The sequence below is a fragment of the Procambarus clarkii genome, chromosome 12 (genome assembly GCF_040958095.1).
Source record: "Procambarus clarkii isolate CNS0578487 chromosome 12, FALCON_Pclarkii_2.0, whole genome shotgun sequence".
NCBI lineage: Eukaryota > Metazoa > Arthropoda > Malacostraca > Decapoda > Cambaridae > Procambarus > Procambarus clarkii.
In genome coordinates this window covers 45321601-45393689 of record NC_091161.1, presented here as the reverse complement: position 1 = coordinate 45393689, position 72089 = coordinate 45321601, and the positions used below count along the sequence as shown (strand labels likewise).

Below are 72089 nucleotides of genomic sequence, written 5' to 3'. Positions count from 1 at the left end.
AGGAGAGAGCAAGGGAGAGGCTGAAGGGAGAGGTCACTGTCTTCGACGCTGCCCTCCACTCTATTCCTCGCTCTTCCTCTCGGGGTCCACGGAAGTGCGTTCCCTCGTGGAATGCAGACTGTGCTTGGGCTGTCCGCTGTAAGCGTGCAGCCTGGAAGAGACACCGCCGTCAGCAGACGGCCGATTCTTTTCTTTTCTTTCAGAAGGCGAGTGCGGTGGCCCATTGGGCCATCCGTACGGCTAAACGTGAATGTTGGGCATCTTATGTCTCCTCCATTACGTCCGGAACTCCTCTGCCACAGATCTGGAAGCGTATCCACAAGATAGCGGGCAAGTTTGTTCCCGATGTTTCACCGGTCCTTCACCTCCATGGTACTCATGTGGCGGATCCGTTGCAGGTCGCTACCAAACTGGGTTCCCACTTTTCTTCTGTTAGCTCTGGTCTTCATCTTCCCCAATCTTTCCTTCTTCATAAACTTGTCCTTGAGTCTCGTCCTTTGGATTTCTGCACTCATCTTCGGCTTCCCTATAACAATCCCTTCTCTCTCTCTCTCTGAACTTCGTTTTGCTTCGTTCTGCCCTCTGCGGTTCTATGGTGGCGGGCTCCGATGGTATTCATTATGAGATGCTTCGCCATCTCCCTCCGTGCACGTCTCGGTATTTACTGAGTGTATAATCGGATCTGGGAGTCTTCGTTAGTCCCTGAGGACTGGCTCGATGCCGTTGTCCTCCCTGTTCGCAAACTAGGGTCTCTGGGAACATCCCTTAAGGACTTTCGCCCTATTGCCCTCACAAGTTGTCTGCAAACTCTTTTGAACGTATGGTTAACGTTCGTCTGATGTGGTTCCTAGAACACCATCACCTCCTCTTCCCTTCTCAATTTGGTTTCCGGAAGTGCCGCAGCACGACAGATGTCCTGGTGAACTTGGAGGTCTATATTCGTACTGCTTTTGCTGCGAAGACCTCCGTTGTTGCTGTTATTTTTGACATGGAAAAGGCTTACGACACCACTTGGCGATATCATATTCTATCCCAGTTTCATTCTTTTGGCCTTCGTGGTCATCTCCCTCTCTTTCTCTGTAGCTTCCTCTCTCGTCGTTCCCTTCGGGTGCGGCTTGGTACTGCTCTCTCTGCCTCTTTTCAGCAATACGGAGGTGTGCCCCAGGGTAGTGTTCTGAGCACTACTCTTTTTCTGGTTGCCCTCAGTGGTCTTCTTTCCTCTCTTCCTTCGGTCATCTTCTCCGCTCTCTATGTCGATGATCTTACCTTTTGCTGTCAGGGTGATGACTCGTCTCTCCTTCAACGCCGGCTTCAACTTGCGATTGATGCCGTGTCGTCTTGGGCCACTGATCATGGCTTCAAGTTCTCTGCATCTAAGACTTGTGCTATGACTTACTCGGAAGCATGTCGTTCTTCGTCCCTCTTTGTCGCTTTATGGTCATCCCATTGTGTACAGGGATTCCGCAAAGCTCTTGGAGTTAGTCTTTGACACTCGTTTGTCTTGGTCAGCCCATATCTCTTACGTCCGGGTTGAGTGCTCTAAGGCCCTTAACCTACTTAAGGTTTTGTCCCATACTTCTTAGGGAGCGGGTAGACGCACGCTCCTATGTTTGCACTCCTTTCTCGTCCTGTCTAAACTCGATTATGGTTGCCCAGCTTACTCGTCTGCTTCTCCTTCTACTCTTCGCCGTCTTGATGCTTTGCACCATACTGGGTTGCGTCTCAGCTCTGGTGCCTTTCGTTCGACTACTGCCCTCAGTTTGTATGTTGACACTGGCTCTCTCTCTCTTCAGGACCGCCGTGATCACTACTGTCTTCGCTATCTTGCGTGGTCCTTACAGCATCCTTCCTCTCGCCTCTGTCGTGCTTTGACTTTTCCTCCTCCTGTAGCTCCTGTTCCTCTCCATCGTCTCCCACTTTCTGTCCGGTTATCTCGCTTGCAGGATTCTCTTTCTGTTCATATTTCTAATGTTTCTCCTCATATTGTTCCTTCCTTGCCTCCGTGGAGAGTCCCCCTTCCCAAGTTTTGTACGTCCTTGACTTGTATTACTAAAGCCTTTACCCCTCCTACAATTCTGAAAAGCCTCTTCCTTGAACACTTTTCTTCGCACTCTCACCATTTCCACCTTTACCGATGGGTCTAAGCCTGCAGACGGTGTGGGCTACTCTGTTGTTTTTCCTGACCATACTTATATGTGTCGCTTCCCCTTCGGAGGCTAGCGTCTTTACGGCGGAACTTTATGCTATTCTCTATGTTCTCTGTCTCTTGCCTTCTCATTCTCATTCCTCCTTTGTGGTCGTCATTGACTCTCGTAGTGCCCTCATGGCTCTTGGATCCTTTAATCCTGTCCACCCAGTGGTCATCGAGATTCAGCAATAGCTGTTTATTTCTAGTAAATTTAAATCGGTAGAGTTTTGCTGGGTTCCCAGCCATATTGGTGTTTTTTTCAATGAGCGTGCGGATGCTGCCGCTAAGGACGCTATCCGTTCTTGTCCCATCTCCTGTAAAGGTCTTCCTTATTCCGACTTTTATCCTGTTATTCATTCCTCCATCCTTGCCCGTTGGCAGGGTTGTTGGTCCTCTGTGGTTAGTAACAAGCTGCGTACACTCAAACATAGTGTGTCCCCGTGGCCTTCCTCCTACCACCGTAACCGGCGGTGGGAAACTGCTTTGGCACAGCTGCGGGTTGGCCATTGGCCATACTCGCTTAACCCACGGTCACTTAATGGAGCGCCGCCCTGCTCTTTATTGTCCGAACTGCATTGTCCCTCTTACAGTTGTGCATTTCCTTGTTGAATGTCCTGACTTCCAGGACGAGCGTGTGTCTTGCTTTCCGACCGTCCCTCACGGTCACTTGTCCCTCGATAGAATTATAGGTGAATCGGATACTTTTGATATCGTTCGCCTTATGCGTTTTTGTTCTCATATTAGCTTTCTTGGTGATATTTAGCGCCATCTGATTATTTCGCACTTGGATGGTGCTACATAGCCTTCCCGGTTTGGTGCCTTCTTTTGATAATTACCTTACCTTAATGCTTTGCACCATACTGGGCTGCTGCTCAGCTCTGGTGCCTTTCGTTCGACTCCCGTCCTCAGCTTGTATGTTGACACTGGCTTCCTGTCTCTCCGGGACCGCCGTGATCTCTACTGTCTTCGCTATCTTGCACGGTCCTTGCAACATCCCTCCTCTTGCCTCTGTCGTACTTTAACTTTTACCCCTCCTGCGGTTCCTGTTCCTCATCACCACCTCCCTCTTTCTGTCTGGTTATCTCGCTTACAGGCTTCTCTTTCCGTTCGTATTTCTAATGTTTCTCCTCATGTTGTTCTTCTTTGCCCCCATAGAGAGTCCCCCTTCCGCAGTTTTGTACATCCTTGACCCGCATCACTAAAGCTTTTATCCCTCCTACGGTTCTAAAACGCCTTTTCCTTGAGCACTTTTCTTCTCACTCCCACTACGTTTCTGTCTTCACCGATGGGTCTAAGTCTGCGGACGGTGATGGCTACTCTGTTGTTTTTCCTGATCTCACTTATATGTGTCGTTTACCTCTGGAGACTAGCATAGAGCTCCGCTGTGAAGATGCTATTCTCTATGCTCTTCGTCTTCTGCTTTCTCGTTGTCAGTCTTCCTTTGTAATTGTTGTTGTCTCTCGTAGTGCCCTCATGGCTCTCAGGTCCTTTAATCTGGTTCATCCAGTAGTTGTCGAGATCCAGCATTGGTTGTTTCTTGTTCACAGTGAATTTAAGTCAGTTGAGTTTTGTTGGGTTCCCAGCCATATTGGTGTCTCTTTAAATGAGCGTGTGGATGCTGCTGCCAAGGAAGCTGTCCGCTCTTGTCCCATCTCTCGTAAAGGTATTCCATATTCCGACTTTTACCCGGTTATCCATTCTTCCATCCTTACCCGTTGGCAGGCTTCTTGGTCGTCTGGTACTGGTAACAAACTACGTACTCTTAAATGTTGTTTCCTCGTGGCCATCCTCCTACCACTGTAACCGGCGATGGGAAACGGCTCTGGCGAGGTTGCATATTGGCCATACTCGCTTAACCCATGGTCACTTGATGGAGCGTCGCCCTGCTCCTTATTGTCCTAATTGCATTGTCCCTCTTACAGTCGTGCATATCCTTCTTGAATGTCCTGACTTCTAGGACGAGCGTGTGTCGTGCTTTCCAACCGCCCCTCACGGTCACCTGTCCCTCAATAGAATACTTGGTGACTCGGATATTTTTTATATCGTTCGCCTTATGCGTTTTTGCTCTCGTATTGGCATCCTTGGTGATATTTAGCACCCTCTGACTATTCCGCACATTTGTTGGTACTACATAGCCTTCCCGGTTTGGTGCCTTCTTTTGATAATTACTTACTTTACAAGCTTGGCTACATACAACCTACAAGTACTAAAGCCAAGGGTGTACGTGAGTACATTTCATAAGAAATGTACATAAGAAACAGGAAGCGAAAATTTATTTGTACCTGGTGCACTGAGAGCGAAGTCGCGCTGAGTACCATGGACTACTTCGTTGATTATTACTCACTTCCGATGTACTGAGTGTGTAATACAGTATGTTACTGTGTAAATAGTGTGTGAAACTGTACATATTGTAATTTTAGTGAATTTTTAACAGGTATTATTGCGACAATAAACATTTACTGTGGACACATTACTGACACATGTATCACAGTTCCATGGAACATTATGAACGTTTTACTGTATATATATTGTAAAGGACACAAATATGCATCATATACAATAAAAAAATCTATTAAAACCGCATTGGTTTACATAAAACAAATAATTGAAAATATATTTGTGGCAATACCCGGTGCTTGAATGGCCCGCACGACTGTGTCTGGGCGATTCACGCACGGGCAACCAGGTCCTGATGATGTCACAGCTCACCTTGTCCACGTCCCCACAGCCAAAGTAAGTGGAATTTTCTATTTATTTTTACATAGACATGTTGAGGGAAGGGAATTTATCATTTTACGAAGAAATAATAATTTTTTGGGAACACTTTATTTCATGCGCACCGGGGGAATTTCACAATACTGTAAACTCAGCGCAGCACCGTTAACGTGCAGGCACTTAATAGAGCACCACCCTGTTCCTTATTGTCCAAAATGCATTGTGGCTTTTACGGTCGTGCATATCATTGTAGAATGTCCTGACTTCGAGCATGTGTGTGTGCGTCTTGCTTCCTGACAGTCTCTTGCCGTCACCTATCCCTTGATACAATCTTTGATGAATCTGATGCCTTTGACGTTGTTCACCTTATGTGCTTTTGTTTTTGTATTGGCATCCTTAGTGATATTTAGCGCTTTTTGAATATCCCGCACTTTTGACGGTGCTACATTATCTCACCGGCTATATTCCATCTTTTGATATTTACTTAAGTACTAAACTCGGTGAGTGAGGTAGCATGAGACATTCAACTCCAACAATACTTTTACCAGAGTTTACTTGGTAAATATATTGTTTATAATCAATTATATCAGTTTGTAATAAAGTTATAATGATTAATTCTGTTACCTTTAAAGTTACCTCGAGCACCTGCCCAAAATGCTATGCATGATAGTGGCTTTGCAAGAATTTTATACTTAAACTCCAATGTATGCACTTTATCGACGCAATATACCTTCTTGTATATAAATAAACTAATGACAGAGCTTAAATAAATATATTTATTTGAATTGTTAATTAAGGTGTAATACTTGGCTCATACTTATGACTTGGTAATTATTATATACAACTTGCTTGACAATTGTCTGAACTTTCAAGGTCACTGTCCACTACTAACTGTAACTAAGAGTATTAAAGCATTTTAGTACTTAAGACATGCAACTTCACCGGTGTTATCAATACCTTCAATTTATATTGTAGTTATTATGATGAACTCAAATTTTGCTACAATGTAGCTATTGATAGTCTTGGCCTTATCTGTTAGATTAAGTAACTGCTTAAGATGGAATGCATGTTTGTGGCTTTCCAAAAATATAAGAATAACAACATTATTATTATTATGTGCTCTCAGACCACACTGTACCTTCTTGTTTTTAAATAAATAAATATAAAAATAAATTGTTATATTTCAATTTAATATTTTTATTCTGCTTAATGCAATTAAACTACCATATTATTGCTAGAACTACTGACTCCATAATGTAATAGTCTATGCTTGTCATCTTTAGGTATCATCCTTTTCTGGGGGGAGCTCCGTCGGCTCCCCGGAGCTATACCAGGCTGATATGCTAATGTCAGACTTTGGCATCAGTCATGTGTATGGATTTCTAGGGCCTACCGGGGACCACGGCCTGAACCTGGCCCCCTCAGAGAGGCAAGGGGAGCAATAGCCTATAGAAACCCCCGTGTGGTTGGAAGCATTCTATGTTTGCCATCGACCGGGTCAAGCATCCAGAAAGGTAAACATTCCAAAACAAACCCCTTTTCTGGTTAAAATTGCTACCAAAAGCTGAACTAGTGGATAGAACTCCCCAACAGAAAACAAGCAAACTAATATGACGTCACGTCACCGCGCCGCTGTCTGGGGAGGGGGAGCCCCAGACCTCTCACGCCAGCTATCCACCCATCAGTTCTTCGACTGATGCTATAGGCAGCGGTTATGTGCTCCGGCTCCAGTGGTTGTTTCAGCACTGTACCTAGAGTGTGGTGTCTGTTTTCTAGGTGGTGCGTGAGCCAGGAGTGATTCTCCAGTACTCGGGCTGCATGCGCCTAGGGTTCCCTTCCCTAGGTGCCCTGTATGTACTGCCCTTGGGGCCACCTTCCACAAGTTCCTTGGTTTCTGCCCCTGCTTGGCCGTTTACTGCTTGGTTTTCGGCCGCCCTTTGTGTGCTCGGGTGTTCTGTCTCCCTTGTTCGCCTTCGGGAAAGGGGCAGTTTTGCACTGGTGGGGCGCAAGGAGCTGCACAGCTTGCAGCTTGTTTTCACCTATATGGCGGCCGGGTCTGTTCCACCTGGGTATGCTGTCCTCTTGCAGGGTTTTCTTTTTATTTTTGTTTATCTACCTGGTGGGGGGTCTGCCTTCGTTCTTGCCTCCTGTGCTCCTTGTGTTCCGAGTATTATTCTGGTGGTTCCCCCTGCTAGGTCCCCGTGAGTGTACACGTCCCGGGGGTTCAGTGCTTAGAAAGTTGTTTGGTAGCTTTGGACGCCGGTTAGCAGTACCCTGCCTGGGATTACCTGAGCACGAGTCCTATTAAAGTAAACGCTCGGGACCCTGGGAATTCACTGGGGGCGTGCAGGTCCGATGAATGTGACCTCGGAGTCCCCCCCCCCCCTTCGCTTCCAGCGAGTTTGAGGGTTGCTCTCACCCCTTGTCTCAGGGTGACTCTCTGTTTGCCTCCGTCTGCTGCCTGTGGGGTCGGTGACCCCTTCGACCCGGAGTCGTGCGAGTTTTGTTGCTCGTTGTGGCTCGGTTACCCAGTTGTGCTGACTAAGCGGGTGCAGGCAGCAGGGGCGTTGCACTTTGAGCCTTGGTTGTGGCAACGTTCTCGTTTGTTTACTCCCCGGGAGCCTCGGGGCTGCCCCGTTTTGGTTCGTGTTGGGACTTGGGGGTGTTGGTTGCTTCGGTTCCTTCTATGCCCCCTTGTCTTTCCCCTGGATGCCCTCGTCCTGCCTACATCCGGTTCCTTACCGTCTGTGGGTTCGGGGCGGGGTTCGATGGTTTTGAGACTCAGGCAGTCTCGGGGATTCCCCTTCTGGGGTAGTGACGGGGGCATTTGAGCCTGTTCCTCCAGCTGTGTTGTAAGAGTCTGCCAGTGGGCTGCCTTCCTTAGTATTTTTTGTAAAAATGCAGCTGCCCCGGTTTTCTGGTACGGCCGGGGCTTTGGGGAGACGGCTTGACCCCTGGGGCCTGTCGTGTGGGTTCCTGGGGCTGACTTGGGGGGGGGGGGGGCTTTGGCCCTGTAAGACCCCGTGGGGGGTTTTTCTTGACCTCTAGGCGGGGCTTGTGGTTACACGGAGTGGGGTTTTTCCTCCCCACTCGCCGTACGTGTTGTTGTTGGGCATCAACCCCTCCCCGGGTTCGATTCCTTGGTTCCTTTGAGTCGGTTAGTTCCGTCCTGTGGGTGGATGCCTCCCCCTTTTCGGGACGGTGTCTTCGTCATGTTTTCCCGTTCTTGGAGTTCTACATGACTTCTGGTCTCGGGTGCGACTGTGCCTTTGTGTGCCTTCGAGACTGGTGTTTGCTTCCGTGTTCTCGAGGGTTCGGGAAGGTTTTTGCTACTTCCCGTATTATTGGAACGTCTGTTGGCTCCTAGTCCGGGTCGCCGTATTGGGCTACTTGTAGCCCAGTTGGGCTACTCGTGGCCCAGTTGGGTTCCCTTTTGGGCTCTTTGTCTTTGCTTAGTTTGCTGGTTTTGTTGTTACTGCTTCCTCTTATGGCTACTTTTCTAGTGCAGTTGTCCTGGTTGGCGCCTTCCCGCAGAGCAGGTTGTGCGGTTCGGCCAGCGTGTCATGCGCATGCGCCGTGGAGTTTGTTTTGGTCTGGGCGATGTGTTTCAGTGTTGGTGTTTTGCGCCCTTTTTACTCGGGTGTTTTTGCCTCTCGCTCTTCTCCCTTTCTCCGGTATGTGCCCCTTCGCTCCGGGAGTGTCATAGATTCCAGCTGTGGGGAGGACGCCGCGGTTTTCCTTGTGTCATGGGTGTGGGCCTCCTCCTTCGCCTCTACCCTGCTCTCCTGCGTGTCCGACTCTGGCTTTTTCACCTAGCGGTGCTCAAAGGATCTTTTGGGCACTGTTGGGTCGTGACATGTTCGTTCCTCCGTTTGACAGGTGAGTTTCTGTGGTCTGGCGTCTTTTGGCTGGGCGCTGCATGGATGCGATGTTTATATACCTGTCTTTATTTGGGTATATTTATGTACGAATGAGACGTTAGCACACCAGTGACTGTCCCTTTTCAACCCTTCCAGTCCCACTCATGTGCATGTCCAACGTACCCATGCTAGTGTCATTCAGGGGACCCACATCTTTCGTGTTATGGGGTGTGTGGGTTGTGGTGCTGGTTATGTACTCACCTGGTAGGGCTCTCCTGGTTGTGCTTGTGCGGTTTGAGCTCTGGCTCTTGGGTCCCGCCTATATGGAAAAACTTGTGGGATAGTTCCAGTGGAGTGCAGTGGTGACATAGGCACCATAGGCAGCATATTAGGAGGGGCCTCGTAGCCTGGTGGATAGCGCGCAGGACTCGTAATTCTGTGGCGCGGGTTCGATTCCCGCACGAGGCAGAAACAAATGGGCAAAAGTTTCTTTCACCCTGAATGCCCCTGTTACCTAGCAGTAAATAGGTACCTGGGAGTTAGTCAGCTGTCACGGGCTGCTTCCTGGGGGTGGAGGCCTGGTCGAGGACCAGGCCGCGGGGACACTAAAGCCCCGAAATCATCTCAAGATAACCTCAGGATAGGCACAATCGGGGAACACTGTATAACCATCAGAGGTCTGCGGTTGTTACACGTCCTACCTGCGAGCATCCGCCGTTTTGCCGGTACATCCATGGACTTCCAAGGAACACTAGCCTGTTTTCGGATAGAGGTTCTGGCCCATCCTGGCTGTGCTGGGTATGTGGGCCTGCGGGCTGCTCCAAGCAACAGCCTGGTGGGCCAACCTCTCCCTAGTCAAGCCTAGCCCCGGGCCGGGCTTGGGAGTAAGTGAACTCCCTGAACCCCATCCATCAGGTATCGGGCTGGTATCTCCGCCGTCGGTCACCGGGTGTGCTGGTTCTTGGGCCTGCTGGGTTCTGTCGTGTCTCCATTGGCCCTGTCTGGGGTCGGCCTTTGCAGAAGCAGGTTGCTACTTACATGTTGCGGTGGTGCACGTTGCTGCTGCACGTGTGCATTGGTAACGTGTTTTGTGGTGGGGTGTCCTTTTTCCTGTGTCCGGTTGTGGTGTGGCCCTTTGCTGCTGTTTTGTACCTTGGGTTTGCGTCTGGGGATTTGGTTGTTAATTTTCATGGCCTTCGGGTCCCTGGCTTGGACCTTTCATGTGCGTGGGATCCTGTCCTTGCCTGATTATCCACTCCTGGTTGTTTCCTGGGGTTTGAGCTTTGGCTCTTTTCATCCTGCTTTTCCCCAGTCGCTTCCCTGGCATCTCCTTTGGTCGGTTTTGCCTGCTCTTGCTGCTATGGGGGGGGGGGGGAGGGGCGGTTTTTACCGCTTCCCTTCCTTGTGCATTTCCTTTGTTTCCTCCTCTGCCGCAAGGGTGTTCTTCGTGCGTTCCTTGGCTTCTTGGGCGTTATTTCAGCCTGTGTACTATAGTGCACTTATGTGTCTTGGTTTGTTTTCATTGCTCGTACCCTTTGGTTCGGGTACTGTTCTGGTGGCAATCCTTACTGCTTTCTTCGGCTTTCCTGGCTTGCCCTGCCGGTTGGTTTTTCAGAGTCTTGCCATGTCTTGCATTGGACCCGTTATTTCTGATCTCCTGGCGGGCTTGCTTGCATTGGAAGCTTTCTGTTCGGCAGACGTTTCATCTCCTTTGTGCCACCTGGACTTTGGTGGTCGTGCCCGAGATCTTCCTGCAATTCCGCCTTTTCTTGCGCTCGGAGGTGCCTTGTCGGGGCTGCTTCGCGTGTCTCACCTCGGTTGGTGGTCGGGTGGCTTAGTGGTAGGTGTCCCACCTCCTTACTTCTTCTTGGCGGTAGTATGGGGTATTTTGGCGGTCCTTCCTTTTCCTCCTGTCCCTTCTTAGGTGGCTGCAGTTGTTAGCGTCGGCTTGTTTTTTTCTGGTGGGGGTTGGGGGCCGTCGTTTTGCCACATACTGTCGCCTCGTTCGTGCAGCGCTTGCGGAGCCACTTCGGCTTTCTTTCGTTCTTGGTGTTGCTTCTGCACCGTTAGTACGCTGTCTCGTGCGTTATTTCACTTCCGGCCTGTTTGTGCGCCGCTTGAACCGTCCTGGTCTCTGGTAAGCGTGCTCTGTCTTCTCCTCGGTTGGTGGTGCCCCTTCGGTTCCGGTTTGTTTTTTCGTCAGCTCTTTTTCCTGTTGGCGTTTGCCTCTGGGGAGTCGGGTGGCTGGACTTCTTGCTCCTCCGCAGGGGTTTTTTCTGTTCTTTCGGTTTTGGCGTTTTGGTTGTTCGGTGGCAGCATTCTCCATCTTTTCTGGCACGGGAGGGGGGCTGCTGCGTTCCGGAGGGGTCCTTGTGTTATTGGTGCTTTGGTTGGTAGGGTCGTGGGTGTGTCGTGTTTTGTTCAGTGGCGGCACTCCGCTGTTATTTGCGTGCCACGACCTTTATGTCCGGGGCGTGCTTTGAGTTGATCCAGTACCATTCTTCCCTGTTCGCGGGTGACGGTGTCCCGGGTTGTCAGCCGTGTTCTTGCGACTAGCCTGCCTGTGTTCTTTCCCTATGCCTGTGGCGTTCGTGGCTTCGCTGCTCCAGCTGCCGTCTATGCAGCTTATCCTTGAGATAAGCTTATCCTATCCTTATCCTTATCCACAGAGAATGACAAAGAGGTGTGTGAAGAACTCAACAAAAGGTTCCAGGAGGTCTTTACAATAGAACAGGGAGAAGTCACGGCGCTAGGAGAGGTGGCAGCAAACCAGGTGACCTTGGAAAGGTTCGAAATTACAAGAGATGAGGTCAAGAAGCACCTATTGGAGCTGGGTGTGAGAAAAGCTGTTGGGCCGGATGGAATCTCACCATGGGTATTGAAAGAGTGTGCAGGAGCACTTTGCTTGCCACTCTCCATAGTGTATAGTAGGTCACTGGAAACGGGAGACCTACCAGAAGTATGGAAGACTGCTAATGTAGTACCAATATTTAAAAAGGGTGACAGACAAGAGGCACTGAGCTACAGGCCAGTGTCCTTAACTTGTATACCATGCAAGGTGATGGAGAAGATTGTGAGAAAAAACCTAGTAACACATCTGGAGAGAAGAGACTTCGTGACAACCCATCAACATGGGTTCAGGGAGGGTAAATCTTACCTTACAGGCTTGATAGAATTCTATGATCAGGTGACAAAGATTAAGCAAGAAAGAGAAGGATGGGCGGACTGCATTTTTTTGGACTGTCGGAAAGTCTTTGACACAGTACCCCATAAAAGGTTGATGCATAAGCTGGAGAAACAGGCAGGAGTAACTGGTAGGGCGCTCCAGTGGATAAGGGAGTACCTAAGCAATAGGAAGCAGAGAGTTATAGTGAGGGGTGAGACCTCAGATTGGCGTGAAGTCACCAGTGGAGTCCCACAGGGCTCTGTGCTTGGACCTATCCTGTTTCTGATATACGTTAATAATCTCCCAGAGGGTATAGACTCATTCCTCTCAATGTTTGCTGACGACGCCAAAATTATGAGAAGGATTAAGACAGAGGAGGACAGCTTGAGGCTTCAAGAAGACCTGGACAAGCTGCAGGAATGGTCGAACAAATGGATGTTAGAGTTTAACCCAAGCAAATGTAATGTAATGAAGATAGGGGTAGGAAGCAGGAGACCAGATACAAGGTATTACTTGGGAGATGAAATACTTCAAGAGTCAGAGAGAGAGAAAGACCTGGGGGTTGATATCACGCCAGACCTGTCCCCTGAAGCTCATATCAAGAGGATAACATCAGCAGCATATGCCAGGTTGGCTAACATAAGAACGGCCTTTAGAAACTTGTGTAAGGAATCTTTCAGAACATTATATACCACATATGTCAGACCAATCCTGGAGTATGCGGCTCCAGCATGGAGTCCATATCTAGTCAAGCATAAGACTAAACTGGAAAAGGTTCAAAGATTTGCCACCAGACTAGTACCCGAGCTGAGAGGTATGAGCTACGAAGAGAGACTACGGGAATTGAACCTCACTTCGTTGGAAGACAGAAGAGTTAGGGGGGGACATGATCACCACATTCAAGATTCTCAAGGGAATCGACAGGGTTGATAAAGACAGGCTATTTAACACAAGGGGCACACGCACTAGGGGACACAGGTGGAAACTGAGTGCCCAAATGAGCCACAGAGATATTAGAAAGAACTTTTTTAGTGTCAGAGTGGTTGACAAATGGAATGCATTAGGAAGCAATGTGGTGGAGGCTGACTCCATACACAGTTTCAAGTGTAGATATGATAGAGCCCAATAGGCTCAGGAACCTGTACACCTGTTGATTGACGGTTGAGAGGCGGGACCAAAGAGCCAGAGCTCAACCCCCGCAAGCACAACTAGGTGAGTACAACTAGGTGAGTACAACTAGGTGAGTACCTGCAACAGATCTTGAAACAACTGAATTTAATAGCTTCTTTTCATCGATTTGTGCTAACCTTGCCCGAAAAATCCCAGAGACTCAGACATATGTTACCACATATCTTTCAGGCAGCTATCCAAACTCTCTTCTCTCTCCGGTCAGCCCTACAGATGTTGTGTCCATCATTCACTCGCTAAAAACCAAAGCGGGGAACATTAGTGAAATACCATCGATGGTATACAGGAGTGCCCCCCCATGCCCTTGCACCACCCATAGCATTGCTGTTCAATAAATCCCTAGAGTGTCATACCTTCCCTGATATCCTTAAAAAAACAAGAGTAACGCCAGTTCATAATGGAGGTAACACGGCAGACATAAATAATTACAGACCCATATCAAATCTAACTATATTATCAGAAATATTTTTTTTTTTTACAAACAGCTCTACTCCCTTATAAAATTCAATATACTAAGTCCTTGTCAGTTTGGCTTCCGCTCCCAAAAGAGTACCAATGATGGTATTGTTAGTCTGCTTGACTTAATCTTCTCAGCCCTCGACAAAAGTGAGTTTCCAATTGGAATCTTCATTGACCTGAGAAAGGCTTTTGATACTGTTAACCATAACTACCTCTTACTTAAACTCCACCAATATGGAATCCGTGGCCTTGCCCTGAACTATATCCGATCCTATCTTAGTAACAGACACTAATATGTAGCCATCAATGATATAACCTCTCCCACTCTACCAATAACTGTATGGGTGCCACAGGGCAGCATCCTAGGACCCTCCTGTTTCTTATATACATCAATGATCTCCCTAATGTCTCTAACATACTTAAACCTATATTGTTTGCTGATGATACTACTCATCTACTCTGACCCCAACCCACTCATGTTAAATAAGGTTGTAAACAATTATTTAAAAAAAGTCTACTTGTGGATGTCAACCAACAAACTCACACTAAACATAGAAAAGACCTACTACATCTTATTTGGAAGCAAATCAACAAATGCAATTCAGCTTCAGATAGATAATGTAAACATTAGCAATAAAAATGATGGAAAGTTCCTTGGCCTGTACTCAGACAAGAGACTCAACTTCAGCACCCATATACAACACATAACTAAAAAGGTTTCTAAAACAATTGGTATACTCTCTAAGATACTCTCTAAGATCAGATATTATGTACCCTACTCTGCTTTCCTCTCACTCTATTATGCACTTATCTATCTTACTTATGGTAGCTGTGCTTGGGGTTCAACCTCTGCAAACTACCTCAGCCCCATCATCATCCAGCAAAAATCTGCTATCAGGACAATAACTAACTCTACTTTCAGACAACACACAGCTCTTCTGTTTAAATCCCTAAACATGCTAAACATAAATTCAGTTCACACATTCTCCTGTGTAAATTACGTTTATAAAACCCTTTTTCTAAGTGCAAACCCTGTTCTGAAACTCTTCCTGGACAGATGTAATAGAACACATGCCCACCACACCAGACATAAATATCTCTTTGATATCCTCAGAGTCAAACTTGATCTATGTAAACACTCTATGTAAATAAAGGTACCTAGTCTATGGAACTTACTCCCTAATGATTTGAAAAGCTGTCCAACTTTTGCCATATTCAAAAATAAAACCAAAAAGTACCTAATTTCATCTTCATAGTTTTCTACCATGGGCTTTATCTTCACACTGTATCTAGTGCTACTCAATCCCCCAATATTTGTACCTAAGCCATACTTTAACATTGTAATCTTAGATATCATTTGATATCATGGTTGTTGTATTGAGTGCATTTTCTACTGCATTATTCCTTGAAACTTTTCCTCGAAATGATCCTCATATTGTGCTTCAGTGAACCAATGTATAACCCTGAAATGCTATTCTCATGTATCTAGTAATCCTTGTTTCTTTATTGTGTATTATTCTGATCTGCTTTTGTGTCAATATTTCTTCAAATTAAAATGACAGTAAAATCAACAAAAATGTTGATTTCAAAAATCAACATTTTTGTTGATTTTACTGTAATTATTTTACTTAAAATTATCTGTACCTGTAAAGAAACGCTATAAAATACCTGGAAACATTTTTTATCAATTTTACTGTTAATTTATAAAAAAAAACTGTTAGTTTAAAGACTTACCCGAAACGCTATGCGTGCTAGTGGCTTTACAAGAATGTTAATTCAACTTATTTTCTATATTCTCTGTTAACCTCCATTGTAACTTCTTGTAAAAAAATAAATAAAAATAAAATAATAAAAATAACAAAACTATTTATGATGGGTTGTGTTGATTTAGGGGCGACGACGATCGTGGGATCTTATGATGGGTTCAAGCGACGATTGAGTAGTGCGCAAAGCGTCCCTCACCTGTGACGTCACAGCGTCATCCGCCACCAGGAACATCAACAAAGCGGTCAGTTAGATGGAGTTTTCCTAGACAGCAAACATCACAGCAAGGCAAACAGATTGGAGGCGAAACGCCGCCAACTTACAGAGGTAAACAGAGACCATGCCGGCACCACGCGGCCTCAGTATCAACCTCCACAGCTCAACCAAGGTAGGCTAAGTTCTTCTGATTTGCAAACTTTCATCATTGCCTTTGATGGCGAAGAGGAAAATGTGTTCAGAAATAGCCGAGCACAAAGTATCTTATATAATGCCATTCCCAAGATATTCGGGAACGATGTGCACAATATGAGACCAAATAAACAGAAAAACCTGATCGCAGTGGACCACAAACATGGCGAAGAACTAAAGCTTTCAGACATTACTGACATCTGTGGCCACAAAGTCAAGTGCTATAAACCACTTGGGGACCGATTAACAAAATATGTAATCCGACATGTGGTAGACATCAGTGTAGACGACATCAAAGCACAACTTGAGACACATGACATCCCGATCCATGGAATCAAAAAATTTATGCGAAGAACAGACGGAGAACTGAGTGATACAGGCACTGCTCTGCTTACCTTTCTAGACTACATCCCCCCTGAGAGGATTTGGTTAAATGGCTTCCTCCATAAACTAGAGGTGTATATACCACGTCCCACTCAGTGTTTTAAATGTAAAGGTTTTAACCATACCTGGAAAGGCTGCACCAAAGACATTAAATGTGGGAAATGCTCTGGTTCCCATTACACGCAAGATTGTACATCAGATACACTCACCTGCTCAAACTGTGGTGGCGACCACGACATTACATTCAAACAATGTCCCTCATACATAGCAGCAGCAGCAAAAACTAAGGTTCTCCCTACCAACAACCTGCTATACAGTAGTGCACTGAAACAACCAAACACAGCCCATCATCAAACACTACCTCACACTCAAACACAGCCTTTGCTTGTACCTGATATATCTGTCACCGACACTCCCACAACCCCAGGGTCCAACCATCCCTCACAAAATGCACAACTGAATCCTGATCTTGTTGAAACTCTTGTCACTCGCATTGAAAATGATCTTGTTGAAACTGTTGTCACGCGCATTGAAAATGCACTAGAAAAGACGCTGGACCGACTGCTAACTAAATTCTTTACACAAGTAACACAACCCACTCCTGAGGCTGACCCAAAAGACATCCCATCAACAGCTACAGACACTGACATCCGCCCAAACAAAGCCACCATTGCTGGACACACATTGTTTGAACAAATGATAGAAAAACTCATAAATAACTCCCTAGCACGCCTTACCAAAATCATTCCACAGGCTGACTTGCCACAAACCCAAACCGCCAGTACCAAGAGTAAGGCACAGCCCACATCCACATCTAGGTATCCAACACGTACTACTACTGGCATGCCAAGGAAAACAGACACATCCATAACCCACACATCCTAAATGGCTCCCCTAACATTCATGACTTGGAACGCAAAAAGCATTAAAACATCTCTCACAGAACTTAAACAATTCCTTTACTCATCCAAGCCGGACTTAGCTTTCATAACCGAATCCTGGCTCACCCCTAAACAAAATCCTATTTTTAAAAACTTTCAGATGCAGAGACTGGACAGACCAAACCGTATGGGTGGTGGTATTTTCCTCCTAACACGGAGTAACATGACATGTAAACCTGTAACGCTTACACATTTTGTAAATGGTAAGCTAGAAATTTTAGCATGCCTAATACCCTACAATGGTACACACATATCCTTTCTGGGTATATACAACCCTGGTGGCACAATAAATTTAAATGAACTAGAATTCTATCTAAACCAACTACGGCAACCGATCATTGTTACAGGTGATCTCAATGCAAACCACCCCACATGGAGTAGAGGTACCCAAAATACTGCAGGCACCGATTTATATAACTACTTAGACACTACACCATATATTCTTCTTTCGCCGCCCTACCTTGCAACCTACTTTAACTACAGAACCAATTATGAAGCCTCATTGGACATCTGCTTTGGCTCTGCACACTTTCAACAAGAACTACAGTTTCATACTGGACCAGATATTGGAAGTGACCACAAACCCCTCATTATAAAATTTACTAACTTTCAGCCACCAACCCACCCCCTAACGCTCCCCAAGTGGAACATTAAGAAACTAGATAAGAAAAAATGGGCTGATACTGTCTGTCTCCCAGATACAGACGATGTAGACCCCAACACGCGACTGTCCACAATCACCTCGGCCATAAATTGTGCAGCCACCCAAATGCTCAAGAAAACTTCAGGACATAGGTCCAACAAACCACTTAAACCGTGGTGGAACGCGGAATGTGCACGAACAGTCGCTTTACGCCGACGAGCCATACAAAAACAAAGACGTCAACCCTCCCTACAGAACTGGGTTAATCTCCGGCGGGCTACAGCAGAAGCCAAAAACAATACAATACAACAATACAATACAATTTTATTTAGGTAAGGTACATACATACAATAAATATTTACAAGGATTGTTTAACTTATAGGTATAGCTAGTACATACAATGCCTAAAGCCACTATTACGCAAAGCGTTTCGGGCATGATAAACTTAAATGACAAGCTTAATACTAATTGAGCATAATGAGTAGAATGAAAACAAGAAATGAAAACATAGATGAAAAAGCAGCACAAATACAATTATGTCGACAAACAGCGCTCTTTAAAGAAAAAAAACAGACATTGGTTGACAATAGAAGGGTAAGGTAGGTTACAGGGAATTTATTAGGTATAGCTTCGCTTTTAACTTAAACTGGTTGAGAGAGGTACAGTCTTTAACATGGTTGGGAAGGTCATTCCACATTCTGGGCCCCTTGATTTGTAGAGCATTTCTAGTTTGATTAAGTCGTACTCTAGGAATATCAAAACTGTATTTATTTCTGGTGTGATGCTCATGGGTTCTGATACAACCTTCTATGAAGCTTTTGAGATCAGGATTGGCATTATAGTTTAGCGTTTTATATATGTATAATACACATGAGAGAATGTGCAGTGACTTAATGTCTAACATATTCAGAGATTTAAGTAGGGGTACCGAGTGATGTCTGGGGCCAGAATTGGATATTGTCCTAATAGCAGCTTTGTGTTGAGTAATTAGAGGACGTAAGTGATTTTGGGTAGTAGAGCCCCAAGCACAAATACCATAGTTGAGATATGGATAGATAAGGGAGTAATAGAGAGTCACCAGGGCAGGGCGTGGTACATAATATCTGATCTTAGAAAGAATGCCCACAGTTTTTGAAACTTTTTTTGATATGTTTAGAATGTGTCCCTGGAAATTAAGCTTGTGGTCAATGAGAATGCCAAGGAATTTGCCATCTAATTTGTTACAAATTTGGGTATTGTTTATTTTGAGATTTATTTGATTAGAGGATTTATTGCCAAACAGAATATAAAAGGTTTTGTCAATGTTAAGGGTGAGTTTGTTGGCAGTTAGCCACAGATGGACTTTATTTAGCTCAGTATTTACTGTGGCATTTAGAGCAAGGGGATCAGGACTGGAGTAAATGAAGGTTGTGTCGTCAGCAAATAGAATTGGTTTGAGGTGTTGGGAGGCATTTGGAAGGTCATTAATGTAGATGAGAAAGAGGAGAGGGCCAAGTATGCTGCCCTGGGGAACACCAATGTTGATGGGTAGGGTGGGAGAAATTGTGTTATTCACAGAAACATATTGGAGCCTGTCAGTAAGGTAGGATTTGAGGTATCGTAGGGAGTGTCCTCTGACTCCATAATGATGTAATTTAAGAAGAAGGTTTTGGTGGTTGACAGTGTCAAAAGCTTTACGCAGGTCCACAAACAACCCAACAGAGAACTCATTTTTATCAAGAGCTGTATGAATCGAGTTAAGCATACTAATAAGTGCATCGTTAGTGCTTTTTTTGGGTCTGAAGCCATATTGGCAAGGGCTAAGTATATTGAGTTTGGCTAGATATGAGTAAAGCTGCTTATAGATTAGTTTTTCAAAAATTGTTGACAAGTTTGGCAGGATAGATATAGGTCTGTAGTTGTTAACATCTGTGAGATTACCACATTTGTGGACAGGCGTTACTCTCGCTTTTTATAGAATATCTGGGAAGATTTGGAGTTCAAGTGACTTGTTGAAGAGCAAAGCAATAGCAGGGGCTAAAGATCTGGAGGCTTTTTTGTAAATTAAAGTTGGTATCTCCTCAAGGGCACCAGACTTGGTTTTAAGGGAAAGGATTATCTCATTGACGTCAGTGGAATTAATAGGCTTTAGGTACAGAGACTGTGGATAGTTACCTGAAAGATAGTCATTAATGTCTGTACTGGAAGATGGAATATCATTTGCAAAACCATACTGTCAGCAAAGCGAGCATCATGGGCAAAATTTTGTGATAGCCTCACACCCACTACGCCACATTCAAAAGTCTGGGCTACATTTAACAGCATTAAAGGTCGCCCAACATTCCCTTCGTTCCCCCTGACGATCAACGGTTCACTCTGTCAAACACCTCAGGAGCGTGCAAATGTTCTTGCTGAATGTCTTAAAGTTACCCTCTCAACACCCTTCTTTCATGCCCAAGAACTCCCCCTCAGACAAGAAATTGACCGTGCCATACTGCTACCCATGCCTGGCGTCGACAACATATACACCTTAAGCGAGCTACAATTAGCCTTAACCCGCCTACCTCTTGGCAAGGCACCTGGAGAGGATGGAATTCCATATGAACTCATAAAACATCTCCCATCAACTGCACATAGTACTCTCCTAAACTATTACAACCTATGCTGGACTCACGGAAATATTCCCTCACAATGGCAGACCAGTATTATTCTTCCGTTCCTTAAACCAGGAAAAGACCCATCCCAACCTGCGTCATATAGACCTATTTCCCTACTATCATGCCTCAGTAAAGTCATGGAAAGACTAGTACATACTCGCCTCCAATGGTATCTAGAATATAATAATATTATACCGTCACTCCAAGCTGGATTTCGACCGCAATGCTCCACACTCGATCAAATACTTTGCCTTGAACATGAAATCCGCACCTCTCTCAGAAGCAGTAAATATTGTCTTGTTGTCTACTTAGACCTCAAAGGAGCTTTTGATAGCATTCCTCATACTTGCCTCCTCGCAAAGCTTGCGCGTTTAGGCGTACAGGGAAGATTACTTTTATGGCTAAAATCTTATCTTACGAACAGGACCTCTAAAGTCTATATACAAGGCGAGCTTTCCGATGACATCCCAATACAAACGGGTGTCCCACAAGGCTCCATACTAAGCCCAACCCTTTTTGCTGCATTCTTAGCAGATTTGCCTAACACCCATCCTGTTAACCTCTCGGCGTACGCCGACGACTTAACACTGTATTATTCAGACAACGCCTTACCTAATACAGTCTCAACAATGCAAACAGCACTTGATCACCTCATAGATTGGACACAACAATGGGGCCTTCAAGTTAGTACTACCAAAACCTATTATCAAATTTTCACTAAAAAAAGACTCGTTCATCTACCCACCCTCACAATACACAACACTCCCATCCAACACGTACGAGAACATAAATACCTTGGCATGCACTTAGACTCGCCCTCACTTACCTGGACAGCACACATTCAACACCTTAAACAGACGACACAACCCCGACTCGCCATACTGAAAGCCCTCACTGGCACCACCTGGGGAGCACACCATAAAATCCTGCTCCGTTTCTATACAACCTACATTCGCAGCCAAATAGACTATTGTTGCCAAGCATATGCATCGGCTGCGCCTACTAACCTACAGAGCCTAGAGGTCATCCAAAACAATGCCATGCGACTTATATGTGGCGCAATGCGTTCCACTCCTATCCTCGGACTTTACGGGGAAACGGGCCTCACAAGCCTAGCCACCAGACGAGACATAATGTGTGCCAACTATCTGTTACTCTGTACCACTGCTCACCAGACACACCCATACAGATCAAAAATTAACCCAACAGTTAACCCACATAACCCCCGCTTCCCAACCAATCACTCACAACCTTTCCTCACACGGGCTACAAATAACCTCAATATAGACCTCTCTCTACTCCAAAACTCGGAAACCCAACTTACTGTTCCCCCTATTCCACCCTGGCTTTATACAACTCCTAATACAGCAATACAACTCGAAGACAACATTCCAAAGTCTGCACCAAACTCAGCCATAGCCTCAGTCTTTCTCTCAACAATGAAAAATTGCTACCCAAATACCACAGCGATTTATACAGATGGATCTCGCATCATCAAGAACAACGTACCCTCGGTCACTAGCGCTGTATGGATACCGGAATACCATCTCAAGCAGGGATGGCGGTTACCAAACCAACTATCTGTTTTCACAGCTGAATTATATGCCTTATATCAAGCTCTCCAAATAATCACAACATTACCAGTCGGGACATATACAATCTGCAGTGACTCCAAGAGTGCGATTCAAGCAATTACGTACTCTTCAAAAACGTGCAAGGAGTTTGTTTACCCATGTCTTCAACTTCTTCATGAACATCGATTGAACGGTTATGATACCTCTATCCAATGGGTCCCAGCGCATTGTGGTATTCTCCATAATGAACTAGTAGATCAACTAGCCAAAGCAATGCACAACACACCTCACATTACCCGTCATCCAATTCCCCATGTTGCACGTAAAGGAGCCTTCAAAAATACCATCACCCAAGATTTTGCGACGAAATGGAAAACGTCATGCTCACCTTTGTACTACGGGTCCATTAAAAAGAAATGGGAAACATGTCAGATATAAAAGCAGAGAAATTGATATAGCGATGACCAGATTAAGGCTGGGACACACCAAACTAGCAGCACACAGCTCTAAGTACAGAACAGACATCAACGAACTCTGCATCCACTGTCAGGTGCCTGAAACAATCGAACACTATCTCCTACATTGCTTCCGACACTATAGTGCCAGAGTAAATTTCAAACAAGAACTTATCTCACTTAAAATACCCTTTACCATCGAGCATATATTAGGAGGCGGTGACCACTCGTTACAAGAAAAATACCAAATAGTCAAAGCACTGGCTAAATATCTCCAATCGACCAACAAATTGGGTCACATCTGACCCGCGCCACATTTAGACCTGGCGCCACCAACAGCTAAACACAGACAACAACTGCCTCGTCGCAACACCAAGGATCAGCTGACGCCATAAACACAACACACCGCCCTACGGTGCGGCAAGTCTCCCTCTAACATCCACCTCTGTTTTAGTCGCCGCTCCTCTGTCTACAGCACAACGCAACAAGCACTTTTGAAACTCTTATCATCTTCAACATAAACGCCTCTACCAACATCTGTACTGGTGCAGTCATCGGGAGGACAAACCCTTCATGCAAACTGCACCTACTATCAAGAAGAAGAAGTTTGTGGTCCGTGCAGTCAGCAAGAAGACAAACGCTTCATGCAATCAAGCAAATATTATCGTAAGTAAACACTTATATTTTATAATATGATTAGATTCTGGTGCTGGCTATAGTGCTGGTGTATTAAGAGGTGAGGAGCAGTGGTGGTGTATTGAGAAGTGAGGGGCAGTGGTGGTGTATTGAGAGGTGAGGGGCAGTGGTGGTGTATTGAGAGGTGAGGGGCAGTGGTGGTGTATTGAGAGGTGAGGGGCAGTGGTGGTGTATTGAGAGGTGAGGGGCAGTGGTGGTGTATTGAGAGGCGAGGGGCAGTGGTGGTGTATTGAGAGGCGAGGGGCAGTGGTGGTGTATTGAGAGGCGAGGGGCAGTGGTGGTGTATTGAGAGGCGAGGGGCAGTGGTGGTGTATTGAGAGGCGAGGGGCAGTGGTGGTGTATTGAGAGGCGAGGGGCAGTGGTGGTGTATTGAGAGGCGAGGGGCAGTGGTGGTGTATTGAGAGGCGAGGGGCAGTGGTGGTGTATTGAGAGGCGAGGGGCAGTGGTGGTGTATTGAGAGGCGAGGGGCAGTGGTGGTGTATTGAGAGGCGAGGGGCAGTGGTGGTGTATTGAGAGGCGAGGGGCAGTGGTGGTGTATTGAGAGGCGAGGGGCAGTGGTGGTGTATTGAGAGGCGAGGGGCAGTGGTGGTGTATTGAGAGGCGAGGGGCAGTGGTGGTGTATTGAGAGGCGAGGGGCAGTGGTGGTGTATTGAGAGGCGAGGGGCAGTGGTGGTGTATTGAGAGGTGAGGGGCAGTGGTGGTGTATTGAGAGGTGAGGGGCAGTGGTGGTGTATTGAGAGGTGAGGGCCAGTGGTGGTGTATTGAGAGGTGAGGGGCAGTGGTGGTGTATTGAGAGGTGAGGGGCAGTGGTGGTGTATTGAGAGGTGAGGGCCAGTGGTGGTGTATTGAGAGGTGAGGGCCAGTGGTGGTGTATTGAGAGGTGAGGGCCAGTGCTGGTGTATTGAGAGGTGAGGGCCAGTGCTGGTGTATTGAGAGGTGAGGGGCAGTGGTGGTGTATTGAGAGGCGAGGGGCAGTGGTGGTGTATTGAGAGGCGAGGGGCAGTGGTGGTGTATTGAGAGGCGAGGGGCAGTGGTGGTGTATTGAGAGGCGAGGGGCAGTGGTGGTGTATTGAGAGGCGAGGGGCAGTGGTGGTGTATTGAGAGGCGAGGGGCAGTGGTGGTGTATTGAGAGGCGAGGGGCAGTGGTGGTGTATTGAGAGGCGAGGGGCAGTGGTGGTGTATTGAGAGGCGAGGGGCAGTGGTGGTGTATTGAGAGGCGAGGGGCAGTGGTGGTGTATTGAGAGGCGAGGGGCAGTGGTGGTGTATTGAGAGGCGAGGGGCAGTGGTGGTGTATTGAGAGGCGAGGGGCAGTGGTGGTGTATTGAGAGGCGAGGGGCAGTGGTGGTGTATTGAGAGGCGAGGGGCAGTGGTGGTGTATTGAGAGGCGAGGGGCAGTGGTGGTGTATTGAGAGGCGAGGGGCAGTGGTGGTGTATTGAGAGGCGAGGGGCAGTGGTGGTGTATTGAGAGGCGAGGGGCAGTGGTGGTGTATTGAGAGGCGAGGGGCAGTGGTGGTGTATTGAGAGGCGAGGGGCAGTGGTGGTGTATTGAGAGGCGAGGGGCAGTGGTGGTGTATTGAGAGGCGAGGGGCAGTGGTGGTGTATTGAGAGGCGAGGGGCAGTGGTGGTGTATTGAGAGGCGAGGGGCAGTGGTGGTGTATTGAGAGGCGAGGGGCAGTGGTGGTGTATTGAGAGGCGAGGGGCAGTGGTGGTGTATTGAGAGGCGAGGGGCAGTGGTGGTGTATTGAGAGGCGAGGGGCAGTGGTGGTGTATTGAGAGGCGAGGGGCAGTGGTGGTGTATTGAGAGGCGAGGGGCAGTGGTGGTGTATTGAGAGGCGAGGGGCAGTGGTGGTGTATTGAGAGGCGAGGGGCAGTGGTGGTGTATTGAGAGGCGAGGGGCAGTGGTGGTGTATTGAGAGGCGAGGGGCAGTGGTGGTGTATTGAGAGGCGAGGGGCAGTGGTGGTGTATTGAGAGGCGAGGGGCAGTGGTGGTGTATTGAGAGGCGAGGGGCAGTGGTGGTGTATTGAGAGGCGAGGGGCAGTGGTGGTGTATTGAGAGGCGAGGGGCAGTGGTGGTGTATTGAGAGGCGAGGGGCAGTGGTGGTGTATTGAGAGGCGAGGGGCAGTGGTGGTGTATTGAGAGGCGAGGGGCAGTGGTGGTGTATTGAGAGGCGAGGGGCAGTGGTGGTGTATTGAGAGGCGAGGGGCAGTGGTGGTGTATTGAGAGGCGAGGGGCAGTGGTGGTGTATTGAGAGGCGAGGGGCAGTGGTGGTGTATTGAGAGGCGAGGGGCAGTGGTGGTGTATTGAGAGGCGAGGGGCAGTGGTGGTGTATTGAGAGGCGAGGGGCAGTGGTGGTGTATTGAGAGGCGAGGGGCAGTGGTGGTGTATTGAGAGGCGAGGGGCAGTGGTGGTGTATTGAGAGGCGAGGGGCAGTGGTGGTGTATTGAGAGGCGAGGGGCAGTGGTGGTGTATTGAGAGGCGAGGGGCAGTGGTGGTGTATTGAGAGGCGAGGGGCAGTGGTGGTGTATTGAGAGGCGAGGGGCAGTGGTGGTGTATTGAGAGGCGAGGGGCAGTGGTGGTGTATTGAGAGGCGAGGGGCAGTGGTGGTGTATTGAGAGGCGAGGGGCAGTGGTGGTGTATTGAGAGGCGAGGGGCAGTGGTGGTGTATTGAGAGGTGAGGGCCAGTGGTGGTGTATTGAGAGGTGAGGGCCAGTGCTGGTGTATTGAGAGGTGAGGGCCAGTGCTGGTGTATTGAGAGGCGAAGGCCAGTGCTGGTGTATTGAGAGGAGAGGTACTGTGCTGCACATACAGTATATAAAAACAGCATAATATTTTAATCACAAGCAGGGTTTCCTAATGGCTCCTTGAGACTTATGTGCAAAGTACTTAACCCAGTTATAAGTTCCAAATCATGTGTGTCGTATTATTAAACATCTCTTTAGAAAGCTGATTTATGTTATTTCTTAGTGTTCACTACTACTAGGTAATGATAAATATATATCTCACTGATATATTATTAATTATATTCAGCTATTGCAGATGATTTTGATGCTGCAAACCGGAGATGCATAGCTGCGGAAGACACGTCTGAAGTGGAAACTTAAAACGAAGCTTCAGATATGAAGTAAAGAATGCCAAGAATAGCAAATGTAAGCATTGAAAACCTAGTTCAGTAATGAAAATAATTCACAAAATTGACATACTGTGCATTATTTCATCTCATTGTCAATCATATTTAATGATTTTTTTTTTATGGAGTAATCTTTGCTATGTTGATAGTGCTCGTTGTGTGTCTGCAGGTGCATTCATTATGTGTATGATGCCAGGTGTTAAAGTATTATTTCTTACTCGTTCATGCTCTCATTTAGACGTTTGGCCTCGATGAGGTTCAGTCTTGTGACTGGTGTGTGGCACGTTTCTGTTGAAATGTAGTCTTTTTCGAGACTACATTTCAAATATTACCTAACATACATGGCTACTCCCTCTCCTTGTCTAATATATCTGTGTGAAATAGATTAAATCCATTTATTTGATATTCATCTAATAGTTCTCTATTTTCTACATTCATCCATGTTTTGGTAAGTGCAATAATATGTATTGTTTCATTGCAGATAAGAGATTCCAGATCGTTCCAGATTTCCAAAGTACTGAAACGCACACCATACAGGCTTGGTGGATCTCGGTGCAAGGTAAAATAATTTATTTACTTGTACAGTATATATTTTTAGCTAATTATCAGTATATAAAACCACAGTACTTAATTTCATCAGTGTCAAAGACACAATTACATCTTACTCATAAATACCATTATATACCTCACTTGTGGTAACATATACACACATTAAGTGTATTATGTAGCATTATCTGTAATCAACTGATTTTCAGAGCTGCTCATTACAAAATATTCTTTTAAAAAAGTGTTTCTTAACAATAGGAGCATTTCATTACAATATATCCATAATCAACTATATCAAACCCTATTACAGGTAAAACCAGTAGGCATTCTACTGTATTTTATCAAACCCCTATTAGAATAATAGATCTTGTAATGATTTTGCAAAAATAGTGCCATTTACTATTTTTAAAATATTATTAAAAAAATTACCGATATGGTGCATTCGGATGACAAACCAAATTTTTCACTTTTGACAATTGAGCACCTGCTACATCCAGATTCCTGGGAGGAAAGGAAGGACGATCTTTGGAATCATTACCTAAGTAGACAGGAAAGCTCATTTATCAAAATACATTAACATTATACATATTTTGATCAAAATAGAAAATATCATGGAAACTCCGAAACTCGGAAAAATCCAGATGACATCTATAAACAAATCCCCTTTTCCTAGTTCTGCATCTCTCCTTTGGAATAAATTTTGTTGTGCCTTTATCATATTTTTCACAAAACTTGACATACATCTCATTTACTTCATGTCCTAACAGCAAGTGTTTGTCAAATTCCTTAAGGAAATATCTGAGTTCCCCATAATGACCTCTCCACAAATCAGGTTTTTCAACTGCTTCAAGCTTATTTTCTAACAGATTATAATGCATTGCATACTTTATTCCCAAAAAGACATGGTCACTTTTACCCAAGGGAGGGAGGTACTGAATGACAAATATCTCTCCCTCTTTCCTTGTAAATATAACATCCAGAATGGAGGGAACATCCCCTTCCCTCATCCTCGTAGCTTGTTTAACATGTAGAAACATGAATGTTTACAGGATGAGGTTTACAAATCTACAAGTCCAAAAATCCTCTGTTCTAGCTTAGCAAAGCTTAGCAAAGCTTAGCTTAGCCTACTATATTGAACTTTAACTTTATAACAAAACAAATCAAAAGGGTTTGCAATAATATTAGTTGAAAAATTCTACCAATTTTTGTTTTTCAGTGTTAATAGTAAAAATGCTTATGTTTTTATTGTTAAATTTCAAAGTAATATCAGTTTGAAGATATTTAAGAATAAATATGGCTAGGTCCCTTTAGTGTATAAATGTATATTATCCACCAAAAAATTCACACAAACAAAAATTGTTAATTGTAACAAACTTTTTCTAGTTTGTGTCCTGAAGTAAATTTCTATCAAACCTCACTGGAAAATTCATTGGGGTTGTATGTTTATTGTTAGTATGATATACAGTCTACTGATCAAGTGAACTAGGTACTATTTATCATCCAAATGCACCAATATGTCTTCATTCTTCCCAGATGAAGGAACTAGGTAACGTTCATCATCTGAATGCACCATCTGCAATGCATCATCTGAATCCTTTCCCACACTCATGACACACAAGAGGTTTATCAGCTGTATGCACAATCCTGTGAGTTTTTATAAGTCGCAGATGATTGAATCCCTTGCCACACTCAAAACATTCACGAGGTTTATCATCCGTATGCACAGTCATGTGACTAATTGTACTAGAACGTTTCCTAAATCTTTTCCCTGCATTCAGCACACTTGAAATGTTTAGCACCTGTTTGTAGTGTCCTATGCACATTTATATATATATATATATATATATATATATATATATATATATATATATATATATATATATATATATATATATATATTTATATACATATATATATGTATTTATATACATATATATATATATATTTACGAAACGCGCTCAAGTGTCGCGTCAGACTAGAAATAAAAATGAATTTTGGAGAATTGATTTTTGAATTACCTCCAACAGTGAAAAGAAATGTACGAAAGATTGAGAAAATTCGTGTTAGAATTATTAATCTTACTTTTTCGGTCATATTTATATATATATATATATATATATATATATATATATATATATATATATATATATATATATATATATATATATATATATATATATATAATATTATATATATATATTATATATATAAAGGCGGTACATTAGGTTTATTTGAGTACATAGCATTGATGTTTTTAAATTATTGTAAAGCAATTAACACCCATAGAGCTTTGGGCAGGTCCTAAATCAACAGATAATTTTAAGTTGGCCTGGTTGGTCCGTGAGCCCGGTTTGTCCGGCACTTATAATATTAATATTTATTACACGTATAATATTTGACTGGCAGTCTGTCCATGCAATGTTGCAAGGCTCTTGGTTTCTTAGATTTGCCAACAATTACACATGTGATTGTCTGTTCCGTCAGCATTCGCACACATCATGGCCAAGAGCCTGTCCTTGTTGACCTTACGTCCTGGCACACAACCCTCACTCCTCATTGCTAAGAGATTTTTCTGGTAAACTCTTCCAATACAACCCAGTTTCATCTCCATTATAAATTTGATATGAATATAAATTATTTGCCACAATGTATGCTCTTAATTTCTTTTTAAATGGTTCTACACTGCTTTCATCTGCACTCAATTTTTCACCGACAATTTTCCTCTTCACAATATTGTGCCTACCCTTGAACCTTGCAACCCACCCTTCACTCGCTTCAAAATTCTTTATTCCAAGGCTTGCAGCATTTTGTATTTCTGGCCACGAATTGTCAGGCCAGCTGTGCAGTGCTTAGCAAACCACTTGTACACAGCCTCATCCAACTGTACATGCGTCAAAGTTTTCATAGTCTTTCTACCACACCCTCTGCTAGTGCTTGCACCTTCACTTTTACAGGTTGAAGTGAATTTTATAAGTTATTCTTTTTGTTTCCTTATATCAGAAACAGTACTAGTGCCTATATTAAATTCCTTGGCAACACTTGAGGTCGACCGGCCATTTTCACAAAATTGTATAACACATAGCTTGTCCTTAATTGTTAGGACAACCTTCTTCCTCTTAACATCTCCAGAACGATTCATGCTGCTACCAGACATAGTCTTGGTCAAAAATGTTCAAAGTTACTATGAAAATAAAAAAAAGTTATTTAAAAAAATATTTCACTAATGGTGCAGCACTGTGAGGGTAGAGAGCACATGGCTTGACCAGGCCTGGACGGGTCCAGTCGGGGCAGGGAGGAGGCACGTTATGTAGGCCGCCAGCAGCAAAAAAAAAATATTTTTGAAGGAAACTTCAGCCTGTGCAAATTGTTTTTAGGAATCTTGCATGATATTTTTTTTTTACATAATTACTAGTATTTCTTTTGACTTTGGCTATGATGAATTGTTCTAAAATCGATGGTAATTCCTGTACTGTAGTCTATAGGCCGCTTCCCCCATCCAACCCTTATCCCCCCAGGTGGTCCCTCCCAATGCTCCCCTCTCTCCCGACACCACCCACCCTCCCCACCCCCGCCTACACCATGCGCCTCGAGCCACAGGCAGACGGGATTAATATGGTACGGCCTGCCTCATGGTTTTCATATACGGACAATTCCATGATCATCCGGCTGACTGTCCAGATAGTGTAACATTGGCAGCAAATTAACTGGCTCTGATATTTTATCCGGCTAAACCAAATGCAAATACAAATATTTATTCAGGTAAAGTACATACATACATACATGGTAAGATACAAAAGTTGATGGATTTATAGATAGAGCTAGTACATACAATGCCTAAAGCCACTATTACGCAAAGCGTTTCGGGCAGGAAAAACACTAAGACTAAAACTTAATACTAATTGAGATTAAAGTATAAATTGTGTTTTGAAAAAATAAGAAAAAATAATGAAAAAAGGGGGGGAGGGTAAACATGGAAGAAAAAAAAGCAAAAATACAATTTGGTCAAAAAACAGCATTGTATAAAATCGTAGATCAGAAATACTACAGGAACAACCGTGGACATCTTCAAGAAGAAACTAGATTGTTTCCTTCAAGGAGTGCCGGACCAACCGGGCTGTGGTGGGTATGTGGGCCTGCGGGCCGCTCCAAGCAACAGCCTGGTGGACCAAACTCTCACAAGTCAATTCTGGCCTCGGGCCAGGCTTGGGGAGTAGAAGAACTCCCAGAACTCCATCAACCAGGTATCATGGGTTGACATTTAGGGGTGAGATAGGTTACATTAAGTTAATTAGGTAGCACTTAGTTTTAATCTTAAACTGGTTGGGAGAGGTACATGCAGTCTTTAACATAATTGGGAAGGTCATTCCACATTCTGGGTCCCTTGATTTGTAAAGCATTTCTAGTTTGACTAAGTCGTACTCTTGGAATATCAAATAGGTATTTGTTTCTGGTGTGGTGCTCATGGGATCTGTTACAACCTTCTAGGAAGCTTTTAAGGTCCGGATTGACATTACAGTTTAGCGTTTTATATACTGTATATTAAATACACATGAGAGGATGTGCAGTGACTTAATATCAAACATATTCAGAGATTTGAGTAAGGGTACCGAGTGATGTCTGGGGCCAGAGTGAGATATTGTCCTAATAGCAGCTTTGTGTTGAGTAATTAGAGGACATAAATGATTTTGGGTAGTAGAACCCCAAGCACAAATACCATAGTTGAGATAAGGATAGATGAGAGAGTAATAGAGTGTCACCAGGGCAGGGCGAGGTACATAATATCTGATCTTAGAAAAAATGCCAACAGTTTTTGAAATTTTTTTTTATATATTTAGAATGTGTCCCTGGAAATTCAGCTTGCGTTCAATGAGAACGCCAAGGAATTTGCCATCTAATTTGTTACAAATTTGGGTATTGTTAATCCTGAGATTTATTTGATTTGAGGATTTATTGCCAAACAAAATATAGAAAGTTTTGTCAATATTGAGGGTGAGTTTGTTGGCAGTTAGCCAGTAATGAACTTTATTTAGCTTAGTATTCACTGTGACATTTAGAGCAAGGGGGTCAGGACTGGATTAAATGAAGGTTGTGTCATCAGCAAATAGAATGGGTTTGAGATGTTGGGAGGCATTTGGAAGGTCATTAATGTAGATGAGAAAGAGGAGAGGGCCAAGTATGCTGCCCTGGGGAACACCAATGTTGATGGGTAGGGTGGGAAAAAGTGAATTATTCACAGAAACATACTGGAGTCTGTCAGCAAGGTAAGACTTATTGTACTGCAGGGAGTGACCTCTGACTCCATAATGTTGTAATTTAAGAAGAAGGTTTTGGTGGTTAACAGTGTCAAAAGCCTTACGCAGGTCTACAAATAACCCAACAGGGAACTCATTTTTATCAAGAGCTGTATGTATCAAGTTAATCATGCTAATAAGTGCATCGTTAGTGCTTTTTTGGGGTCTGAAGCCATATTGACAAGAGCTAAGTATATTGAGTTTGGCTAGATAAGAATAAAGCTGCTTATAGATTAGTTTTTCAAATATTTTTGACAAGTTTGGCAGAATTGATATAGGTCTGAAGTTGTTAACATCTGTGGGATCACCACATTTGTGGACAGGGGTTACTCTCATTTTTTTTTAGAATATCTGGAAAGGTTTGGAGTTTAAGTGACTTGTTGAAGAGCAATGCAATGGCAGGAGCTAAAATTCTGGAGGCTTTTTTGTAAATAAGAGTTGGTATCTCCTCAAGGGCACTAGACTTGGTTTTAATGGAAAGGATTATGTCAGTAACATCAGTGGAATTACTGTAGTAGGCATTAGGTACAGAGACTGTGGATAGTTACCTGTAAGATAGTCCTGAATATTAGTACTGGAAGATGGAATATCATTTGCAAGGGATGACCCAATGGAAGAGAAGAACCTTTTGAATTCAAGAGCAGTGTCAGAGGCTGAAGCAGACCATCATTATATGACAGGAGTATTGGTTTGTTATTTAAAATCTTCTTTGATCCCAATATTTGAGAAATTGTGCTCCATGTTTTCTTAATATTGGCCTTTGTGTGGCTAAATTTATCTTCGTAGTATTTAATTTTGGCTCTCCTAATTATTTTAGATAGCAATGATGAGTAATTCTTTGAAAATTCTTTGGGGATGGTTCCTAACCTATACTTCTTTTCAAGGTCATGTTTTTTATTAATGGATTTAAGTATCCCCTTTGTAAGCCAAGGGGTGTTTAGCCTTTTAGTTGTGACTTGTTTCGTTAGCATAGGACAGTGGGTGTTATAAACGCTGAGAGTTTTTTGAAGAAATGATTGCACTGCTAGGTTGATGTCCCCTATGTTACCTAATTCGGATTCCCAGTTGATATTAGCAGCAGCAGCAGCAGCTATAAAATTGCCTATAGCAGTTTCATTGTGCAGCCTAAAGCTTATCTCCCTTGTCTCTAGAGGTGGTTTGTTAATGTTGGTTAGGAGAAATGTGGGGTAATGGTCAGTAGTGTTATCAATGATTATCCCTGAAGTGGAGAGGTTTATGTTGGGCCAGATGTGATCAAGAGCCGTGGCAGTACTGTCAGTGATTCTAGTAGGTCTAGTGATTAAGGATATGAGGAAGCAGGAATGCATACAGTTGAGGAAACTAGCAGCAGGAGGGTTATCAGGCTCGCAGAGGTCAACGTTAAAGTCACTAGAAATAATTAAGTGCTTTTTGTTCAGTCGGTTCTCTACTATAAGATTTCTAAGGTTAGTGTTAAATTCAGTCACATCAGTGTTAGGAACCCTGTAGAATGCTCCCACAGTCAAGACAGCATCATTACCCTTGACTCTGAAACAAGCAAATATATACTCTCCATAAGGGTCTCTAGATTTAATTACTTTTAAGCAAGTCCGTGCATGGTGGTAGTAAAGAGAAGTATCACCACCTCTTTGTATAGGACGACAGTTGTGAATGGCTGAGTAGTTAGGTATGTTGTAGAGTTGATAAGTGTCCTCTTTTTAACCACATTTCAGTAAACACAATTAAAGAGAATTTGTTGTCTACTGTTTGAATCAGGGCATTAACATCATCAAAGTGTTTGCTAAGAGATCTTAAATTCAAGTTAATTACAGAAACATTGTGATTACACGCTAAAACATTGTTTACATCATGTGCTGTGTAATATCTGCAATTTTGATCATTAAGGTGCTGATTGTCATAGATACTAGATAAGAGGTTAAGGTCTGGATCTATAATAGTTTGCATAAGAGGGCTGTTTTACAGAAAAGTCAAAAGACAATGATAAAATAACTAGCTATGAAAAAATATATATATAAAACTATACAAAAATGAGGTAGGTTGCTTAAAAGTACTTTCAGGTACACTGTAGGTAATTATTTGCACTAATGATCAAAATTGCACAGGCAAAGCAAAGAGCACAATGGAGCAATTGTGGTTGGGCTAGGCAACCTGGGTTACAAAGAAAAAGTAGAATAAAAATTTTAAAGTAATATAAACTTAATGGTAATTTAAGTAATAAAACTTAATGGGAACTTAGGAATGTAAAAAATGAACTAAAATAATTAATAATAATAGATGACCAAAAAAGTAAAAAACAATTATGAAATCTATAAAATGAAAAGCTTGCTTACTTTACTATTATAAGTACATTATAGTTGAATACTAAAGTTACACTAAAACAAAATGAGGTAGTTTAACCCTCAAACCGCGCATATCATATATAAATGATATCAGTGACAAAACCGAAACCGCGCACATCATTTATATATGATTTCGTGTCTAGCGCTATAATTTAAACGCCCCGCCTGGGATAGGAGCAGTTATAGTACAGCCACGACCGATAGTTGCCAGATGCCACCTAGAAAAAAAATCCAGGCCAACATTCTTGGGTGTTACAGCGTCAGTATTGAGCAAGCCACCAAGGCTGGTGCACGCAGCACGAGCTCACGGCACCGCTGTTCAGCTTGTGACCACAGCATCGCCTACAAATACCATAATATAAATGATACTGCTATTATTTAGCAGTGATAGTATTACTGAAGCCCCCTGACTGTGATAAAACTGACCAGGATTCTGATAATAGCAGGATTGTGGTGATATTTAGCGCTGTGCTCCATGGAGGGAGGAGTAAGGCTGTGGGAGGGAGGGTTGTGGCGTCGTTTTCTGTGTGGCCACCATTTATTGACTGCACTCACCATACCAGCTTAGTGGTTCGATATGGTGAACACAAATGTAGATACTTTTATATATCGTGTGCATAGTGTGAGATAACAGCGAGAGGAGTAGGTTGGGAGCCGCCATTTTGGTGAGGGAGGAGCGTCGTCTGCACGACTTGGCATGTTGTTTACTGATGGCCACTATGGTCTTTGGGCACTATACCAGCTTATTTGTTCAGGTATGGTGAATAAAACAGGTAGATACTTATATATAATGTGTGTATATAGCGTAATAACACCACAAACAATATTGTTGAAGGACAAATATTAGTGCGTCTGGTCTTGAGGGCGGCCGCCGATCAGCTGTGTGAGTAGCTACATCTTATGGACTTTACTCACCATACAAGCTTAGATGTAAAGTTATGGTGAACAAAACATGTAAATACGTATATATAATGTCTGTGTATAGTGAATAAATACAGAAAGAGTATTGTGGGAATGAGGTGAATGAGGGTGAGTGAGGTGGTGTTGAGGGAGGGAGTGGCAGTGAGTGGCTCGCTGGTGTTTGGCGGTCACTCCTCGTTGCTTTTTGACTCACAAGACCAACTTGGTAGTTCGTTATGGTGTACAAAACATGCAAATACTTATATATAACCTGTGTATATAGTGTAACAACAGCAAAACTATTTGTTTATTGTTTTATGAACATAATAATTGAATCACTAATATGCATTTTGAGTACAGCAATGGTTCACACATTTTATAATATAAATATACCACAATTCACTGTATGGAATAATATTACTGCAAAAAAACTAAAAAAATCAGAGACATTGAAATAATTAGGAAATAATATATTTGTGGCAACTGCCGTCTGACAGCTCGGGCGGAGTAGACCTCGTCTGGCGAAGGCTCTGCCAACGCCCCTCTTTTGCCACACTTCCCTACCCTATTGCGGCTAAAATATGCCACCTACGATTTTTTTGTTATTTTTTCCGTGATCAAGGAACAAAAATGAACACTTCTATAAGACAAAAGAATTTTTTGAATTTTTTTTTTTTTTGTTGCACCTGTGGTTTTTGTGTTCAGTGGCGGCCCTCCGCTGTTGTTTGCGTGCCACGGCGTTTGGGTCCGGAGAGCGTTTTGCGTTGATCCGGTTCTGTTCTTCCCAGTTCGCGGGTGATAGTGTCCCGGGTGGTCAGTCGTGTTCTTGCGGCTAAGCTGCCTGTGTTCTTCCCTCATGCCTGTGGCGTTCGTGGCTTCGCTGTTCTCGCTGCCGTCTGGGCGACGTGGCCTTGCGGTCTTTCGGGCATAGATTTTTGGTGTTCGTGCAGGGGCCTTGCTGCTCGTTGTTCTCGTGTTGTTCCCGGGACTTTTCGGGGCTGTGGCTCCTTGGGCTGGCGTTTGCTGCCGGTTGTCTCGCCTCCTTGGGGGGTGCGTGGTGTTTGCCTCCCGGTTCTGTCCCTTTGACCTTCCTCTGTGGGTAGTTAGCTCCGGGGAGCCGACGGGGCTCCCCCCAGAAAACCAGCGTTGAATGTAATGAATCGCCATTTTCTGGGTGAGACCCGGAGGCTCCCCGGCAACCCTCCCTCCGGTCGGCGGTTTTTCGCGTGTTTTGACATCCAGCCTCAGAACTGATGGGTGGATAGCTGGCGTGGGAGGTCTGGGGCTACCCCTTCCCCCTCCCGGGGAGGGGGCGCTGCGCAGACAGCGGCGCGGTGACGTATGACGTCATTCTAGTTTCCTTGTTTTCTGTTGAAGAGTTCTATCCACTAGTTCGGCTTTAGGTAGCAATTTTCACCAGAATAGGGGTTTGTTTTGGAATGCTTACCTTTCTGGATGCTTGACCCGGTCGATGGCAGACATAGAATGCTTCCAACCACACGGGGGTTTCTATAGGCCATTGCTCCCCTTGCCTCTCTGAGGGGGCCAGGTTCTGGTCGTGGTCCCCGGTAGGCCCTGGAACTCCATACACATGACTGATGCCAAAGTCTGACATTAGCATATCAGCCTGGTAAAGCTCTGGGGAGCCTCCGGGTTTCACCCAGAAAACGGCGTTTCATTACATTCAACGCTGGTTTTTTAAATATAGTTTTTTTGCAAGATCATTGCCGATATGCGCCCAGGGATTTGGGTGGCGGCGTTCCCTTTGGATACATATATAGTTTTGCGAAATCATGTTGATTCATGCGTGAGTGGGGTGGCTTCGGGAAGACTGTGGGACATTTGCTGGGGAAGGGAAGGGGTGTGAGAGGTAGTTGTTCCCGGTTCAGAGGTGTGAGTGTATTTAAGTTTGAAGCTATTTTTATTTTTTATTAATTTTACGGCCGTGGCGGGTAGGCAGTTCTGCACAAAACATTATTTTTTTTTGTTTTTTTTATTAATTTTTGTGACTGACTGCAAATGCTAGTAGGTAGCTTCGACGAGGGCAGGAAGCCGGTGGCTTGTCCGAGGTCTCTCCATTTTGCCCTGATGATCCTTTCGGCCTTTTTTTTTCTAAAAGCTCAGAAGAGTTTATTTGGCTGATTTTTCGGCTTCGGCAGGTAGGTGGTTCCATAAGTTATTATAACCTGCCATAGGACGGTTTTCTTTATGCTGTCCCTTATTCCAATGGCTTAAGAAATACTATTGTTGAGATAACTGTTATAATTGTACTTACGGAATCTTGGGGGATAGAATTTCAGAAATATATATGTAGCTTCGGTGATTATATCAATGAGAGAAATGGCGAATATATTGGGACCCTCGACAATAACATATGTGATTTGTTGTGATGCCAAAAAATATAGCTTAATACAGAACATATATATATTATACAAGGAATTAAACTTTTATTAATTGAACACTAAAGAGTTAATTAATCTTTACAAGTGTTAAGATATTGAGGTTGGGACTCTGCCCCTCACGAAATGGCTGATGCAACTGGGGAAATCGTGTATAATTCTAAAAATTGCATAACTCTAACCCAATGCTTTCTAAATTTTTATTTCAAAGGTTAACATTTGTTTTGTGGCATATTTCCATATTAAAAATAAATTCAAACCTCTGCAAATATAAATATAAAGTGCTTGGAACTATAGAAAATGCAGCATTGCTATGTTTTGTATTGCAAAAAAAATCCAACTGACTGCATGTTCAAATAACGACAGTTTATCGCAGTTGACCCTTAAACATCCTGTTTGTTCATTAAATCCCCTATTGATGATTTTTTTATAATTATACATAAAGTGATGTAAGCTTTGCTATGGTGATGTGATTCTGGTTTGGGGAACGATTTCAATATGATAAACATTCTCCGTATGTTTGACCCCACTGGGTCACTCGTAGGTAGGGGGCCCCTATTGATGACATCAGGTCACGTGACACCCCTGCGACGCTGGGTGAATTTTTCTTCTGGAGACCCAATTTGGCCTCGGGCTACCACTGACTAGATGTTTTCTCTGGAACAAAATTGAAAGAAAATGGGACATATATCTGGGGAAACTAGCACAAATATAACTCTAGTCTTTGTTCCCATTTATTTTTTTACCTGACTATTTTTACCTGATTATTGAAACCTTACCAAATATAGGTTGAGAAACCCTTTTTTCAGATACGCCTCCCAGCAGGAATTAGAAACAGATATATTGTATTTACATAAAAACACTCGCACACACATACTCACGCTATTAAAATTAAAATACTCCAAAGAAAGGTTTATATTCCTTTCACCATTTTTTTTTTTTTTAATCTATTGAACATTCATCCTCTGTACCATTCATTAGTAGGGACCCCCCTATTGACGCCTAGTACTCACGCCAGAGCCTTGGGACAAATTGTGAAAAAACCGGTTGGGTTTGGGCACGAGTCGCTCAGGCTCGTCCTGGGAGGTGGGTGGGGGGATCCCTGGGGGAAACGGACCACCACCCCACCCCACCATCTAGCCATGTGCGCGCCGAGCGTGCCGTAACCCAACCGCTTAAATCCGTTTTTGCACGAATCCGCCCCCAGAAGTAGAGTCGGCACGACACTGCCCAACCGTTTCTCAAAATCAATTTATGATTTGTCTCATATTACCCTACCTACCTACCTTGAGGTGCTTCCGGGGCTTAGTGTCCCCGCGGCCCGGTCGTCGACCAGGCCTCCTGGTTGCTGGACTGATCAACCAGGCTGTTAGACGCGGCTGCTCGCAGCCTGACGTATGAGTCACAGCCTGGTTGATCAGGTATCCTTTGGAGGTGCTTATCCAGTTCTCTCTTGAACACTGTGAGGGGTTTGCCAGTTATGCCCCTTATGTGTAGTGGAAGCGTGTTGAACAGTCTCGGGCCTCTGATGTTGATAGAGTTCTCTCTCAGAGTACCTGTTGCACCTCTGCTTTTCCACGGGGGTATTCTGCACATCCTGCCATGTCTTCTGGTCTCATGTGGTGTTATTTCTGTGTGCAGGTTTGGGACCAGCCCCTCAATTATTTTCCACGTGTAAATTATTATGTATCTTTCCCGCCTGCGCTCAAGGGAGTACAGATTTAGGCTCTTTAGTCGGTCCCAGTAATTTAGATGTTTTACTGAGTGGATTCTAGCAGTAAAGGATCTCTGCACGCTCTCTAGGTCAGCAATTTCTCCAGCTTTGAAAGGGGCTGTCATTGTGCAGCAGTACTCCACTCTAGATAGCACAAGCGTTTTGAAAAGTATCATCATCGGTATAGCATCTCTAGTGTGAAAAGTTCTTGTTATCCAACCTGTCATTTTTCTTGCAGTTGTGACGGCTACTTTATTGTGTTCTTTAAAGGTAAGGTCTTCCGACATGAGTACACCCAGGTCCTTTACATTGCCTTTTCGTTCTATGTTATGATTTGCCTGCGTTTTGTACGTGGTTCCTGTTTTTATGTTTTCAATTTTTCCGTAGCGCATGAGCTGAAACTTATCCTCGTTGAATACCATATTATTTTCTGTAGCCCATAGAAAGACCTGATCAACATCTGATTGGAGGTTTGCCGTGTCCTCTGTTGCCAACTCTCATGAAAATCCTAGTGTCATCTGCAAAGGATGATACAGTGCTATAGGTTGTGTTCTGGTCTATGTCCGATATGAGGATGAGAAAAAGTACTGGAGCAAGCACAGTACCCTGGGGGACTGAGCTCTTCACGGTTGATGGGCTGGATTTTATTTTGTTGACTATTACACATTGGGTTCTGTCAGTCAGGAAATTGTAGATCCATCTGCCTATTTTCCCGGTAATTCCTTTTGAACGCATTTTATGTGCAATAACACCATGGTCACATTTATCAAAAGCTTTTGCGAAATCTGTGTAAATTACATCAGCGTTTTGTTTGTCTTCCATAGCATCTAATGCCATATCATAGTGGTCCAGCAACTGCGACAGCCAAGAGGGCCCTGTTCTGAAACCATGTTGTCCGGGGTTATGGAGATGCTGTGATTCCATGTATTTTGTGATCTTACTTCTTAGCACTCTCTCAAAAATTTTTATGATGTGCGATGTTAGTGCTATCGGTCTGTAATTTTTTGCCTCTGCCTTATTTCCTCCTTTATGGAGTGGTGCTATCTCTGCTGTTTTTAGTATGTCAGGGATAACGCCAGTATCTAGGCTTTGTCTCCACAGAATGTGAAGGGCCTGCGATAGTGGTTTTTTACAGTTCTTGATGAATATGGAGTTCCAAGAATCCGGGCCTGGTGCAGAGTGCATAGGCATACTGTTTATGGCTTCTTCAAAATCTAGTGGGGATAGGGCGACGTCTGATATGTGATTTGATGTTGGCATCATATCCATGAAAAATTCATTTGGGTTATCAATCTTTAGTGCATTTAATGGCTCACTGAAAACAGAGTCGTACTGCTTCCTCAGTAACTCGCTCATTTCTTTGTTGTCATCTGTGAAAGTTCCATCTCCCTTTCGCAGGGGCCCGATACTAGATGTGGTTTTTGATCTTGATTTTGCATAGGAGAAAAAATATTTCGGATTTCTCTCTATTTCACTGATGGCCTTTTGCTCTCTTTGCCTCTCCTGGGTTTTGTATGATTCTTGTAGCTTGAGTTCAATTGTTTCTATTTCTCTACCTAACCTTCTTCGCCGTTCTTGAGATAGGGTGCGACTCTCAAGTTGTTCCGCGATTCGTTTTCTTCGCCTATATAAGGAACGACGTTCCCGTTCCAATCTGCATCTCTTTCTCTTTTTTCTTAGGGGTATGCGGTTTGAACATATTTCTAGTGCTACTGAGCTTATTTTTTCCAGGCACTGGTTCAGGTTTGCATTTCCTAGCTGTTCTTCCCAGTTTATTTCTGTGAAGTCCTGGTTTATTTGCTCCCAGTTTATCCGTTTATTATTGAAGTTGAATTTGCTGAAATCTCCTCCACCGGGAATCTGGACTGGTTTTGGAGGTCCATTCCCCATGGTTGTCAGTACCTCAATTAAGTTGTGATCTGAGTAACAGGTATTTGTAATCATTATGTTCCCGATCAACTCATCATTATTAGTGAAAATGAGGTCCAGCGTGTTCTCCTTCCTAGTTGGTTCTACTATTTGCTGGTTTAAGGCAAACCTATCGCACATCCGTAGCAGGTCATTTGCATGTGCCTGCTCATTTAGGCTACTTCCTGGTATTCTTTCTGATATTACTGTATTAGCCAGGTGCTTCCATTTCAGGTGCCGTAGGTTGAAGTCCCCAAGCAGGATGATGTTCGGAGCTGGATTTGTGAGGTTTTCCAAGCAGTGCTCTATTTTCATTAGTTGGTCTTTAAACTGCTGAGGGTTTGCCTCCGGTGACTTATATACAAGGACAACAACTACATTTAGGATCTCTATTTTGACTATCAGCACTTCCACCATATCATTTGAGGTGTTTAGCAGCTCAGTACAGATGAGTGTGTCTTTGATGTAGAGGCTGACCCCACCCTGAAGCCGGTGTTTCCTATCACATCTGAAGAGATTGTATTCTGGGATCCATATTTCACCATCAAGGTAGTCCTTTGTGTGAGTTTCCGTTAGGGCTGCAAACACTGCATTTGCCTCATGAAGGAGACCATCTATAAAATGAACTTTGTTGGATTTGCGTGTTTTTATACCCTGGATGATGGCAAATATAAATGATGTTATCGTGTTAGTGGAAGTGCTGGATGCTTTAATTGGTGTTAATATCTGAGGCTCTGGTAAGGAGGCCACTGTGTTTGCGTCCTCTCTAGCATTTGACCGAGTTGGTGGTAGAGTCTGGTCATTTTTAGCCATTCTTCTCCTCCTCCTCTTGCTAAAAAATTATCCCGGTTGATGGAGTAGTGGCTGTTTTCATAGTGGTAGTCTGTCGGTTTTATTCGCCTGGTACCTCTTATATGAAAAGCTGGGCATTCAGCATTGAAGCACTCTTTCCTGTCCAAAGAGTTCTTGCAAATTTCTGGGTGAAAGAATTCACAGCTTTTGGTACATTTACCTGTATTGAGGAGGTTTCTGCACTTTCTAGGGTGATTGTGTGTACATGTTCCATTTATTCTTCCCGATTCCCCATGCTTACAGGTAGCCCATCTGTAATACCACAACCCGTTCTCGCAAATTCGTAAAGTCAATATTGACTTATTAACTACGTGCATAGGTGATATACTAAACATAATAGATACCCTTAAAAAGATTCATAGAAAACACCGACCTTACCTAACCTTGTTAGTATCTTAAGATAAGCATCTTATTGCTTCGTAATTACAATTATTACTTAACCTATACCTATTATAGGTTAGGTAATAATTGTAATTACGAAGTAATAAGATGCTTATCTTAAGATACTAACAAGGTTAGGTAAGGTCGGTGTTTTCTATGAATCTTTTTAAGGGTATCTATTATGTTAAGTATGTCACCTATGCACATATTTAATAAGTCAATATTGACTTATTAAATTTGCGAGAACGGGTTGAATACCAACAGATTTTGGGGCCTTGTTTTGTTTGTTTCCCTCTGCCAGGGACCGCACTCTGCTGCGCACTCTGCTGCTGCTGACCGCAACCCTACTGAGCGTTGCAGCAACCTAAACCTAGCATGCAACGCCGCAGCTGCCTGTACCTGCATATCATGATCGGTGACTTTGGTGAACGGGAGCACTCACAGACAACACGTGTCACATGACTCCGGGTCAAAAGAAACACCGACCCAACAGGCAGCATGGTGGAAGCACAACCGGTGAGTGTCACCCTGAGAAAAGGGGACAGAACAACATTCGAACTCGCAAGACGTGAGGGGGACTCAGGGGTCACATCCATCGGACCACATAGCCCCCCCGTGGGGTTTTCCAGGGCCTTGAGCCATGGTTACATGCTAAGGGAAGCCCAGGCAGGGTACTGCAAACCGACGCCAAGTCTACCAAACAAACTTCTAAAAGCTGAACCCCTGGAACGTGTCCACTCACGGGGGCCAAGCAGGGAATATCATCAAACAGAAAATATATATATAAATACCCCGAGAACAGCAAAGGGGGACCACAAAGGCAGACTCTCCTACCAGGCAAAAACAAAAGCAGAAGAAAAACCCTGCAAGAGGACAACTTACCCAGGTGAAACAGAGCCGGCCGCTGTTATTGGTGAAAACTAGCTATGCAGTACCCCGTGCCCCTACCAGTGATGAAAACTACCTCCTACCCAGAGACAAACAAGGGCGACAAATCGCCAGCTGACTCCAAGGGCGGCCAAGTACCGAGCAGTAAAGGACACAGCAGAGGTAGATCCCATGGTGACTTGTAGAAGGTGGCCCCAAGCCCCAAGGGCAGTACTTACAGGGCACCTAGTCCTAGGCGCATGCAGCCCAAGTACCATGGAATCTCTCTCCTGGCTCACACACAACCTGTCGAGACAGCCCACACCACAAGGCACAGAACTGAAACAAAACTGGAGCCAGAGGCACCCGACCGGCCAGTAATCACATCAGCCAAGAACTGCTGGTCGGATCGCCAGTGTGGAGGGTCTGGGGTCCCCCTTCCCCCTCCCGGGGGTGGGGGGGGGGGCCAATTGTTCGGCTTTCGGTAGCAATATTTTCACCAGAATAGGGGTTTGTTTTGGGGCGCCTTCCTTTTTGGGTGCCTATCCAGGTCAATGACAGACAGAATGCTCCCAACCACAGGGGGGTTTCTGTAGGCCATTGCTCCTCGTGCCTCTCTGAGGGGGGGGAGGCAGGTTCTGGCTCGTGGTCCCCGGAAGCAAGAACTCCAAGCACTTTGACTGATGTCAGAAAGTTATACATATCCATTCAGCCTGGATAGCTCCGGGGAGCCGATGGGGCTCCCACAAGAAAGAGGCGTTGACAGCAAGCATCCGAGGCGGTCTACTTTGCCTCAGCTGTCACGGGGGAGTTGCCACAAAGATATTGTTACCTAATTATCTTAATGTCTCTGATTGATTTTTTCTTAGTTTTTTGCAGTAATATTATTCAATCGTGTGTAGTGTGATATATTTATACAGTATAGTAAAATGTGTTAATCAACGCTATACTGTATTCAAAATTATGGTGTTCATATTACTGATTCAATTATTTTGTTCATAAACAATAAAGAAATAGTTTTGCAGTTATTACATTATATACACAGGTTATATATAAGTATCAGCATAATTTGTTCACCATAATAAACCACTAAGTTGATATGGTGAGTCAAAAAGCAACGAGGAGTGGCCACCACATTCCAGCCAGCCAGCCGCTCTCCACCACCCCCTCCCTCAACAACACCTCACTCACCAACATGCTCCTCCCACCATACTGTGTTTGCTTTTATTCACTATATACAGACATTATATATAAGTCTACATGTTTTGTTCATCATAACTGTTCAACTAAGCTGGTATAATGCCCAAAGAGCATAGTGGCCACTCTTACACATCATGACAAGTCTTGCAGATGATGCCACCTCACTCATTAAAATGGTTTCTCCCACCAGTCGGCCGACCGGGAGCCGGTCGGCCGAGCGGACAGCACACTGGACTTGTGATCCTGTGGTCCTGGGTTCGATCCCAGGCGCCGGCGAGAAACAATGGGCAGAGTTTCTTTCACCCTATGTCCAGGTTACCTAGCAGTAAAATAGGTACCTGGGTGTTAGTCAGCTGTCACGGGCTGCTTCCTGGGGGTGGAGGCCTGGTCGAAGACCGGGCCGCGGGGACACTAAAAGCCCCGAAATCATCTCTAGATAACCTCTAGATAACCACTCATTTTGTTATTACACTATATATACACGTTATATATAAGTACAGTGGTACCTCGGAATACGAGTGTCCCTGTATATGAGTTTTTCGGAATACAAGCAGGATTTGCTTGGAAAATTTGCCTTGGAAGACGAGGGTGTTGATACACGTACAGGCCGACTAGCACGTGGTGGCACGGCGATCGCGCCTCAGTTTACCAGTACCTTGCGCCCAGTGACTATCCCGCCTGAATTCTCCACAAGAATTTGTTTTTTTGTCGGATTTTTGGCCATTTGAGCATAAAAGTTGTTGTTATATATAAAATGTCACTAAAGCATGAGTTAGACCAGCATCAAATAAAGAGCTACGTTGATCACTAGCCGTGAGTGCCAAACAGCGACGAAATGTTTCTACTCTTTTCAGGGTTGTCAACTTCTACAGCGTTAAATTTGGTATCACTGAGATCGCAATAAAATTCCCTACACGGACATATGCATATAAATGTAGAATCAATGTCGCAGCCCACCCGCAAGAGTGTGGGAAGTGGCTGAAGTGTTACCCGTGACGGCACATCGGCGAAACCCCTATTGAAAAGCGTATATTCTTTTCACTGTTTTGACATTAATTTTTGATGTACGTATTTCATTTTTGTACCAATGTGTTCGCAATAGAATGTTCTAGAAGAACAAAAGTATAAAATGTCACACAAGGATGTGTTAGACCGGCACCAAATAAAAAACTACGTTGATTACTCTTGTCGTGTCAACAATACAATTGTCTTACCTCCATGGCGCAATGCTATGCTGTTTTCTCAAATAGGCTATGCGGCTATTAGAGAAAACGGAAATTTCATGGCAAACATTTTCAAACTATCCCAAAGTCGATCGCATAACAAATAGAGATTATAGAAATATTTTTTCTTGTGACTCGTGAGCGAGTCCGCTGTGCGACCTCAACACAAAAAGTGGTAACGCTCTCGAGCACCGTGATAACGCTAAAGTGTTAAGAAAATGTGTAAAGTATGGGAAGAATTGCAAAGTTGTGTTGAAAAAACTTGCCCAGATAAAGCTGTAGCAGGCTGTTGCACTGACCCTTTTAAATGACAATGTGATGTCTTACTACAGACAAGTGTTAAAATATAGGGAAAAACAAGTGTCTTTAGATAGATTCTTAGTAAGACAAGCAAGTCTTAGTGGTATGCAGGCAAAACGTGCCAGTGTGTGCACACCAGTGAAGTCCTCACTGCCTGATGTTATAATGGAAGGGGACTCCCCTTCCAAACAATAACACCTCTTCTCCTCCCTCCTCCTCACCATCTTCCATACGCCAACAGCAGTCATCAGCAAGGTAAGTAATAACTTGAACATAGTTTTGTAGGTTTATTTAGATGAATTAGGTATAAAATTTAGTTTGAAGTGAGGATTTTGGGTAGTCAGGAACGGATTAATTCATTTCCCATTATTTCTTATGGGGAAATTAGCTTCGGATTATGAGTTTTTGGAATACGGGCTGTCTCCAGGAATGGATTAAACTCTTAAACCAAGGTACCACTGTATCTACATTTGTGTTCACCATAGCGAATCACTAATCTTGTATGGTGACGGCAGACAGTAAAATGTTGCCACACACAACTGATGCTCCCTACCTCACTGGTTCAAGGCAAGACGCAGTAACATTCCTTCTTCAAGTATATACTGTTTGTGGTGTTATTACACTATATACACACATTATATATGTCTCTACATTTTTGTACATTATAACTGATCAACTAAGCTGGTATAGTGCCTAAAGAGCATAGTGTCCTCCCTTACACAGCATGACAAGTCATGCAGTTGACACCACCTCCCTCACCAAAATGGCTTCTCCCAACATTCCTTCTGCTGTTATTATACTATATATACATGTTATATATAAATACAGTGTCCATTAGATTTAAAGACCTATATGGGGCTGTACCCAGATCGTTAAATGCAGGGCTCTGGTATTTATGAAGTTGAAGTGTTGGTAATATTTCAAGTAACATTCTGGTAAGATATATTTTATGTAACTAAAATGAAATACAGTTCATTGTGTAATTGCGTGCCAAGTTAGTTCCTGTGTTAGTGCCCATTCTATCACAGGTTACAACTAATAATTCCTTCATATGACAAGTTGGATCACACAAGTGGACCACACAAGTGAACCATAGTAAACAAACACCTCCCTCCCTCCCTCAGCCCCCCACTCTTCCCTCAGCCCCCCACTCTTCCATCACCCCCCCCCCACTCTTCCCTCACCCCCCACTCTTCCCTCACCCCCCCCACTCTTCCCTCACCCCCCCCCCACTCTTCCCTCACCCCCCCCCACTCTTCCCTCACCCCCCCCCACTCTTCCCTCACCCCCCCCCACTCTTCCCTCACCCCCCCACTCTTCCCTCACCCCTACTCTTCCTTCACCCCCCACTCTTCCTTCACCCCCCACTCTTCCCTTACCCCCACTCTTCCCTCACCCCCACTCTTCCTTCACCCCCCACTCTTCCCTCACCCCCCACTCTTCCTTCACCCCCCACTCTTCCCTCACCCCCCCACTCTTCCCTCACCCCCCACTCTTCCCTCACCCCCCACTCTTCCCTCACCCCCCCCTCTTCCCTCACCCCCCACTCTTCCCTCACCCCCCACTCTTCCCTCACCCCCCACTCTTTCCTCACCCCCCCCACTCTTCCCTCACCACCCACTCTTCCCTCACCCCCCACTCTTCCCTCACCCCCCACTCTTCCCTCACCCCCCACTCTTCCCTCACCCCCACTCTTCCCTCACACCCCACTCTTTCCTCACCCCCACTCTTTCCTCACCCCCCACTCTTCCCTCACCCCCCCCCCTCTTCACTCACCCCCCACTCTTCCCTCACCCCCCCACTCTTCCCTCACCCCCCCCTCTTCCCTCACCCCCCCCTCTTCCCTCACCCCCCCTCTTCCCTCACTCCCCCTCTTCCCTCACCCCCCCTCTTCCCTCACCCCCCCTCTTCCCTCACCCCCCCTCTTCCCTCACCCCCCACTCTTATCTCACCCCCCACTCTTATCTCACCCCCCACTCTTCCCTCACCCCCCCCACTCTTCCCTCACCCCCCCCACTCTTCCCTCACTCCCCCACTCTTCCCTCACCCCCCCACTCTTCCCTCACCCCCTCCCCACTCTTCCCTCACCCCCCCACTCTTCCCTCACCGCCCCCCACTCTTCCCTCACCCCCCCACTCTTCCCTCACCCCCCACCACTTCCCTCACCCCCCACTCTTCCCTCACCCCTACTCTTCCCTCACCCCCCACTCTTCCCTCACCCCCCCTCTTCCCTCACCCCCCCCCCTCTTCCCTCACCCCCCACTCTTCCCTCACCCCCCTCACTCTTCCCTCACCCCCACTCTTCCCTCACCCCCCCACTCTTCCCTCACCCCCCCCACTCTTCCCTCACCCCCCCACTCTTCCCTCACCCCCCCCTCTTCCTTCACCCCCCCCACTCTTCCCTCACCCCCCACTCTTCCCTCACCCCCCACTCTTCCCTCACCCCCCACTCTTCCCTCACCCCCCCCACTCTTCCCTCACCCCCCCCCACTTCCCTCAACCCCCCCCTACTTCCCTCACCCCCCACTTCCCTCACCCCCCCACTTCCCTCACCCCCCCCCACTTCCCTCACCCCCCCCCACTTCCCTCACCCCCCCACTTCCCTCACCCCCCCACTTCCCTCACCCCCCCCACTTCCCTCACCCCCCCCACTTCCCTCACCCCCACCCCCCCACTTCCCTCACCCCTACCACTTCCCTCACCCCCCCACTTCCCTCACCCCCCCCACTTCCCTCACCCCCCCACTCTTCCCTCACCCCCCCCCACTCTTCCCTCACCCCCCACTCTTCCCTCACCCCCCCCACTCTTCCCTCACCCCCCCCACTCTTCCCTCACCCCCCCCACTCTTCCCTCACCCCCCACTCTTCTCTCACCCCCACTCTTCTCTCACCCCCACTCTTCTCTCACCCCCACTCTTCTCTCACCCTCACTCTTCCCTCACCCCCCCCACTCTTCCCTCACCCCCCACTCTTCCCTCACCCCCACTCTTCCTTCACCCCCCACTCTTCCTTCACCCCCCACTCTTCCTTCACCCCCCACTCTTCCCTTACCCCCCACTCTTCCCTCACCCCCACTCTTCCTTCACCCCCCACTCTTCCCTCACCCCCCTACTCTTCCTTCACCCCCCACTCTTCCCTCACCCCCCCACTCTTTCCTCACCCCCCACTCTTCCCTCACCCCCCCTCTTCACTCACCCCCCCCTCTTCACTCACCCCCCACTCTTCCCTCACCCCCCCACTCTTCCCTCACCCCCTCCCCACTCTTCCCTCACCCCCCCACTCTTCCCTCACCGCCCCCCACTCTTCCCTCACCCCCCCACTCTTCCCTCACCCCCCACCACTTCCCTCACCCCCCACTCTTCCCTCACCCCTACTCTTCCCTCACCCCCCCCTCTTCCCTCACCCCCCACTCTTCCCTCACCCCCCTCACTCTTCCCTCACCCCCACTCTTCCCTCACCCCCCCACTCTTCCCTCACCCCCCCCCACTCTTCCCTCACCCCCCCACTCTTCCCTCACCCCCCACTCTTCCTTCACCCCCCCACTCTTCCCTCACCCCCCCACTCTTCCCTCACCCCCCCACTCTTCCCTCACCCCCCCACTCTTCCCTCACCCCCCCCTCTTCCCTCACCCCCCCCTCTTCCCTCACCCCCCCTCTTCCCACACCCCCCCTCTTCCCTCACCCCCACTCTTCCCTCACCCCCACTCTTCCCTCACCCCCCACTCTTCCCTCACCCCCCACTCTTCCCTCACCCCCCCACCCTTCCCTCACCACCCCCACCCTTCCCTCACCACCCCCACCCTTCCCTCACCACCCCCACCCTTCCCTCACCACCCCCACCCTTCCCTCACCACCCCCACCCTTCCCTCACCACCCCCACCCTTCCCTCACCACCCCCACTCTTCTCTCACCCCCACTCTTCTCTCACCCCCACTCTTCTCTCACCCCCACTCTTCTCTCACCCCCACTCTTCTCTCACCCCCACTCTTCTCTCACCCCCACTCTTCTCTCACCCCCACTCTTCTCTCACCCCCACTCTTCTCTCACCCCCACTCTTCTCTCACCCCCACTCTTCTCTCACCCCCACTCTTCTCTCACCCCCACTCTTCTCTCACCCCCACTCTTCTCTCACCCCCACTCTTCTCTCACCCCCACTCTTCTCTCACCCCCACTCTTCTCTCACCCCCACTCTTCTCTCACCCCCACTCTTCTCTCACCCCCACTCTTCTCTCACCCCCACTCTTCCCTCACCGCCACCACCACCACCCTCCCTCCCTCAGCACCTTCCATCCCTCCCTGCTTCTCCCCATCAATGCCTCCCTCCATCACTGCCTCCCATCCCTCCCTCAGTGCCTTCCATCCCTCTCTCAATGTCTTCCATCCCTCCCTCACTGCCTCTCTGCCTTCCTCATAACATGAGAACAGCAGGCTATGGAGGAGGTAGCTACTAACAGGGTCAAGGGAGTTACTAATGGGGTCGAGGCTAGATGTAGAGGCGTACATGTCTGCCAGCCCCTGCTCACAAATGCCAACTGTGCATAATTCCTAAAACTATATATGTTTAATTAATAAACAGGGAACAATAAAACATGTTAATGATTATTAATGTATAGTAATACACAAAAATTAACATATTTTGGTATAAATATTTTACTGCTAAGATTAAAACTTTTAACACTTTCGCGCTCTCGGCGCTCAAAAAAAATCAATACCCCAGATGTTTTCGGCACTTCGCGAGCCTACGCGGTAAGACCGAAAAAGTGTACACTCTTTTGACTGTCCTGACAATAATTGAAGGCGCACGTATTTAAATTTGGTATCACTGTGTTCGCAATGAAATTGTCTATAAGAGCATACCTATAAAATGCCGCCCAAGCATAAGGAGTATCAACACTAAATAAAAAACTATGCAGATCACTCGCCGAGAGCGCCAAACAGCAACAAAATGTTTCCACTCTCTTAATGGTTGCGAAGCCTACAGTTGTCCTACATCGCTAATTTTGGTATCATTGGAATCGCAATAAAATTCTCTACACGGACATATGCATATGAATGTTAAATATAGGTAATTGCCCACCCGCAAGAGTGTGTGAAGTGGAGAGTAGTTAGCCGCCAGCGCACTGGCGAAAACACAGGGGGGAAATCATGCTTGGAAAGTTTATACGTTTCCTGACCCTACTTTTCTATGTACGTATTTCTTTTTTATACCAATGTGTTCGCAATAAAATTTTCTATAAGATGAAATGTATAACATTTGTACAAAGCATGTGTAAGAGAAGCGCCAAATATAGAACCACGTCGCTCAGTATGCGTTCGCGGCAGAAACGAACGCATTGTTTTCGTTCGTTTGATGTTTGTCATGTTTATACTTGTTGAAACATTTTATAATTTGTATGACAGTGATCGCAGTAAAATTCCCTACACAGACATATACATAACGCATACAAATATTTCCCACGTGTTGGATATATCAACGGCTAAAGGGAACCCACTGCCACACGGCCGCCACACCCAGAGCCACACCCGCCACACCCCCAAACATACTGTGTTTTTTTTTTTTTACTCATAGAAGTTTGTGATATAATATTCATTCTGGTACCAAAAAATTCGCAAATAAATTCTCTACAAAACGTATATAATATAACTTCTTATACATGATAAAAAATTCCAAATAGGTGTATTTACCCTGTCTGTGTTGATTGAAGATCAACAGTTGAGCATTTTTTCTTCACTCCACCATCTTCAGGCTTCTGATCCTGAAGTTGCTCATCTGATGTTTCTTAGGTGGAGTGAAGCTGTTGCCGGTGGTTATTTTTTCTCCACCCAAAATATCTTTCTTCGGTGGTACCTTGTGTAGCAAGGCGCAGCGCACAGTGCCACATCACAAGTTTTACATCCATATATCACATCCCTCCTTTTGCCAGACTTGTAACAAACACGGCATCTTCTTTTTTTAGTCAAGTGCACGAGTTCATGCGTCAACTTGTAGTTGAGACGTTGTTCTGAATCTATAATTCTTGTATTTCTTGGATGTACTGGAGGAATATTGTCTTCTACAGGAACCACCAAACTTGTAGTAGAATCTTCTATGAAATCGGAAACATCAAGTGGTTCTATGTCCTCAATGTCCATTTCAGAATTTGTGGTTGATGAGTGGGCTTGAGGTGTTGAGGTGAACAGAGGACGCCTCGCACCAGATGTGCCGGGTGTTGAAACTGCCGCGTCAGCAGGAGGAGCTGCGCTGGCACCTATGTCGGGAACATGTGGTATACTTGTTGTTGGCCATTCCTCGCTGTTCCACGCCAATAAGGCTTTTATTCCTACTGCGTGAAACTCTAATAGTGTTAGTTTTTTTGTATCTGTTGAGTAGTGGTTATACAATGCGTATGCATTGTGCATGGCCATTTGCAGAAAATAGAAAGTGATCTTCTTGGTCCATTTGTGGGTTTTTCTTGCAAACTCATAATATTTGACCATTTGATCAAAATGATCAACACCTTTCATGAACTTATTGTAATCCACTATGGCCTTGGGTTTGTTCATTTTCACTATTTCTACTCCAGTTCTCCCGTCACGTTTACGAACGCGTTTCCTGTGTCGGAAAATCCGACACCATTTAATAATCATACAGATAATAGCTGTATTGTATAAACAAGTTACCCATAGAAAACGTAACTTGTAGTGGAATTACCGTCTAAAGAAAACGGGATATCATCACCACATACTATTATAATTCACCAGCTATTCTGCTGGGAATTGTTCTTAAATACATTAGTCTTTGGACTTTACCATCATAAAACATCTTATATAAATTAACTTAATTATCAATATTAAAGTAGAGTAAATGTGACCCTTCTATCACTTTCTGAAATCTGGACAAAGTAGGCCAGGCGTCAGGGAGGAAGGAGGGAGCCATTGTTGTGTCACCTCCGAGACGTGTGGAGCAAATTTAGCTCCTATCATATCTGGACAATGTCGGCCAGTAACGTCAATAGTATGGAGTGTTAAACAGCCATTGTTTTGTACGAGACCAGAGGCTCACACGGGAGCAAATTCGGCTCCTGTTAAATTTACTTGGACGTAGTGTTATGGAAACCAAAGGTGTACCATTTTTCAACACGCTGTCTACATATCAAGTTAAGTGGTCTATCCGAAACCCGTTTATCATTCATTTATGGCCATTAATGTCAGGATATAGGGTGACCCGGTTAGATCGCGAAATCGCCTCAAACTAAAGGTAATTAAGCCAGGTCTTTAATGTTCCATGTACTGTATAGTGTTTTCTCTGATATAGCTTGTCATATATAGGATTCTGGCTTCTCAGCTAGCGCACTTTTGACAGGTCAAGACGAGCAAGCAAGATTTGTGCACCAGTTACTGGGTGATATGGAAGCTACCTCAAAGAGGATAATTTGGTGTCTACACCCTAGTTATACCTGGTGGACTAACCTGCTGTACTATAAGATAAGGAACCTCATCAATGTATGTAGCTATTACTGTAGTTTGATTGGCTGCATATATATTAAACTATTAAACCCCCCCTAATGTGTAGAGGATCGATTTGTGAGATTATGAGATTATTGCAGAAATACAGTCCACTTATCATTATACAAATTGCTATCGAAGTATATAAATTAACGTAAATATAAATTCATATAAATTAAATAAATATAAATCTCACAGGTCGGTTCCCACATTATTTGGTCATCTTCGAACCGGATGACGGATTATTTGATCCTTTGAACCCACATTTGGTCATCTTAGTACCGGATGAACCAGTTAACCAGTGGATTCATTAAATATACTAGTGCAGTGTTATTTAAACAAAGCCAGCCAGTCATAGACAGCGGCGTTGCCTCGTGGGAGCTCAGGAGCCTCCCTCAGCCCAGTTCAGCTTCGTCAGCGGTTTCATGCACACCCACAGATATTTGGTGGCGTGTTATTTCGTGAAATGACAGCGCTAATATAGAAGCCAGCCTAATTAGTGACTGTGTCTTCGCGATATTGTTCACGGATTTCGTGGTGTTACATTTCGCGAGAGATTATCCACGAATTTTGTGGACTTTATTTCGCGAGGTCACTAATAACATTTAATACTTCTAGATAATAATAGAAGTTTCATAGAGGCTAATTAAGAGGCTATTATCAATAATTGTGTATATTATTTCTCCAAGATAGAGAATTATTTAATATATATTGCACTAGTGATCACAGTATAATATTTACTAATTGCCAACCCACAACAGGGTAGGATATTAACCATTGACTAGTTGAACTATTATCGTTCATCCTAGTCCCATTATTACCATAGTCAGTTGTACTATATTGATTAACCTAACACCATTAATGAATGGTCCAGACCCTATTTTGGGTGTAATTTTTATCAACTCGAGTTGAGTTGTGTATATATAATAATTTACTTATGATCATTACACCTTTGAGTGATTAATTAGTGTCTCTACCATCCTAGGGTGATATAGAAGAGCTAACCTAAAGGTACTTCCAGTGACACTGGTTTATCACTCAAATCATTAGTGTGGATGATTGTATATATATAATGTGTATTAATTTTAAGTGCTAACCTCTAGTAGAGGTAGGATTATTGCCTAGTGAGTTCAGAATTTACCCTAGGCTACCATTAGTGTTTGTTCAGTATTATGAGCAGCCCAAGTACAAGTCCCACAAGGCTTCACCAACGAGCCAGTATGGATAATGCAGGGAGAATGAAAAGAACCCTTGCAGGTCTTAAAGGCCACTTAACAAGACAAATCAAGAAATGTGAAGATTTGTCACAACAATCAACAGTTGATTATGCTGACCTGGAAAGCTATTATCAAGCAGCTGCAGGTAAATTTGAGCAAATCAAATGTCAAATAGCAACATATGTGGCTGAACTTGCCAACACTAATTTATCAGAAACAGAAATAGACGACATTATGGTTGATCTTGCGAATTATGAAGATCACACTCAGGCCACGTTACAGCCTTATGTTAAATTAATTGCACAGAACAAGGCAACAGCAACAACAACAACAGTTGCATCTAATACGAGTCAAGCAGAAGCTCGACTCCCTCCAATTAATTTACCCACTTTCTCAGGAAAAAATGAGGAAGATTGGGACGAATTTTGGAACAAATTCGTTGACCTTGTAGACTCAAAACAATCTTTACCAAAGAGTAGTAAATTCTCTTATTTGCAAGGCCAATTATCAGGTGAGGCTAAAACAGTAGTATCCCATCTGAGATTAACTAATGACGGCTATGATCTGGCAGTAAAACTCCTCAAGGATAATTATGCTGATCCAGAAGTAAGAACATCACATTTAGTTCATGAGCTGTTGCATTTACCCCCACCGGAGGCTTCAGCTGATTCACTCCAAGTCTTCAAGCTGGAGGTAGAATCATTGATCAATGCCCTCAGCCTGACAGCAGATACAAACGGGGCTGAGTGGGTCTTGAAAATAATTGTCCAGGAGAAAATACCTAGGGACATATTGAGACAAATGAGTGCTCATTACAATAAAAGCATCTTATCCATGAATGAAATATCTGAAGGTTTAAAGTCAGTAGTTCATCAATTACGAACACATGACAAATTAAAACCACCAAGTAAACCTTCAGAAACCAATAATAGTAAACCACAGAGTACCAAAGGTACTCCAAATCAATCTAGACAATATAATTCAACACCAAAGTGGAACAGTGGCAGTGTGGGCGTATATGCAGTGGGACCCTCCAAGCCTATAGTTACTGTGTCACCCAAGAACGTGACACCAAAGGGTACTGGAAGCTATGGAACATGTTTGTTCTGCAATGAGAAACATTCAATGTACCACTGCTCTAATTATCCTGATAGTGACGCCCGTGTTGAGCGACTCAAAGATTTGCAACATTGCACGAGGTGCCTCAGGAAACATAACATCAAGGATTGTGATACCCAATTACACCCTTGTAATAGGTGTAACAAAGGTCAGCACCATGCAGCATTGTGCAGAGACACCAAAACAACGTCTCCAAACCCCAAGGTGGAAGATAGCATTCCCACCACAGTACAGTACTGCAAGGTGCAACAAACAAAGAGTGTCCAATCAGCAAAGTCTAAAGGTAATACGACTTTGCCTACTGCCCAAATTACCATCCTGAATAAGAGGGCCAAGGTCCATACCCGTGGGTTGTTTGACCAAGGATCCCAGAGAACATATATCACTAAAAGGCTGGCAGATGAATTACAATTAAGGCCTGTAGCCCAGATGTCATTCAACATCTCAGGGTTTGTAACAGATGCAGGACCTCAAGTCTACCAGGTGGTACAACCATCAGTACGCTTAGGCAGGTACGTCTGTCGAGTACAAGCCATTGTGGTGGACAAAATACCAGTAGACCTACAAGTTCAAGGTCTGCGAGCAACAGCCAAATTCCTGAGAAATAGAGGAATAAAATTGGCAGATAATATTAAGTCTGATCACCTCAACGACGTCGGTCTCCTTGTAGGGACAGACTATTGTCATCGATTCATCGGTAGCCCTACTAAATATCAGGGTATAACCATGTTAAACTCTGCAGGAGGTAAATTACTCTCAGGCCCAGTATCAAGCCTGAGGAGACCTATGACTGCAGATAAACAATACCAGTAGAGATCTAAATTTGTCAGCTGATTATATTTCTCCAGTAGCATTATACTAAGGAGATTACAGCTGACTATACCAACAGAAGTTTATGTTAGTATCATCATTTGAAGCTGAAGATGAGTTCATGAGGCCTCAGTGGCAAATCAGTGAACAGTAGCCTAAAACAGCTACAAGTCACTGCGACCAATGTCACTGAACCCACTGCAGTCTCAGAACCATACTTTACTTTAATGATGAGCTATTCAATCTTCTGAATCAATTAACTAAATTAAACCCTAATAAATCTGATGACTGATTTGATTCATTTATTATTTAATCAAGATGTATTCCATGGGCCTCAGTGTTTATATATCAGTGACCAGTTACCTGAAGAAACTTCAAGTTATATCTGATGTCACTGATCTCATTGCAGTCCCTGAATCATACTTGACTGTAGTACTTGATCACATTCAGTCTTCTGGGTTAAATAATATGTAATTAGGCTTGAATATTAGCCTTTCAAGAGTTAACAGGGAAATGAAATCGCATTAGACTTCTAACCCCTGCAACTCTAGTACGGGACATCCGTCCTGTACGAACAGACACAAATGTGTGATTACTAACTACTAACAGCAAATTAATCTAATAATTCGAAGGAGGAGTATCGGTGTTCGTCTGTTCTAAGTAGGACTTCGACCCGTGAGCAGCCCCTGGGGAATTATGTCGGAAAATCCGACACCATTTAATAATCATACAGATAATAGCTGTATTGTATAAACAAGTTACCCATAGAAAACGTAACTTGTAGTGGAATTACCGTCTAAAGAAAACGGGATATCATCACCACATACTATTATAATTCACCAGCTATTCTGCTGGGAATTGTTCTTAAATACATTAGTCTTTGGACTTTACCATCATAAAACATCTTATATAAATTAACTTAATTATCAATATTAAAGTAGAGTAAATGTGACCCTTCTATCACTTTCTGAAATCTGGACAAAGTAGGCCAGGCGTCAGGGAGGAAGGAGGGAGCCATTGTTGTGTCACCTCCGAGACGTGTGGAGCAAATTTAGCTCCTATCATATCTGGACAATGTCGGCCAGTAACGTCAATAGTATGGAGTGTTAAACAGCCATTGTTTTGTACGAGACCCCCCCCTCCCCTTCCGGCCCGTTGGCGTCGTGAGGGGGCTTGGTGGACGGCTGCCGGAGTGTGATGCTCCGTTGGGCAGTCCTCTGTCCTTTTCTGGCCTTGCACTCCTGCTGCTGTCTTCTCCAATTGTGCCGGATCGCTTTTCCTTTTCCTTATGTTTCGTTTTTCTCCCCCCTCTTCTCCTATCTGCTTGTCGTTTCCTGCCGACCTTTTGCTTGTTTTGGATTCTTTCTTTGGACTTCTTCTATTTTGACGCCCGGGTGCTTGAGGAGGCATACTCTTGCACCCGTAGAACTGTAGTACCCGACGTCTCGAGCGAGGGGAACCTTTTATTGTCAATCCCCCTTTCGTCGCTGAACCCGATCTCGACGGACTGACGGTTCTTAAGGTGGCGTTTGTGGGGCGTATACTCACGACGCACCCCTAGGGGGCCCCGGCATGATCAGCGATAGCTTCCTGTTGGGTGTCCTGCCTCTAATTGTGGCTCCATGGTGGGTATGGGGGCACATTCGTGGATGAATTTGTCACTTTTCGTCTCTATGTCGTTGAATGTTTCCGTTGTACCCTCTCAGGCTCGTGGGGTGGGCGACCAAGCCCCCGAGTCGGCCTGTATTGGAAGACCAGGCTCTGTAGCTCCCGCTGCGTTGGGCCCCGACCTTGCTCCTCCTTTGACCGTCCTGACTTCTTCCCCCAGCTCCCCTCCCTCCTCTGAGGTTGGGTCGAGCCTCCAGCCCCCGGTGGTGACCACTTCGTCCCCTGGTGTGGCTAAGTCTTTCGTTGTGACTACTGCGCCTTTTGACCCCTCTCTCTCTAGGGGTTCTCAACGCCGTTCGCGCCCCAACCGCACTCGCTCGATTCCTTCCCGTGCTGATGCGTATCAGGCCTTGTTTGGTCCTGCTTCATGGGCCAAATACTTTGATCTCCTCCCTCTTGATTCTGCGCCTCCTGACGATTTCTCCCTCCATCGGCATCTTGTAGATTCCGTGGATGCGTGTGTTACTTTCAACCCCACTCGTCTCGGTACACGTGTCGTTGCTGCTCCTTCTCAGGATGCGGCTTCCCGCTTGGCTGCCTTATCTTGCCTTGGCGAGATCCCTGTTCGGGTCTCCAAGAACGTTCAGATGAATTCCAGTGTTGGCACTATTCTCCTCCCACCCCATGTTGCAACCGGTGTTCGGAATCTGCAGGATTGCCACGATGATATTCGGCATATCCTTAATGCCCAAGGCCATTCTGTCCTCCAGGTTGACTCGTTTACTCGTCCCCCTCGTGGTCGTCGCCGTCAACCCCTTCGCGTTGTGAAGATCACCTTTGATGGTAGGACCCTTCCATCCTCTGTCATTCTTGCTGGTGCTAGGTGCTCTGTCCAGGAGTATATTCCTTCTCCTCGACTTTGTAATAAGTGCTGGAGGTTTGGGCATGGTGCCCTCCGCTGCTCTGGGACTGTCTCTCTCTGTCCTTTGTGTGGGAGTGAAGGTCACTCTAAGTCGGAGTGCACTTCTCCCCAAGCTCGCTGCCTCAACTGCGGTGAGGCCCATCCTACGTTCTCCCGTGCCTGTGTCCATTACAAGCTTGAGGCGGCCGTCCTTAACCTGAAGCACCGGGAGCGTTTGTCTTTTCCTGAGGCGAGGCGCCAGGTTCGCCGGCTCCCGCCTTATACTAACATCTCTTATGCTCGCGTGTTGCGCTCTTCCTCTCCTCGTCCTTCCCCCCTTCCTCAGACTCTCAACCGTTTCCGGGCCTTGGACCCTGATACGCCCACTGCCCCCTCCTCTGTTCCTTTGAGTTCTTTCCCGAGGGGTCCCCCTCCTGGTCCTCTGTCTGGGGTTCCCCTTCTTTCGACCCGGTCTGTCATGTCTCCTGTGTCTTCTTCCTCGTCCCCCTCCGATCCTCCTTCCCATCCTCTTCCTCCATCTATCGGCTTTCCCCGCCGCCTGTCGGTGCAGGCGGATGTCCATCGCTCTCCTAACGGCCGTCGTGTGTGCTCTCGTTCGGCTTCTCCTGTTGAGACACTGGAATCCGTTGCCCGGTACGTAGTTGCTGGGACACCTGTCTCTTTAAGTCAGAAGCGTAAGCCTGGCTCCTCTCCTTCCTCTTCCCCGGCGGGTAAGAAGGCTTCGCTTTCTTCCTTAGCTCCTACTTCTGGCTCTGTTGCTCCTTCCCCTCCCGTTTCAGTGGTTGCGCCCCCTGTTCCTGCTATGGAGGTTTCTTTGGCCCCTGCTTCCCTTTCGGTTGCTGCTCTTGCTGGGGTGCGCTCCCCTCTTTCTACTCCCCCTCTTCCTACTCCCCCTCTTCCTACTGCTGTCCTTGACTGCTCCTCTCCGTTGTCTCCTCCTCTTCCTCCTCCTCCTCCGGACCCCGCCCGCCCACCTCTGATCTGTTCTCCCGTTTCCTTCCCTCCGTCTTTGCTCAGTTTACCCATGCCCCCTAACCCTGACTTTGCTGACCCTGATCCCGACCCTGATATTCTTTAACGTGCTCTGTTGCTCTTTCGCCTTTGTTTCTTCCTTGTTCTCTGTTTTTGTCCTTTCTCTTCCCGTCGTTGTCCATTCTTCAATGGAACGTTCGAGGTTATTACGCCAATTTCCTCGAACTCCAACTTCTGATTTCGCGGTTTTCGCCCCTTTGTGTCTGTCTCCAGGAGCCATTGCTTGGTGCTCGTCCTGGTCGTTTTCGTGGCTATTCCTTTCTCTCCCCCCCCCCCAGCCATTGCTGGGGCTTCTAATTCTTCTGCTCTCTTGATTCGTGCAGATGTTCCCTTTGTTCCTTTACTTTTTCCTTCGCCTCTCCATTGTTCTGCTGCTCGTATCTTTGTGGGGAAATGGTACACAGTTTGTTCCATTTATCTCCCCCCGAGTGTCCCGCTCTCTCTTCCTGATTTGAAACACCTCCTAGACTCCTTGCCGGAGCCTGTGCTCCTGCTGGGTGACTTCAATTGTCGTCATTCTCTTTGGGGTGACGTTCTGACGAATACCCGGGGTCGCCTCCTTGAGCCGTTTCTCCTATCTTCTTCCCTGTCTCTTCTGAATTCTGGTGAGCCCACTCATTTGGACTCTCGGACTCGCGCCCTTTCTTGTCTTGATCTTTCTCTCTGCTCTTCTTCTCTTTACTTGGATTTCACGTGGCAGGTTCTTGATGACCTCCATGGAAGTGATCATTTCCCCATCCTTGTTTCCTTTTTCTCTTTTCGCCCTTCCCTCTCTTTCCCTAGGTGGCAGTTTGCTAAGGCAGACTGGACCCTATTTACCCTCAGTGCTGCTCTCTCTGACCTCTCCCTTCTGCCTCTCTCTCGCGCTCTCCTCCTTTTTCATGACACTGTCTTCAACGCTGCCCTCCGCTCTATTCCTCGCTCTTCCTCTCGGGGTCCACGGAAGTGCGTTCCCTGGTGGAATGCGGACTGTGCTCGGGCTGTCCGCTGTAAGCGTGCAGCCTGGAAGAGGCACCGCCGTAGGCAGACGACCGATTCTTTTCTTTTCTTTCGGAAAGCGAGTGCGGTGGCCCGTAGGGCCATCCGTACGGCTAAACGTGAATGTTGGGCATCTTATGTCTCAACAATTACGTCCGAAACCCCTCTGGCCCAGATCTGGAAGCGTATCCGCAAGATAGCGGGTAAGTTCGTTCCCGATGTTTCACCGGTCCTTCACCTCCATGATACTCTTGTGGCGGACCCGTTGCAGGTCGCTTCCGAACTGGGTTCCCACTTTTCTTCTGTTAGCTCTGGTCTTCATCTTCCCCAATCTTTCCTTCTTCGTAAACCTATCCTTGAGTCTCGTCCTTTGGATTTCTGCACTCATCTTCAGCTTCCCTATAATGATCCCTTCTCTCTCTCTGAACTTCGTTCTGCTCTGGCCCTCTGCGGTTCTACGGCGGCGGGCTCCGATGGTATTCATTATGAGATGCTTCGCCATCTCCCTCCGAGCACGTCTCAGTATTTACTGAGTCTGTATAATCGGATCTGGGAGTCGTCGTCAGTCCCTGAGGACTGGCTCGATGCCGTTGTCCTCCCTGTTCGCAAACCGGGGTCTCTGGGTACTTCCCCTAAGGACTTTCGCCCTATTGCTCTCACAAGTTGTGTCTGCAAACTTTTTGAACGTATGGTTAACGTTCGTCTGATGTGGTTCCTGGAACACCATCACCTCCTCTCCCCTTCTCAATTTGGTTTCCGCAAGTGCCGCAGCACGACAGATGTCCTGGTGAACTTGGAGGTCTATATTCGTACTGCTTTTGCTGCGAAGACCTCCGTTGTTGCCGTCCTTTTTGACCTGGAAAAGGCTTACAACACCACTTGGCCTTATCATATCCTATCTCAACTTCATTCTTTTGGCCTTCGTGGTCATCTCCCACTCTTTCTCCGCAGCTTCCTCTCTCGTCGTTCCTTTCGGGTGCGCCTTGGTACCGCTCTCTCTCCCTCTTTTCAGCAATATGAAGGTGTGCCCCAGGGTAGTGTTCTGAGCACTACTCTTTTTCTGGTTGCCCTCAATGGTCTTCTTTCCTCTCTTCCTTCTGGTGTCTTCTCCGCTCTCTATGTCGATGATCTTACCCTTTGTTGTCAGGGTGATGATTCGCCTCTCCTTCAACGCCGGCTTCAACTTGCAATTGATGCCGTGTCGTCTTGGGCCACTGATCATGGCTTCAAGTTCTCTACTTCTAAGACTTGTGCCATGACATTTACGCGGAAACGGGTTGTTCTTCGTCCCTCTTTGTCACTTTATGGTCATCCCCTTGAATACAAAGATTCCGCGAAGCTTTTGGGGTTATTCCTTGACACTCGTTTGTCTTGGTCTCCCCATATCTCTTACCTCCGTGTTGAGTGCTCTAAGGCCCTTACCCTCCTTCGGGTCTTGTCCCATACTTCTTGGGGGGCAGATAGGCGCACTCTCCTTGCTTTACATTCTTCTCTCGTCCTGTCTAAGCTCGATTATGGTTGCCCTGCTTACTCGTCTGCTTCTCCTTCTACTCTTCGCCGTCTTGATGCTTTGCACCATACTGGGTTGCGCCTCAGTTCTGGTGCCTTTCGTTCGACTCCCGTCCTTAGCCTGTATGTTGACACTGGCTTCCTGTCTCTCCAGGACCGCCGTGATCGCTACTGTCTTCGCTATCTTGCGCGGTCCTTGCAACATCCTTCCTCTCGCCTCTGTCGTGCTTTAACTTTTACCCCTCCTGCGGTTCCTGTTCCTCTTCACCACCTCCCTCTTTCTGTCCGGTTATCTCGCCTGCAGGATTCTCTTTCCGTTCGTATTTCTGATGTTTCTCCTCGTGTTGTTCCTTCTTTGCCCCCGTGGAGGGTCCCTCTTCCGCGGTTTTGTACTTCCTTGACCCGTATCACTAATGCTTTTACCCCTCCTACGGTTCTAAAACGCCTTTTCCTCGAGCACTTTTCTTCTCACTCCCGCTCCGTTTCTGTCTTCACCGATGGGTCTAAGTCAGCGGACGGTGTTGGCTACTCTGTTGTTTTTCCTGATCGCACTTATATGTGTCGCTTGCCTCCGGAGACTAGCATCTTTACAGCGGAACTTTATGCTATTCTCTATGCTCTTCGTCTCCTACTTTCTCGTTGTCAGTCTTCCTTTGTAGTTGTTGTTGACTCTCGTAGTGCCCTCATGGCTCTCGGGTCCTTTAATCCAGTTCATCCAGTGGTTATCGAGATCCAGCATTGGCTGTTTCTCGTTCATAGTAAATTTAAGTCGGTTGAGTTTTGTTGGGTTCCCAGCCATATTGGTGTGTCTTTAAATGAGCGTGCGGATGCTGCCGCCAAGGAAGCTGTCCGCTCTTGTCCCATCTCTCGTAAGGGCATTCCGTATTTCGACTTTTACCCGGTTATCCATTCCTCAGTCCTTACCCGTTGGCAGGCTTCTTGGTTGTCTGTTACTGGTAACAAGCTACGTACTCTTAAATGTTGTGTTTCCTCGTGGCAGTCCTCCTTCCACCGTAACCGGCGGTGGGAAACAGCTCTGGCGAGGTTGCGTATTGGCCATACTCGCTTAACCCATGGTCACTTGATGGAGCGCCGCCCTGCTCCTTATTGTCCTAGTTGCATTGTCCCTCTTACGGTCGTGCATGTCCTTCTTGAATGTCCTGACTTCCAGGACGAGCGTATGTCTTGCTTTCCGACCGCCCCTCGCGGTCACCTGTCCCTCGATAGAATTCTTGGTGACTCGGATACTTTTGATATCGTTCGCCTTATGCGTTTTTGTTCTCGTATTGGCATCCTTGGTGATATTTAGCGCCCTCTGATTATTTTGCGTATTTGATGGTGCTACATAGCCTTCCCGGTTTGGTGCCTTCTTTTGATAATTACTTACTTACTTGTACGAGACCAGAGGCTCACACGGGAGCAAATTCGGCTCCTGTTAAATTTACTTGGACGTAGTGTTATGGAAACCAAAGGTGTACCATTTTTCAACACGCTGTCTACATATCAAGTTAAGTGGTCTATCCGAAACCCGTTTATCATTCATTTATGGCCATTAATGTCAGGATATAGGGTGACCCGGTTAGATCGCGAAATCGCCTCAAACTAAAGGTAATTAAGCCAGGTCTTTAATGTTCCATGTACTGTATAGTGTTTTCTCTGATATAGCTTGTCATATATAGGATTCTGGCTTCTCAGCTAGCGCACTTTTGACAGGTCAAGACGAGCAAGCAAGATTTGTGCACCAGTTACTGGGTGATATGGAAGCTACCTCAAAGAGGATAATTTGGTGTCTACACCCTAGTTATACCTGGTGGACTAACCTGCTGTACTATAAGATAAGGAACCTCATCAATGTATGTAGCTATTACTGTAGTTTGATTGGCTGCATATATATTAAACTATTAAACCCCCCCTAATGTGTAGAGGATCGATTTGTGAGATTATGAGATTATTGCAGAAATACAGTCCACTTATCATTATACAAATTGCTATCGAAGTATATAAATTAACGTAAATATAAATTCATATAAATTAAATAAATATAAATCTCACAGGTCGGTTCCCACATCCTGCGCTGTGATTGAGTAGTGTCGGCATTGTGGATATTGGTGATGACAGAGACGGGGCGCTTGTCCTTCCAAACTATAACAAAGGTGTTATCCTTACGCATGTATAGGGTCGTGTCGGTTGCCATTTTACCCTTTACCACTTGTTGCAGATCCTTGGGGGCGCCACGTTGGAGTCTAAGTGTGCCACATGTGTAAACACCCACTTCACGTAATTGTTCTGTTAGGCTTACCGAGTTATAGTAGTTATCCATATACAGATGATAACTCTTGTTGACTAGGGGCGCCATCAACCCCATCACGGTTTCCACTGTCGTTTTTCCAATTCCACAATACACATCAAATTTATATATGTAGCCTGATGTCCCTTCGGCCAACATATAAAATTTTACACCATATTTATCAGGCTTGTTGGGATTGTAGACCTTGAAAGAGAGGCGGCCGCGCCATGCCATTGTACCCTCATCGAGACTCAATTCTTTTTTGGGGATATATACAGATGCAAATTTTTCTGAAAAATAGTCCATTAGTGGTCTCACTTTTATCAGTCGGTCACTATTATTCACAGGAACGCCTTTTTTGTTATACATGTTGAAGAACTTAGAAATGTGTTGGAACCGAGCAGATGACATAAACAAGTTGAAGAAGCGACAATGCCACATCTGATTCGTCTGCCAGTACATCCTCATTGTAGGCATCTTCACTATGCCCATCAGTATGCACAGGGCCAAATATCGGGCCATTTCTTTCACAGACACTGGTTTCCACGTGTTTCTTGCTGAGTCAGCCATGAGATGTATGATGTGTGTGGCATGCAAATTGGTTTCATACGCTAAGTATTCAACCATTGCTCTAGTGAAAAACAGTTGTAAAAACTGCAATGGAGTAGTAGGTAGTGGAATTGTTAGGCCAGGGTTTGCAGTAAAGTCATCAACGATGGGAGGAGTATTGCTACGATTCCAGTCATCACCCAGCTTAGCCCTCTTTGGTACCGGACACGTGCGGTTTCCGCGTGGCGGGGCAGGGGCTTCTTCTTCACTCTCATCCTCACTCTCACTCGAAATATCATCATCAGTTGTGGAAACCTCATATAACACATCATTTTCAGATTCGTCAGCCTCAAATTCATCATCAGAAGACCCTGAAAAGGCTTCAACAACGTCGGGAATCTTGGCTTGACCCCACGATACAGATCGTGAATCATGGCGATCTCTTCTGCTTTCCTAGATTTCCTACCTTTCTTTTGCGTTCCACTGCTTGTTCCTGGTGCAGCATCCATGTTGAAGGTATTGAATGGGTTTTAGGTACACGAGAACGGAAACGGAACGGAAATAAATGCGTAAAACGGGTCACGTTTGCCGCGAGAGGGGAGCGCAGTGTGGGCACTTGGAGTGTCAACAAAACAATGGGCCGACCACGTGATCGGGTAGGCCGAGATGCCATGTGTTCGGTGAGGGAGAACGGGAATTTCATGGAGAAAAATCTGAGAGTATCCCCATCCATTTCGGTTAAAAAATGGAATTTATAGAAATATTTTTTCGATGGACGAGAAAAGTAGGCTGTTATGCGGAATCGTAAGAAAAAACGATGACGAGTTATATCTAATATAAAGCGCGAAAGTGTTAATACAGTATGAGTGAGAGGTTTAGCAACCGTCGCCTGGTCAGCAATCCTTCCTTCCGCCTCCCTCACTACCACCAACACCCTCACTACCACCACCAACACTCTCCCTCCCTCACTGCTTCTATCCCTCCCTGCCTCTCCCCCTCAATGCCTCCTTCCATCAATCACTACTGCCCATCCCTCCCTCAATACCTTCAGGGTCACTGGCCCATTGCCATGTGAGGGCCCGCCGATACCGAAACAAACCCAATATCGACCGCCAGACCGGTATATGAGGTTGCAGATACCGGGTCTCCCAAACCGGTCAATGGAACTGGCAGATTGGTAAATAAGAGACTGTTAAATAGAGTCGATACTGTATCTACATATGTGTTTACCACAACAAACCACTAAGGTGGTAAGCTGAGTCAAAAAGCAGCAAGGAGTGGCCGGCACACCAGCCAGCCACTGGCTGCCACTCACTCCTTCACCAAAATTCTCCTCCCACTATACTGTTTTTGCTTTTATTCACTATGTACAGACGTTATATATAAGTATCTGCATGTTTTGTTCACCATAGTAAACCACTATGCTGATATAGTAAGTGCAGACAGCAACAGGTAACCATACAGATTCGGCAGTCGATGCTTCAGACCTCCCACCCACAACTTTACTCATCTCACAGCACAGCACAAATTATTACACCAATCCTGCTATTGTCAGAATCCTGGTAATTTTTATCACAGTCAGGGGGTCTTCTGTAATACTATCATTGCTAAATAATACCAGTTACATATATTTTTTACATTTTTAGGTGAAACTGTGGTCACAAGCTGAACAACAGTGTTGTGAGCTCATGCTGCTTGTGCCAGCCTTGGCGGCTCACTCAGTACTGAGGCCCTCACACCCGGAAATGTTGCCGACAATTTTTTTTTTTTAATGGCGTCTGTTTACAAGAGCCCTGCGGAAGGTGATGTGAACCCCTTGTATCTGCGGGCCGTTTAAATAGTACGCCATATTTTTTATGGAGTTTTATTATTTTTATTTAAACTCCAGTTTAACCCTCAAACCGCTAGGGGCCCAAATGGAATTCACACCCACAGGCGCAACAAAAAAAAAATCCAAAAAATTCTTTCGTCTTATAGAAGTGTTCATTTTTGTTTCCTAATCACGGAAAAAATAGCATATAGTAGGTGGCATATTTTACCCGCAATAGGGTAGGGAAGTGTGGCAAAAAAGGGGCGTTGGCAGAGCCTTCGCCAGACGAGGTCTACTCCGCCCGAGCTGTCAGACGGCAGTTGCCACAAATATATTATTACCTAATTATTTCAATGTCTCTGATTGATTTTTTCTTAGTTTTTTTGCAGTAATATTATTCCATACAGTGAATTGTGGTATATTTATATTATAAAATGTGTGAACCATTGCTGTACTCAAAATTATGGTGTGCATATTAGTGATTCAATTATTATGTTCATAAAACAATAAACAAATAGTTTTGCTGTTGTTACACTATATACACAGGTTATATATAAGTATTTGCATGTTTTGTACACCATAACAAACTACTAAGTTGGTCTTGTGAGTCAAAAAGCAACGAGGAGTGACCGCCAAACACCAGCGAGCACTCGCTGCCACTCCCTCCCTCAACACCTCCTCACTCACCCTCATTCACCTCCCACAATACTCCTTCTGTATTTATTCACTATACACAGACGTCATATATACGTATTTGCATGTTTTGTTCACTATAACTGTACATCTAAGCTTGTATGGTGAGTAAAGGCCATAAGACGTAGCTACTCACACAGTCAGCTGATTGGTGGCCGCCCTCAAGGCCAGACGCACTAATATTTCTCCTCCAACAATATTGTTTGTTGTGTTATTACGCTATATACACACATTATATATAAGTATCTACCTGTTTTATTCACCATACCTAAACAAATAAGCTGGTATGGTGCCCAAAGACCATAGTGGCCATCAGTAAACAACATGCCAAGTCCTGCAGACGACGCTCCTCCCTCACCAAAATGGCGGCTCCCAACCTACTCCTCTCGCTGTTATCTCACACTATACACACGTTATATATAAGTATCTACATTTGTGTTCACCATATCGAACCACTAAGCTGGTATGGTGAGTGCAGTCAATAAATGGTGGCCACACAGTCAGAAAACGACGCCACAACCCTCCCTCCCACAGCCTTACTCCTCCCTCCATGGAGCACAGCGATAAATATCACCACAATCCTGCTATTATCAGAATCCTGGTCAGTTTTACCACAGTCAGGGGGCTTCAGTAATACTATCACTGCTAAATAATAGCAGTATCATTTATATTATGGTATTTGTAGGCGATGCTGTGGTCACAAGCTGAACAGCGGTGCTGTGAGCTCGTGCTGCGTGCACCAGCCTTGGTGGCTTGCTCAATACTGACGCTGTAACACCCAAGAATGTTGGCCTGGATTTTTTTTCTAGGTGGCATCTGGCAACTATCGGTCGTGGCTGTACTATAGCTGCCCCTATCCCAGCCGGGGCGTTTAAATTATAGCGCTAGACACGAAATCATATATAAATGATGTGCGCGGTTTCGGTTTTGTCACTGATATCATTTATATATGATATGCGTGGTTTGAGGGTTAAATAGCGGGTAGTACTCCAAAAGTCATATTGCGCACCCGCAAACATGTGGGTGCGCACGTTTGCGTCAGTTACTCAACATGTCATAACGTGTTGTGCAGTTTAAGGGTTAACCATCGCACTGCACAGAGTGCCTTGAGGCATTAGATTGGGGGTACACAGAGCATCAGATTGGGGGTTAGATCAGGGGATTCCTTCCTACAGAAGGATTCCTTCCTCCTTAGATTCCTTCCTACAGAAGGAATAGAAAAACTGACTTCGGAAGCGTATCAAGTCTGTCTGAAACATGTTCCTTTGAGGAAAGCCAGAAAGAGATCCAACGTAGAAAGAGAACGCAGACGACACTATAAACGCAGGAAAAAAATAACAGAAGTGCTTATGCAGACAGGAATTTCCCGTCAAAGAGGGAATACAGTACTATAATGGTTCTTTCTCCAAATAAAACAAAGATATACAGTATAGGTAAAATATATCAGCCAGCAGACTGCTAACAGGTACCAATCCCTGCGCACAGGAATCTTAGCAGATACAGTACAGTATTGGAATTATTAAAAAAAAATCCTATTTGAGAAATCTTTACTAGATTTCGAAGATTCTGTATTTGGTATTTGTTGACTTTAAACGACTTGGTAATCTCTCAATCTTTTCTTTCACAGCTCCTACGGTCACCAGAAGAATAATACCTGCAGTGCCAGAAACCAGTGGTATTGAATAATACCTGCAGTGCCAGGACCCAGTGGTGTTGAATAATACCTGCAGTGTCAGCATCCACACACAGTGTCAGATATACTGCATACATGTTGTCAGCAGCATTATGAAACACATTATGGTGTAAGAAATACTACATGTAAATGGGTAAGACTGTCTTCAGCACACTCATGTGAATGACTACATGTATTATCAATATGTCATGCATTATTAACATCTCATGTACTATGGTAACAAAGGAAATGTGTATTTAAATTAAATTTGGTGTATCATTAATTTAAAAATCTCGGTATTTATTAGCTCATTGTGTATGTGGTACAGTATTGTTTTTAATACTATTGTTTGGCAAGAATACATTTTAAGATTTTCAAATTAATTATTTTTATTATCAGGTTCTAATATAAAAAAGTTTAATATATATTTTCAGTTTTAAAACATTTCATACTTTTTCTCCTATGTGAGCCATTGTAAATGTTGAGAAAGCATTAAAATAAATAATCTTTATACTGTATAGTAATTATGATTTTTTTCTTAGGTAATTTGCTCTTAAGCTCGAAAGGCTCTCCAAATAAGATAATATATCAGTGTTCTTAATGCTCAGAATTTATTTATTTTTTCACATATTTACATGACTGTATATGTGAATACAGTCATGTAAATATTTAAAAATAACAATGTGCATGGTACATTGGATCAGTAAGTTCTTGTAAAAATCACATACGTATATTTTTGCAAATGACAAACCACATGAGGGTCCACTGTACCTGACTCTTGTGCTATGGTTATATTTATAATAAGACATCCATCAGTTCTGTGGTTATATTTATAAGAGAACATCCCTCAATTCTCTGATCATATTTGTAATAAGACATTCCTCAGTTCTGTGGTTATATTTATAATAAGACATTCCTCAGTTCTGTGGTTATATTTATAATAAGACATCCCAAATTCTATGGTCATATTTGTAATAAGGTTCTGTAGTGAAACATCTTAATACTGTGGCTGTATTTATAATAAACCATCCCTCTCTGCTGTTGCTATATGTACAGTATGATAAATCAGTATAATTATAAATAAATTTATAATATATTTAATTTTCCTATACAAAGACATTTTGTTAAATCTTAAAAAAAAAAAAAAAAAATTGCCACAGGATTTGTTTGTAATGTTTACAAAGTTATACACGGACACTAACTTTCCTGCTGGTGAACGCATGTGGAGACGTAGATTTGTATGTTTGCTTTTACACTTGCTGATTCACAGGAAATATTGTAGAGTATATTTTATGTCTAGCACATTTTATAATATAATAAGCACAATATTATCTTACTATTTATGAATAATACCAGTGGTTTACATATTGTAACTTTTTTCCATTCTCTTGTGTCTTTGACAAGTAATTAAATTACTTTATATTCCTACAAAAGTTAATTAGATTATTCCAATTGCTTATCTGATATTGAGTGCCATCTGTTGACAACAGAGTTAACACTATAACCTGTGTGCTCTATTCTGGTTACTCTATACTGATTGCAATGTAGTTACTTGAATTACTTATATATCCGACAGTCCAAGTGTTTTTGGCATCTCTTAACAATATTTGCTTTAGTAATAAATAAAAGCTCATGCATTTAAAATATATCAAATATATTACAAAGATTTATAAAGAACACAACAATTTATAAAGGAGACAAATACTAATAATAATTGTCTACAAGACTTAACTAATGAAATGTAGAATATTTCATTAGATAATACTTGCTTTTTGGATCAAATAGCTGTAAAGGTTTATACAATCAAGAAAACTGTACAAATATTTATTAAAAAGAAAAATGTCATCAGTGTTGAATGTTCAAAATTATATTATGAAAACATCTCGCATAATAGCATACAAAACAGAGAAAAAAAATAAATACATTGTCTAAACTACTTTTAAAAATATCAAAATTTATATAAGTGACCGTTCAGGAGAAAAGTCATGTCACTGTAGAATGTGTCTGAAAGACTTTAAAAATAAATTATGGCTAATAACACACACACAAGGATTCATACAGGAGAGAAACCATATCACTGTTCAGTGTGTCAAAAAGACTTTTCACAAAAATCAGGTCTAAGAATACACATGAGGATTCATACAGGAGAGAAACCATATCACTGTTCAGAGTGTCAAAAAGACTTTTCACACAAATTATCTCTAATAACACACATGAGGATTCATACAGGAGAGAATGCATATCACTGTTCAGTGTGTCAAAAAGACTTTTCACA

General features: G+C 44.8%; 2 protein-coding genes across 3 annotated transcripts; one reads left to right on the top strand and one right to left on the bottom strand.

The window, feature by feature from the left end:
* The first annotated feature begins 20841 nt into the window (after positions 1 to 20841).
* On the top strand, positions 20842 to 71182 carry LOC123772850 (uncharacterized). 2 transcript variants are annotated; one of them, XM_069323373.1, is made up of 4 exons: positions 20842 to 23047; positions 26115 to 26224; positions 26687 to 26764; positions 69770 to 71182. In XM_069323373.1, exon 1 carries the CDS (start codon positions 20982 to 20984, stop codon positions 22362 to 22364), a length of 1383 nt encoding a protein of 460 aa, XP_069179474.1. In that variant the 5' UTR covers positions 20842 to 20981; the 3' UTR covers positions 22365 to 23047; positions 26115 to 26224; positions 26687 to 26764; positions 69770 to 71182. The 2 variants fall into 2 exon arrangements, with proteins under 2 accessions (XP_069179474.1, XP_069179475.1); XM_069323374.1 differs by having other exon boundaries at positions 26106 to 26224.
* LOC138364042 (piggyBac transposable element-derived protein 4-like) lies at positions 64809 to 66148 on the bottom strand. Its single transcript, XM_069323472.1, has 2 exons — positions 66106 to 66148; positions 64809 to 66010 (listed from the first exon to the last, which is right to left on the bottom strand). The coding sequence occupies exons 1-2, from the start codon at positions 66146 to 66148 to the stop codon at positions 64809 to 64811; spliced, it is 1245 nt and encodes a 414-aa protein (XP_069179573.1).
* Positions 71183 to 72089: the final 907 nt, after the last annotated feature.

Bases quoted from the DNA above. Each gene is read 5' to 3' on its own strand.
- LOC123772850 (XM_069323373.1), top strand. From the start codon at position 20,982: ATGCAAACAGCACTTGATCACCTCATAGATTGGACACAACAATGGGGC.
- LOC138364042 (XM_069323472.1), bottom strand. From the start codon at position 66,148: ATGGATGCTGCACCAGGAACAAGCAGTGGAACGCAAAAGAAAG. The intron at 66,011-66,105 runs GTAGGAAATCTA...AAGCCTTTTCAG, and splicing joins CAGTGGAACGCAAAAGAAAG to GGTCTTCTGATGATGAATTT.